General features: G+C 37.9%; 1 protein-coding gene and 1 pseudogene across 1 annotated transcript; one reads left to right on the forward strand and one right to left on the reverse strand.

The window, feature by feature from the left end:
- The first annotated feature begins 9,127 nt into the window (after positions 1–9,127).
- Positions 9,128–9,693, forward strand: LOC133863238 (uncharacterized). The gene is made up of 2 exons (XM_062299199.1): positions 9,128–9,164; positions 9,353–9,693. The coding sequence occupies exons 1-2, from the start codon at positions 9,128–9,130 to the stop codon at positions 9,691–9,693; spliced, it is 378 nt and encodes a 125-aa protein (XP_062155183.1).
- Positions 9,694–11,961: 2,268 nt separating this feature from the next.
- LOC133862415 (cycloartenol synthase-like) lies at positions 11,962–50,974 on the reverse strand (annotated as a pseudogene).
- Positions 50,975–72,089: the final 21,115 nt, after the last annotated feature.

A 72,089-nucleotide genomic window follows, 5' to 3' on the forward strand; every position in this document is an offset into this window, starting at 1 on the left:
TCAAGAAATTCAGTTTCTCGACAGAGAGTGCCACAACTTAAGTTTTAGGTCAGGAATTATACCTCAGAAGGGGTTTCTTGACGTGTAATGCCTACTTTCTGGCTTAAAATAATTGCCAAGAATTGCTTCTCTTTTGTTTTTTTTGGTAGTGGCTAGAGTACTTAAAAGGAATTTCCCACTTTGTCTGTTTTTGTTTGTAATTAAGGCTCTGGCATTTGGCCATTTTCTTGTTTGTAGAGCAGCCTCTTCGGTTAGCAATATTAATTGGTTCTATGAAATATGTGTGTGTGAGTGTGTGTGTGTGTGTGTGTATTTTGTAATTAATGTCCTACATGGCATGGCACATATGAAAATTTATTAAACTCCTAATGTTATATTGTAAATTAATCCTCCTTAATAAACTGTTGGTTAATTAATTAAGAAAAATTGTTTCTTATTTAATTCTTACTTTGAGGTGAAGTAGAATTAATGATGACAAATAAGGAAACCAGTCCACTCACTACCCTATTAATATGCACAATATCCATCAGCTTTGTATATCTTAAGATGGTCAAGTGAGAGAAACTATTTCCTAGTGTTTGAGCTTTGAAAAGAGTTTCATTGCTAAGGATTCGAGTATGTTTCTTTTATCCATTTTTTTTATTTTTTGTGAAAATCATGATAGTTAAGATCTTGAAAGTTAAAAAATATTATGTAGATTACAGTTAACATGTGGTATCAGAGCTTGTGTTGTAATTTTCATGATTTTCCATTAAGAATTTTATGTTATTCACAAATAATCATATTAATACCTCTAACACATTTTGCATACAATGTTGTATGTGTTTAATTTATGACAAGATTTTGTCTTTTAATGACTATTTACGATCAAGTACTTTTTCATATATCAAATTCTTGTGTAGCACAGTTTATAAAGATCTTTTATAGCAAGTAACAAACAATCACAGGTGCTAAAACTTTTATATAGACATAGTTATTATTTGAAAATTTATTGCTGCTTTAAATGATCGAGATAATGTTTTGGCAGTAAATATTTCGTCTTTAAAACCTCGATCAATTTATTTTATTTTAATTTCTTTTATGTGTTATTTTCTTATTGATTAGATACATTAATATTTATGTAATCAATGTTAAATGCATATTATAACCATTTTCTTTGCGTTATCATTGTTTCGAATTGAGATCTATATTATGAAATAGTTTGGTCATAACCAAAGTAACCCAACTAGAAAGATTCATAGATTTCAAGTCGTGTGTTTGAAACTTAATACCAAAATCCCAGGTATTTAAGATAATGACATTGCAAATTTTTTACAATTTTTCAAATCACAAGAATTATTTGTGTTAATTTTATTGGCTATATTCTGTTGACAAAATCACTATCATGTAATGTTGCTGCTTTAACAGGGATACTGTATTATTTCAAAGTCTTCAAATATTCAGAGATTATTTCTCTAATATGGAAATAGCCTTATTATGACAAGTTTTAGTGTCACAAGCTTCAAGAAGTCAATTTCAGAGTTCCAGGAAGATTTTGTACAATTTCCAACTCAACAAAAGTCAGATCCCTTGTTCCTAGCCGAATGGTATAGTGAAACATCCGAATGCCCTTCTGTGTCGAGAAGATTCTGCCAACTTAGCATGCATCCGTCCTGACGACAGGGCAACATCGTCCGGACACTCTTTAGTATTCAAGAACACGGATTGGAAGGACAGCTTACAGATACAGATTGGAAAGACAGCTTGCAACCGTCTGAACACGGCCTTAATAAGGAAACGCGTGAAGCACATTATGGAAAGGCGGTTGCATAGTTCACCATCCAGACGCGGCCTAGAGAAATCCGAACCATATTCGATTTAGGTCTTCTAAAGGATATATATATATATATAGAGGTCTCTAAGCGTGTATTATTTACAGAATTCAGTATTGAATTCCTTTGTAATTAGAGAGGGTGTTTAGGCAGATATTGTAAAATTAGCTAGCTCTCTGAGGGTCGTCGTGTAATTTAATCATTTTTGAAGTCTACCTTAGGGAGGAGCCTTAAGCTAAATGATTCCATTGAAGACCCCTTCAGGTAGGAGACCTGGTTGGGAGGCGTTCACTTTGGGTTACGTGTCAGAGTTTAAGGTACAACCACTGCATCAGGTAATGTGCTACTGCTTTGTAACTAGCTTTGTCTTCTGAATGGTCGATATATTGGGTTTGACTGCTCCGGAGTGGTTTTTCTCTTAATTGAGTTTCTCTTAATTCCGCATTTTAGATATTTTGTTACAAATTGATCACACACACGGTAAATTAGGAGTCTATTTATTTTTCAATTGGTATTAGAGCCGGCACACTCGTGTTTAGATTAAATTCCTGAGTGCGATCCTAGACTCCTTATTTTGATGGATATAATTATGGCTATTGGAAATCGCACATAAGATTTTTTCCAAAAGCAATAGACGTTTGGCCTATTGTTGAATTTGAATACAACAATAGCTGAATGGACAGCTCTCCAAAAACAAACTCTTGCTGCGAATGACAAAGCTATGAATGTCATATGCTCAACACTTTCACCCTCAAAATTCTCAATAATCTCTAATTGTGAAACAGCTAAAAAAGCATGGGATATCCTTGAAACTATATATGAAGGAACTGATGTGACCCCGTCAAGAATAATGAGACCCAACAACGAAAGGGAACCCAAGATCGTTCTATGGACAGATTCTAATGGAAGACCTCAACCCGTTGTTTATGACAAACAAGAACCTCGGTATAAGGAAGACGCCACAAACGGTGGTGGAAACTCCGTTTGATAAGTCGAGATGAACGCTACGGGAAATCCCGATAAGTTAGCGTAGAGAATCAAAGAACCAAAGAGAATAAACCTCACAAGTTTTATGAATAATCAATGTCTGCGTTTTCCATTGCTTATGCACCTATTTAAAGGGCTGAACATTACAAGAGAAAAAAAAAACCCTAACATAGAAAACCTAATTAAAGCCGAAAATGGGTAAGGAAAGAAATCCTTACCTTCCTAAAACACACAAGACATATAAGGCAATAAAGGCTGGACGCCCACCCTCCTAATCAAAGCTAAAATAAATCCCTACTTGCCTAAAAAAAAAAGAGCTGGAATAGGAAAGAAGAGCTGGACGCCTAGAGTCATATAGAAGGAAACAAAAGACAACATAAAAGGAAAGAAAGTGGTGCCTAGAATAGCCATACAATCCGATCCTTCTAGAATAGACCCAAAATATTTCTTGCCAATTCTTAGTCTTGACCGGATCCTTCTAGAACTTGAATCAAGGTGACGATTCTTTGTTGCCCACGTGGATCATGCTCAATGGGCCTCCACAAATTTGCTTGAGCCCATAACTCTTGGATGAGTCCGTTGAGTACATCCTTGAACTTCTTTGCCCGTGCTCTCGTAACCAGCCCAATTGGTACTTGAACGAGATCCTTTGAAGCGGTGCCTTGATCTCCATCATTTCCCTCCTCTTGAAAAGGATTTGCCCTCAAATCATCACCTACATCAAAAGGACTCAAATCAGTAACATTAAAAGTGGCACTTACATTGTACTCACCAGGTAAATCTAGCTTGTAAGCGTTGTCATTGATACGCTCGAGGACTTGGAAAGGACCATCTCCTCTTGGGAGCAATTTGGAAAGTCTTTTCGCAGGGAATCTTTCTTTTCTCATATGCAGCCAAACCCAATCTCCGGGTTCAAAAACCAGGTTGCGACGTCCCTTGTTGGCTTGTGTGGCATATTGTTCCGTTCTTCGCTCAATGTTGAGTCTTGCTTTCTCATGAATCTGCTTCACAAAGTCAGCTTTCTTTTTGCCATCTAAATTAACGTGCTCTGTCAAAGGTAAAGGAGATAAATCCAATGGAGTTAAAGGATTAAACCCATACACAATTTCAAATGGCGAAAATTTGGTAGCAGAATGAACAGCTCTATTATATGCAAACTCAACATGTGGTAAACATTCTTCCCATGTTTTGATGTTCTTTCTAATGATTGCCCTCAATAGAGTAGACAAAGTCCTATTTACTACTTCAGTTTGACCATCAGTTTGTGGATGACAAGTAGTGGAAAACAATAGCTTAGTACCTAGCTTACACCACAAAGTCTTCCAAAAATAGCTCAAGAACTTAGCATATCTATCCGAAACAATTGTCCTAGGCATACCATGTAATCTCACAATCTCTCTAAAGAACAAATCAGCAACATGCGAAGCGTCATCCGTTTTGTGACATGGAATAAAATGTGCCATTTTAGAAAATCTATCCACGACCACAAAAATTGAATCTCTTCCACGTTTAGTCCTAGGCAATCCTAACACAAAATCCATTGAAATATCAATCCAAGGCTCACTAGGAATTGGTAAAGGAGTATACAAACCGTTGGGCTGCACTTTGGATTTAGCTTGCCTACGTGTGACACATCTACCACAAATCCGTTCGACATCTCGTTTCATGTGAGGCCAATAGAAGTGTTCCTACAAAATAGCTAAAGTCTTTGCAATTCCAAAATGTCCCATTAATCCCCCACCATGTGATTCCTGCACTAATAACTACCTCATAGAACAGTTAGGCATGCATAGCTTATTTTCTCGAAATAGGAATCCATCAAGCCTAAAGAACTTACCAGAGGCAATTTTCTCACAAGCTTTATATTCCTCACAAAATTCGTGGTCTTCAGCATATAATTCTTTAATGTGTTCAAAACCAAGCAATTTTGCATCAAGTGTGGAGAGTAAGGCATTCCTGCGAGAAAGTGCATCGGCGACCACATTCTCCTTACCTTGCTTGTACCGAATGACGTATGGAAACGTCTCTATGAACTCCACCCATCACGCATGCCTTTTGTTTAGCTTGTGTTGACCCTTCAAGTGTTTCAAGGACTCAAGATCGGTGTGAATCACGAACTCCTTAGGCCATAGATAGTGCTACCACGTCTCTAAAGCCCGAACCAATGCATACAACTCCTTGTGATAAGTTGGGTAGTTTAAGGCTGCCCCGCTGAGTTTCTCGCTGAAGTAAGCAATTGGTCATCCTTCTTGCATAATAACGGGGCCTATACCAATACCTGAAGCATCACATTCAATTTCAAACGTTTTAGAAAAGTTAGGTAAAGACAACAAAGGTGCGTTAGTCAGCTTCTCTTTGATTAATTGAAATGCTTCCTCTTGTTCTTCTCCCCACTGAAATCCAACGTTCTTCTTGAGCACTTCGGTAAGCGGTGCGGCTAAGCTACTGAAGTCCTTCACGAACCGCCGGTAGAAACTAGCAAGTCCATGAAAACTACGAACATTACCTACACTTGTAGGGCTCGGCAAATCTTGGATTGCACGTGCCTTCTCTTCATCAACCTGTATACCGTGTGCACTAACAACAAATCCCAAAAATACAAGCTTATCGGTGTAAAAAGTGCACTTCTTTAAATTAGCAAACAACCTTTCTTTCCTTAGCACATCTAAAACGGATTTCAAATATACTACATGATCGTCTATGTTTTTGCTATAAATGAGTATATTATCAAAATAAACAACAACAAATTTGCCTATAAATGCATGCAAAACATGGTTCATAAGTCTCATAAAGGTGCTTGGAGCATTAGTCAAACCAAAAGGCATAACTAACCATTCATACAAACCATATTTTGTTTTAAAGGTGGTTTTCCATTCATCTTCTTCTTTTATCATAATTTGATGATAACCACTTTTTAAATCAATCTTAGAAAATATGCAAGAACCATGCAGCTCATCTAACATATCATCTAAGCGAGGGATAGGATGACGATACTTTACCGTTATGTTGTTGATGGCTCGGCAATCAACGCACATTCTCCACGTCCCATCCTTCTTAGGTACAAGTAAGACTAGAACCGCACATGGGCTCATGCTCTCCCTCACGTGCCCTTTCTCCAACAATTCACTTACCTGTCGTTGAAGCTCCTTTGTCTACTCGGGATTGCTCCTATAAGCTGGTCGGTTTGGGATGGTTGCACCGGGAACAAAATCAATTTGATGTTCAATCCCTCGGATTGGAGGTAACTCATGTGGTGTTTCCTCGGGGAAGACATCCTCGTACTCCTGCAAAAGAGAAACAATAGAACTAGGCAAAGCAAGGTCAAGTTCGTTAGTGTTTAAAAGTCCCTCTTTGTACAAAAAGTACAATCATCGGTTGTTTTGAAAACATTGCTCGCTTGATCTCACTCACTTTTCCATAGAAATTCTTTTGTTTTCTCTTGAGGGCCGAACTTTGATTTTCTTTTTCTCTCTCATTTTTCTCGGCCTCTCTCTAATTTTCACTCTTTTTCTTTTGCTGACTCTCTTTCTTTTGATCACTCTCCTTTTGTAATCTCACTTGATCCTCGTATACTTGCTGCGGTGTCAATGGTACAAGAGTGATTGATCGTTGATTAAGTACAAAAGAGTACTTGTTCGTAAAGCCATCATGCTTCACTTGCCTATCGAACTGCCATGGACGCCCTAGCAATAGGTGTACGGCCTGCATCGGTACTACATCACACAACACTTCATCTTCGTATTTACCGATTCAATCACGGCTAATTTTACCTTCTTTGTCTCGGAGTAGTTGTGGCAATCAAACACGAACTCCATCTTCTTCTCCCACTCAAGATATGCCTCAGGATCAGATCTACCTTGAAAGGAAGAAATCTTCATCTTAATACCACCCAAGCTGTTATCTTCGCGATTCCTAGCTTCTCTAAATCTTCCTCCAGGTCTCCTATTGTTAACAATGGAATCCTGATCTTCTTCTTCATCAAAACCAGACCCATAACGCTCTTCATCCTCCTCCCTCGGTGGAACTCTTTCCCTTCTTCGCAAATTACGACCGTTTTGTGGTTGCTCCTCACGTCTATTCTCCATCTGATCTATCCGTTCATGAACCTGCTCCATCTTCATCTTCATCACACGCCTCATCTCACTCATCATGACCTCTATAAACACTTTCGGATCAGCCAATTTTGTATCATCTTCGGCAATGCTCTTACCACTATCGTGAGACATGATTGCTGCAAAACAATGGTTAGAAAAAAAAAAAAAAAGAACCTCACGAATCACTCCCTTATGTGTTTACACTCAAGAATGTGGATCACCCTCCACTCGTGTTTCACTCAAAAGAATATGGCTTTTACCCTTTGATGTTCTCACCACTCTTGCCTTTTTCCACTTGATAATTCTCTTTCAGTTCTTTTGAAACTAAACAAACAACTCAAAATTTCCAGCAACAATTTACCCAGAACTAATCAAGGAATCTCAGATCTGAACATAAGGAATATGGAAATTTTCAGATTAGAATTAGAAGGAATATGGCAGTTTGGAATTTTGGAAGCACAAAATAGTGAATTTTTTTTTTTTTTTTGGGTAATTACCTTTTTCCCCTATCAACTACCAGCCATTGTCAACATGCCCCCATGAACTGACACATCGACCAAAAGAGAGCATCCAACTATCAACTTTACACACTTTGCCCCATTCCGTCAGTTTAATTCGTAAAAAGACATAAATGCCTTCAACTTTTTTAAACATATTAATTTTAATATTTTTTTTATTAATTACTGTTGGAGAGCATTTTGGTCTTTAAACCAAAATTAACGCCCAAAAATGGAATATTCCGTCCAAGTTAACGGAATTCCTTGACGGAAGGGGGCAAAGTGTGTAAAGTTGGTAGTTGGATGCTCTCTTTTGGTCGAGGTGTCAGTTCATGGGGGCATGTTGACAATGGCTGGTAGTTGATGGGGGGAAAAGGTAATTACCCCTCTTTTTTTTCATACTCCTTTCTGTCTTCTTCTTCGAGTCTCTCTCTCTCTTTTTTTTTTTTTTTTTTTTTTTTTTTTTTTTTCTTTTTTTTATGATCAGCCACTAGCTTTTGAGAATAATGAAATAAGATTTCGAAATAACTAAGAGATGTGAGACCAGACCAATAGTTTAGACATCAACAAGACAAACAAAGATTGAACAGATAGGGTAAAGGAAATTCGGCTAAGAAGAGTTAAATGATGTGGACTGCAAAGAAGAAACAAAGGAATGAAAGATGTTAAAGGATAGGCAAACCTGAACTAGAAACCGTGCTCTGATACCAAATGATGTGAACCCTGTCAAGAATAACGAGACCCAACAACGAAAGGGAACCCAAGATCGTTCTATGGACAGATTCGAATGGAAGACCTCGACCTGTTGTTTATGACAAACAAGAACCTCGGTATAAGGAAGACGCCACAAACGGTGGTGGAAACTCCGTTTGATAAGTCGAGATGAACGCCACAAGTTCGCGTAGTTCTTCAAAGAACCAAAGAGAATAAACCTCACAAGTTTTATGGAAAATCAATGTCTGCATTTTCCATTGCTTATGCACCTATTTAAAGGGCTGAACATTACAAGAGAAAAAAAAAAAACCTAACATAGAAAACCTAATTAAAGCCGAAAATGGGTAAGGAAAAAAATCCTTACCTTCCTAAAACACACACGACATATATTCATATAAGGCAATAAAGGCTGGACGCCCACCCTCCTAATCAAAGCTAAAATAAATCCCTACTTGCCTAAAAAAAAAAGAGCTGGAATAAGAAAGAAGAACTAGATGCCTAGAGTCATATAGAAGGAAACAAAAGACAACATAAAAGGAAAGAAAGTGGCGCCTAGAATAGCCATGCAATCCGATCCTTCTAGAATAGACCCAAAATATTTTTTGCCAATTCTTAGCCTTGACCGGATCCTTCTAGAACTTGAATCAAGGTGATGATTCTTTGTTGCCCACGTGGATCATGCTCAATGGGCCTCCATGAATTTGCTTGAGCCCATAACTCTTGGATGAGTCCGTTGAGTACATCCTTGAACTTGTTTGCTCGTTCTCTCGTAACCGGCCCAATTGGTACTTGAACGAGATCCTTTGAAGCGGTGCCTTGATCTCCATCAGTTACAATAGCACTTGACCCCTTCAACTATTACTTTGATGCAAATTACAACCTTTGTTAGTATATACAGTTAAATTGACGAAAAATGCAACTAGCAATGTGCATCTGATTGTTTTTTTAAACTTGAACCGCTGAAATTACCCTTAAAAATTATTAAAACATAAAAATAAAAAAGGCTAAACCATCCATATAGCCGATGGGGATGGTTCAACCAACCCTCACATTGGTAACAGGTGGCTGAACCACCTCCTCAAGGTAAAGGGGTGGTTTGACCAACCCTCGACCTTCAATTTTTTTTTTATTATTACTTTTATGGGTCATTTAAGTAGTTCAATTGCTTCTGACGACGCTACCGGGGTGCATACCGTTTCTAGGTAGATGAAGCCCCTGGAGGCCATAATGAAGCTGAATTGAGATGCAGCTTGGGATGGAACGAAGAAGCTGATCGGGCTAGGGGTTGTCATTCACGATAATGGTGGAGTTTTGGTGGCGGCTTTGGTTCAGACTGTTCCCCATATAACCGACCCTACACATGCAGAAGCTATGGCCGCATGGAAGGCAGTATCATTTTGCAGTGACTTGGGACTTCGACGTGCAACATTTGAAGGGGATTCCTTACAAGTTGTATCAGCAATGCGCAAGGATGAACCTTGTTGGACCAGTTTCAGTCAGCTTATTGAAGACTCCATGGTTTTACTTTCCAGTTTAGATTATTTTGATGTAAGGCACACTCGTAGGACTAGTAATCAAGCAGCCCACTGACTAGCCAAAACAGCTTTGACTCACATGTTAGATCAAGTTTGGATGGAGGAGCGTCCGCTTCCTATCCAAAGCATTGTTCTTGAGGGGCAAGACCTCTCTACTTGATTTATAAAACATAATCTTTTCTAAAAAAAAAAAAAAGGTAGTTCAAATAAAAAATTAGCATGTGCTCATCACTAGTAGTATTTTGCATCCGTTTATACTAATGGAGGGTGTAACATGTAACAAAGTGATAGGTGGAGAAGGGTAAGCATCAGTTTTTAATTTTGATAGCCTACGTGTCAATCAAGTCTAAGTTTAGGAGGCCTAAGCGTATTTTCTCCTAATTGTTTTTAGTACGAATGAACAGCTGAGTATTTGGTTGGGTGTTCTTTTTACAGCAATGACAAACAAGGAAGTTCAATATTGCTGCTAGAAAAGAGCACAAGTATATTAAGAGTTTGATGGTGGTGGCTTCCAAGTTGGATTTGCTGGTTGGCATTTAGAAATGGTTTTTCGTGTTTGGTTTATATAATATAGTGATCAGTGGTGGATCAGCAGAGCTAGTGGATTTTGCCCACTCAAAAAATTAGAAGCATACTTTTTTATTTATTAGAAGGATTAGGGAGCATAGACAACATAAAAACTCAAATGTTTGCGCCTTTGAGAAAACATGAAGAATGTAACATTCTATTCATTAGAGTTCAAACAGGTAAGAGTTGAGTTACACAGCCTTGACATTAATTGTAGTCACTTGGCTTGTTTGCCACGTGTATTTAGACCACAGCATAATAATCTTTTAGAAACAGTGTTTCACTGGAATATGGTCAAGAAAGTTAACTACCTATACCTTGTATATATATATATATAATTTGTCCATTTTTGTCATACAGGAGATTATGGGAGTTTTCAACAAGAATTGTATGATCAGCAATTCTGCGTACCGAAACATTTTTCCTATATGGGCGCTTGGAGAATATCGTTGTCGGGTGTTGAAGGCCCGCTGAATGATGTCATTCTTACTATTGCTTTCAAAGAGTATTTTTCTAAATCTTCTGTGATCATATATTGTTAAGTAGGGCTGACAATTTTGACACGACCCGACAACCCGACACGACATGACATTAGCGGGTTTGGGTTTACGTTAAACGGGTTTGGATCATAAACAGGTCGACCCGTTTATGACCCGTTAAGTTTGGCCTAACGGGTCGTGTCGCGGGTGACCCGCCAGACACGATTATGTTTTTTTTTAAAAAAAATAATAATAATAAATTAAAGGAAATGGGATTATTAGAATATTAGCCGATTATTAGGTAGAGACCACAGAGTCAGTCAATTTATTATCATCTCGGCCACCGTAGAGCAATGATAATCATCTCGGCCAAAATCTGATATAAATGCTAAATGAATAAGGTTTCACAAAGACAAGGCTATTCAATTACAAGAAAATGAGGTCCAGGATTAGCACCAGTTACTGGGAAGAAAAGCAAATATATATATATATATATATATATATATATATATATATATATATATATATATATATATATATATATAGACATCTCAAAAACGCTAGATAACGCGAAAATTGCTTGTTAGCGACAACATCACATGAAGCTTTACAGTTTACATTCATTGTCAAGAATATGTTGATACCCACACGGTTATGTTGTTTTTTTATTTATTTTTTTATTTGATTAGATAATTAAGCATATTAAGTGATTTGGTGCTAGCCTACTAGGAGTTTAATTTCTAGAAATGAATTGCTAAAACTATTATTATTTCATTTAAATACAAAATAATAATAATAATAATAATAATAATAATAATTAATAATAAATATTCAAAAAAAAAAAAATTACTTTTAAGCTAAACGGGTCAAACGGGTCGTGTCGACCCATTGTGCTAAACGGGTTTCACAGGTCGTGTCGGGTGACCCGTGAAATTGCCGTGTCGTGTCGTGTTTGGAGCTCCGACCCGTTAACATAAACGGGTCATGTTTGGGCCTAGCTTAAACAGGTCGTAAACGGGTCGACCCGCAGACCCGTTTTGCCAGCCATTGCAGTCTACAAATACCCCCAGATATCTAAAACAATTAATTGTCCGGAGAACCCCCAACTCCTTTTTCTTATATGTTTCCATGTCATCCAACCATCCTCAGTAACAATATGCTAACAATATTTTCTATTTAGAGCCATAGAAATGGACTGTTGGCCTGTTACTGTCTTTTCTCAGACAATGAACATTAAAAATTATATGCAACTCTTTGATGGTATTAAAAAAAATTTTAAAAAAAAAATTTAATTAAATTGAATAAAAACTGAAAAACACAAAAAAAAAAAAAAAAATGTATAGGTTTGCCTCTTGAGGAAAATCTCCGTTCTTCATTTGAGAATTTATTAGTATTCTTGCCGCATGGTGCAACGGGGTTGGATTTCTCTCAGCCTTCCAAAAAGAGGGGAAAAGATCAATTATAATTACTTAGGCTAGAAACAAGATACAGAAGCAGATAGAATTTTACAGAAAAGCACCAAATGCTGAGCTTAATTGATAAGCACACTGGATTAGCAAGTTATTTCACGCCACCATATAAGGCTCCCCTTCTACATGCAACAGATCACTGTTGGGAAACAAAGAAAGAACAAAAGAAAATAAAACTGGCTTGATTTGTTGTTTCGCCAATTTTTATTGTTTTAGAAGGAAACTGGAAATACAGTCAACCAGAATCTATGGTTGCTTTAGATTTTAAACTGTGAGAAGTATGGTGACGGGTGATGGACGAGTTTTTTTATGCAAGACAAATTTGAAAAAATAACTCAAATGTTTACATCAAAATCAAAGAATTCACTATGGAGTGAATGAATTTCTGAAACATTTCCAAATTTCCCATCGCATTAGTTTAATTGAGAGCCAAGCATTCTCCGATAAAAAATGAAGAAAATAAAAGAATATTATAATAAGAGATTCACAATACAAGTTTTAACAGAGTAGCAACCAAATGCTAAATCAATAGTAATTATTTGATTTGCACCACATTGAAAAACAGGGGGGATGGGGGAGGGAGAAGATGATTGATCTCCAAATGTACCTGCCCAGCATCAATGAGGGCCAACATAGCCCATCCAGTATTGACTATATGTGGCCTATTCTCTTTGAGATTGGTATACACCTGGTGAAGAAGAGATTTAAGTTAAGAGGGTCTGCATATAGGAGTTACAGCAGAGTATAAGTACTAAATATAGTGCCAATCTTTCACTGTTTTGTTAGCTGAGTAATAGTTTGGAAGGCACCATTGCTAAGACTCTCAAAATTGATGAATTGATTCTAGAAAACAATAATTCTATCAATTTGGTCAACCATCTCTGTTCATTGTTAATGAACATTATGAAACTAGACTTTTGGAATTTGATGATGAAATTTTAAGAATTCACTTTTTTTGCCTTGTGATGGGGAACAATCTAGAAGCATACAAGAAAGCCAGAAAGTTTTAAATAGGCTTTCTATACTTCAAAGATATTGAACAACAGAAATGCATCATTGTTTTATTTGTTTCCACTGCTTCTTAGAGAAGTTAAGAGGGCGATCTGATAAGAGCGCAGTCATTTCATGCTCAGTATCATTTCATTGAAAACGAGTTCCATTTATTCGATTAATAAACTATAATTGAAACAACCACTTTCTCTAGAGTCTTTGCATATTGGTGACGTTGCATCAATAACTTCAAGTTGAGAACTCCAACTTTATCACTCAAACTCCATTATGCCATTAAAAAAAAAAAGATAGTGACTGCATACTGTTAAAAATGTGAGACTAACAGAGTTCAATACAATCAATCCCTTAGATTTCGTATAAAATTGCCGTGTCGGCATATACAAAGGGGGCTGTGTTTGCACATACAAAGTGGGGTTGGAACACAGCGTCTGATTGACTCTCTTTAGGGGAATAAGCAAATAAACATCAAATAAGCTTTCAAAGGACAGCAGAAAAATTGTAAGAACGGATCAACTTTTTTAAATTCAGTCTCAAATTAACCCGGCTGTCCCAGACAAAGTTAACCAGGTTATCTAATTGATATATCAGTTCTGAACCACCACTCCAATCAATACTTTTTTGAAACATTCTCAAAGAATTGTTCTTTTTTTTTTTTATATTAATATTGTTCTCACAAACCCATACAAGATTGAACCTGTGACCTAACCCTCCAATCCTTATTTATGGGGGAGGAGATGCCATTTGATCCAAAGAAAATTAGCAACATTTTTAAAAAAGTATGCCTCCAATTTCAAAATTCTTTTCTTTTGAGGCCTGATCGCCCCTATTGAGGCCAGCTACTAGATCTAAGAACCATCGTACATCAGGTAAAGATCCTTTTCCTGCACATCAACATATTACATTTTATTGTTACTTTACTGCACAGGCTGATGGCGTGTTTCAGGCCCCAGGAAGGCCTACCCTATGACAACAAAAACACTGACACTGATATAAATCTGCTAGATTTGAACGGTTATTTAGGGTTTGATAAATTATCACTTATCCCAAAAGCTTAAACTGATAGGAAGAGGTAAATTTAATCATTTATATTTTAACACTCTCCCTCACGTGTGGGCTCAAACTTCCCCTTAAAATGTGAGGCCCAACACGTGGGATATTTTAATTGAAATAGGAAGTGAATGACAAATACAAGGTTCGAACTCATGACCTCTAGATCTGATATCATGTTAAATTACCACTTATCCAAAAAGCTTAAACTAATAGGAAGAGATAATTTTAATCATTTATATTCTAACAGGGTTCAATAAAAAGAAGAGAGAGAAGAGTGGGGTAGAGGAAAATCTAACTCTATCTCTCCCATATAGGGTTGAGCACCCAAGAACTCATAAATGTGTTCCTCTTCAATCATCTTCTTAATTTTAAGAGCATCGGCTGCACAATCAGTTTGCAAGTTCTGACAGTGGTCCAACTCCTGCCACAAACTACGGAGTTTAAGAAAATAAGTGGCTACTAACCAGTCACCTTGGGTTAGTCCATGTATCCAGTACTTCAAGTCATATTTTAGTGTAGTGTTCCCCATTTCGGAATACGTTTGAGCAGCTGCATCCCAAACCTCTTTTGTTGTATGAAGAAACAAGTATCCCTGACTAATCTCCGGTTGCATTGAATGCAACAACCATTACATAATGGTAAAATTTTCTACTTCCCATTTGTCTTGTGTCGGGTCATCTCGCTTTGGTTCTTGAATTTTGCCATTCAAGTATCCTATTTGTCCTTTGCTCTTAACATACAACAGAGCGGACTGTGACCAAGAAAGATAGTTGAACCCATCCAATTTGGCAGTGGTGATTTGGAGGGTTTGATTTTCACCATGGGAGGTCACTTGACTCTCTACCCCTTTCTTTTGATTTGTCTCCGACACTTTCAAATCAGACATCCAATCCAGTAAATTGCTCCAAGACACCACGTGGACCCAAGGAAAATTACAAATAAAAGAGAATACTAAAATTCAACCTTAAAAAAAAAAACTAATTATTCTGCAATCAACATCTACTCTTTCTTTTTCTTTTTTTCTTTTTTTTTTCTAAACTGCAAGTTGTTTAGGGCTTATCTATCGTTTGGCACACTGCTGAACGACAGGTCGTTTTCTCTAGGTTTGAATTGCAAGCCGTTTTCTTTAGGGCTAAATGGCATAGTAGCGACACCCTTCTGAACGACATGTCGTTCTCCACCAATCACGAAATGATGTGTCATTTAGTTGTGCAAAACAAAACCGCCTCTGTCATCTCCGGAGGTGCACTACTCCGATAGGCCTCAAAACCTCCACATCAGACCAGAAACCGCCAAACAAACCAGGGAAGACCACCTTGTTCATAATCGATACATCAAACACACTGATTAGCGTTCATAATGGATTGAGTGCTCACCAAATCGCCATCGGTCATCAGAGGAACTGCCCAAAGAACACTGGTGGTCTGTAGATCGTGTGACCTAGATGATGGTGAGCAACATCTAGTTGATCAATCACAAATAATACCAGTCGCATGACCACGGGCTAAGATAAACGAAGAAACCCAAAAAAACGAAGGAATCTTAATTCTGCTCTGATACCAAGTAGAAAAGAAAGACCGAGAGAGGGAAGAATAAATTCTTATTCAGTTGTCTTTGTTTCATACGATTACATAGGTCTAAATAGAAGAAACCTATAGACTAATATGGAAAGAAATAAAGGCAATATTACAATAAGAATAACTTAAAGAGAATAAAATCTAGTTTCCATCTTTCAACAATATGATTACCATTATTGTTGTTGTTCTTATCACTACTACTACTATTTTGGATAAGTAACTGAGATCGAGATCATTGAGTGGTAATAGTGGCAAGGCCCACAAGTTTAACTACTTGTTGAATATAACTGCATCCAACTTTGTTTTTGTCTAAACATATCGAGAAAACAAAAAAAAAAAGGATGAAGAAAAAAAAGTTTGCATCATCTGAATTGAACTAAATCTGATTTTAGGAGCTGAGTCCTATGGTATAAGGTAAATTTGCTGTGGAGAAGGCATGTGATCATTCTTGCAGTTCAATTATATTCTTTGGTGATATGGATAAGGAGAAACAGTGTGCGAATGAAGATATTGACTACATCTTGCATTAAAATGTGGGTTGCGAATTAGGTTTCTCCCTAGTTCTATAGGTCTTTATATCTTAACCAATGTCATGGGTGGTCATTATCTGCTTAGAGTCGATTACAGCCGGATAAAATTAGATTATATATTTCAGAATATCTGTTTTCTTCTCACTCTTGAATTATTTCCTATTACTTGGCATAATATTACAGCGTAATTATTTCTAGACCTCAAGTTTTCAATCAAGGTTCTTCATTCCAACAGATAATCATTGGCGACTATCTCACAGACAACTGCATAATTCCTATTTCTCCAGAAACGTTTTAGTTCTACCTGTTTTAAGAAATCTTTTGGATTTGATGAATCGTACCTACAATTTACTTATCAAGAGCGAATTGTAGTTGCAAGTTCCTTATTGACGTTCTTCCTCCTGCTGCCTCCATCAACACGGTGTTCCTAGTCATAATTTTGACTTCCTGTTTAGAACAGTAGTCTATCTGAAATCTTTGTAGTGTTTTTTAGCTCTTTACAGATACATCTGATAATGCTCTTCATAGCAATTGATCAGACTTAGTTCCATGCACTTTCCTTATAGTTGATTACTTGATTATCTTGGTTTCATGTCCTTGTGCAAGCATGAACAACGAGTAGCTTGTGGATCAAAGTCATAAGACAGTGCAAGCATGAACAACGAGTAGCTTGTGGATCAAAGTCATAAGACAAAGGTAAATATAATTCAGATAGATGAGGTCTAACTACACGAGTTAATTCATCTATGGCATGGTTTCATGATTTGGAACCCATTATACATAAATAAACTGATCAAAGTTCTCATATAAGCAGAACCAGCAAACTTTAAAGGTAAACTATATCAAAAGGAAAACTACAAGCTCTATGCCTGGACAAGAAAATGAAAGATATTTCAAATATCATAGAATCACAAACCTTGTCCTGACAGGATAGGTAACTTTCTCCCCAACCACCTGAAGCAAGCTCTTTGGACAACAGATAATCGCATGCCTTGTGGATGCTAGAACAATTATTGTAAGTCCTTCCGGCAGCAACCAACCCCTTTATCCCAAACCACCCAGCATAGGTGAAACAGACACCCCAGGATCCATACCTATTTAAATTATTTATATTAATTGGTGGAAGTAATTTCGTAATGACTGTCCACAACAATTCCATGAAATATGAGTGAGGAATTGGGGCTAATCTGAGGCTAGGACAGGAAGAATTATATTCAAGCAAAAATGCAAAATATAAATCGAGAAACAATGTGAAGCAAACCAAGAGCCATCTGGTGCTTGTATTTTTTCAATAAACTCTGCAGCTTTAGCAATACAATTTTCTATTTCTTCCCTCCTATGCCCAGGATATAATTTCTTGAATAATGTCAGTGCTTGAATTGCTGCTGATGTACATTCAACATATCTACATCCATTCAACATCATATTCGAGTTTTTCTAATGAAAGTAATAGAATTATAAACATAGAAAATGAAGTGTGACAATATCTTACGGGTAATCAATGACAATATCACCAAAAGTTTCAGCAGGATTGATTAGCTGAAAATAAAAAAGAAACGAGTATCATCCCGACAGGATGTGCCTACACGTGCTGTCGAGAGAGAGATAGAGAGAGACATTCCAGAGAGAAAAGAAAGAAACACAATTGCTGCTAGCTACTTGTTCTAAGACTAAACTAAAAAATAAAAGGGAAATTAAAGTTGAAGAATTCTATTATTTGTTGATATGGCATGAGCCACACAGATTAAAGAAAGAAGTTCCAAAATGATGCATTCCATCAATTTCAATTAATATCTGCAGATAAGGATGATATTGGCGCACAAAAAACAGAAACAAAAAATGGACTCTATTGAAAAACTGAACTTTAGGAACTTAACCTAATTTTTTTTTTTTGATAGGTAAGAAATGATTTATTAAAAAAGCGTAAAGGCGCCCCTTGGTACACAGTAAATATACACAAGAAACACCAAAAGCTAACCCACAACAACTGACTAAAAACGGAAAAAGAACCCCAGAACCCAAGAAAGAAAGCCCAAAACAACCCACAAAAGAGCTCAACCGCACACGAGAAAAAACCCACAGATCCACCAAAGCACACGACCCTACAACATGCGGGCCTTCCCTTTACTACGCCTAGAGGAGACTGAGGCATCGCCATAATTTATAGAGCTTTGCAAATTCAGAAGCTCCCTCTTTCCTTTTGACTTTTGACGTGCTATCATCTTCTCTTACAAAAAATCTTCTTCCATGGCGTCCTGAATAACCAAGGCCTCCTCCTCAAAAGAACCATTCAAAGCCCAATCCAAGGGTAAACCATCCCAATAATCATCGTCCTCCTCCCAAACCACAATTTCCCCATTATGATCAAAACCGACAGGCCAATTTCGAGATTGGGAAAATCCATTTCCTTCAGCAGAAAAAGGAGATAGGCAACCTCTTGGGGGGGAGGAAGGTCCAACCATCCCGACCTCGACGACCTTCTGCGGCGATGTGAAAATAACTGGCACCTTCGGGCGAGGATTAAGAAATCCCCTTCTAAGACCCTGCTTCACTGGAGGCTCTGTAACCTTCTTCTCTGGCGGCTCTGCAACCACAACCTTTTTAACAGCACAGCCAACAGACATCTTCATGGCTTCCAGGGAATCCGAAAATGCTTGTGGGGGAGGAAGGTCCAACCATCCCGACCTCGACAACCTTCTGCAGCGATGTGAAAATAACTGACACCTTCGGGCGAGGATTGAGAAATCCCCTTCTAAGACCCTGCTTCACTGGAGGCTCTGTAACCTTCTTCTCTGGCAGCTCTGCAACCACAACCTTTTTAACAGCACAGCCAGCAGACATCTTCATGGCTTCCAGGGAATCCGAAAATGCTTGTGGGGGAGGAAGGTCCAACCATCCCGACCTCGACAACCTTCTGCGGCGATGTGAAAATAACTGGCACCTTCGGGCGAGGATTGAGAAATCCCCTTCTAAGACCCTGCTTCACTGGAGGCTCTGTAACCTTCTTCTCTGGCGGCTCTGCAACCACAACCTTTTTAACAGCACAGCCAGCAGACATCTTCATGGCTTCCAGGGAATCCGAAAATAGCTCATCGTTCCAAATCATAGAATGCCCTTCCCTTAGTTCCTTCGCCCTCCGGTAGTAACATTGAAAAGGCTTAGAAACCACCACATAGAGGGATGATCGCAACTTCTCACCCAATCCAGCCGCTCCATCAAGTGACGAAGGGGCAAAACCGGGTTGAAGAATCTGAAGTGGCCTCAACGGAATGAACTTAAAGACAGCAGCCAGAGAAAGGGTCAGAACTGCTGGAAAATTAGGATCCAGAGCCGGCGATGGAGGAAACCCGAAGACCGTAGTGGCTGGACTTGAAGGAACCGGAGTCACCTGCAATCCACTAGACCCACCCCCGGAAGAAGACAACAGGAGCCATCCCACTAGTTGTCGACGACGAGGGTATCTGCCGAAGAGAACACCCCAAAGGGACCAGCGACACCGGACCCACTCCCATTGGGCTAGTCCTCGAACGCCTTGTCGACCCACTCCCAGTAAAATGTAACCCCAACAACTCCCCAGAAGCTGATTCCAGCAACATCTCCAGAATGATTTCGCCGGACAGATGGTTTTGGAGTTCGGTAGAAACCGGCCCAAACGATAACCTGAGCATTTCCGATCCAAGCCTGGGCCAGTCCTCAAACGCCTTGTCGACCCACCCCCAATAAAATGCAAACCCAACATCTTCCCAGAGGCTGACTTCGAATGGGAGGCTCTAGGTCTTGGCAGAAACTGGCCCAAGCCAATACCTATGTGTTTCCAACCCAGGCCAGACCCGAAAAACCGGCCCATAAACTTCCCAGCAGCTCGGCCCATGGCCAATTTGAAACTGATTACCAACTGTTTCCACGTAAGCAAGTTCAAGAATTTGAAATTCAAATTCGAACTTGGGAGAGACTTCTTGCCCAGCGGTCGGTGATTCAGGACTTTGTCCAGAGGATCCAGCGGGGGAGATTCCAAGGAATAGCAGTCTACCGCCGTTCTCTGGTCTTCTTTTGCAAACCTCACCACCGGAAGAAAATCACACGACTCCACCGGCGAATCCCTCAATCTGGAAGGAAGAACCCCCACACTGGACACCTTCTTCCCGGCAGTGATCGGGTTCGACTTCAACACCTCCGCAAAAGAGAGCCCAGTCCACTTCGTAGCCAAACCCAAACTTGTCCCTTCTACCTTCCCAGCCTTCTGTTCCAACGCAAACGATGACCCGAGCCCGCATCCCACCATGGCTGAGAGGTAATCTGCCGCCTTTCTCAGTTCGCAGGAGAACTTGTGCCATCCCCATCCTCCACTACCCTCAGGGATCAGAATGAAACCTTTCTGGCCACCCATCCTGAAAACTATCGCCTCTAAAAAATAGCTAGCTTTGTTGCCACATATCCGAGCAATCAAGACTTTCGGCCCTTCCTTGAATGACTTGACAAAATCTTGCTCTACCGGGGAACCCAAAAGCCCTTCCATCGTCAACACAAGCCACTCGGAACACTGAAAGCTCAAGATGACCTCACCGGAGAAGTTTTTTCTTTTCTCCTCCACCCTCAACACCGACGCCCCATCCAAAACCGAAAAGGCAAAAGTCTTGGCTTCTACTATAAATCACTTATCCATCTCGCGACACACCCAAACACAAAACGGCCACGTCAAGGCATCACATCGTCACCAGAAGAAAAACCCACCCAACCAGAATGGTAACCGGCTTATGCCTCTACGGAAAAGCGCGACCCAAAAAATGGGACAAAACAAAGTTCTAGCCCCGAAGAACAAACGAGAGGCTAATTGACGGAAAGGAAAGAGCGAACTCCCGGTTGACGCGCTCTCACGCGCCGAGAGAGGGAGAGAGCGGGAGAGGCCTTGTAATATTTCTATGGACCCAAATCAGAAACTTGACCTAATTCAAATTACAAAAGGATTAACAATGTATTTTAGCCATCTCACCAAAAAATTTCTGTCTTCCAACTATTGGTTTATCATCTCACCATCCGGTAAAAAAGGGACAAGCAATTCAAGGGTATTCCATACAATGAGAGTTAAGGTCAAATTAGCTTATAAAATGCCATTCCAAACGCACTCTGATGGTTTTCTTCTAATGACCTAGCAAGCATTACAAGTTGGTCTGATCAAAGTCACAAAAGGTTCTACGGCCTAGTAATATAAGATATGTGTATGAACATAAACAAGGAAAAAATAATGAAGAACTAATATTTTCTAAATTTCCCCGTGCGAATCTCTGTAGTAAGTTTTTCAGATTTTGCATATTGATCATTTTGGCTTAAAATGAAACTTTTTGATGGTAGGAAGGCATACGTGAAAATGTTCATGTTAATTACTGCAAACATCATTAGGACAACCAAGCCAGCTCACAATATGAAACTCTCCATATGGACATAATTGGAATTAATTTAAACTTTCATAAAAGCAGAAAAACTTTTTTTTTTACTGCTGCCAAGTTACACATGCACCCGGTGGGACTAGAACCCACAACCTCACCCTCCACCTTGCTAGAAAGGGAGGAAGTCAAAATTGAGCTAAAGCTCATTGGAACCTCCAACCAATGGTAATTAAAACTAACAATAAAATTAAAATTAAAGGTCTTGAGCACTTATAGTAGTTACCTCCAACCAGTGGTAGGATCTGGTCAATTCATAAGTTGCAAAGCCACCATCAGTATTCTGCAGTGGTTCCAGATAAAAGTCAACCATTAGAGAATCATTATTATTATTATTATTATTATTTTGTTGTAAGTAATGGAAATTCATTCAAAGCGATGAGGGGTGCAACCCTAGTACAAAGGAAATATACAAGATAACCCCTAAAGTACAACAAAAAAAAAAAGGGAACAAAATTCCAAAAACTGAGAAAAATTAGAAACATGCAAGTTATTCCATACCATTCTTCATGTATAAAGGGATTGTAATATCATCTTCGTAATCTCTAACAATCCATTCTCACGATCTTCGAAGCTCCTTGCGCTCCGCTCTCTCCAAAGACACCACTTTAAACACAAAGGAGCCAACCTCCATATTTTCAAAGCATTACGATTTCCCAATTGTCTCCTCCAACTTACCAACAACTCGCTCACCCTTTGAGGCATAACCCAAGCAACACTAAACAATTGAAAAAGTGCATTACAGAATTCTGTTGCAACCTCACAATGAAGAAAAAGATGATCAATAAACTCCCCACATTTCTTACACATACAGCACTACTCCGCCACTAACATTCATCTTTCGTAAATTATCCAAAGTTATAATTTTTCCTAAAGCCGCTGTCCACACAAAGAACGCCACTCTCGAGTGATCCTTAACATTCATAATACTCTTCCAAGAAAAAGGGAACCTTACTGGAGTAGATAACTCCTAATAGTAAGGCTTAATTTCAAATGATTTCCTTTTAAAAGGAATCCAGCAAATTTAATCCTTGCCTCCATGCCTTACTCTTTGAGAATACAACTCAAAGAAACCAAAGACCACTTCCACCTCCCAATTATACACAGGTCTTGTAAAGATAATATTCCAATAAATGCTTTCATTCCGAATTTGCATATGATCTGCCACCCACACATTCTTACCACAATGAATAGTGAATAATTTCGGAGAACTTCAAAGGCTACTCCCCACATCAAACATCATGCCAAAACCACACTTTAAATCCATCTCCTATCTTATACCTCACATGTTTAGAAAAACCTTCCCACTCCCTCTTTATACATTTCCACACTCCCACACCATATGGCCCCCCAACTTCCTTAGAACATCAACATCCCCTCATATTATCATATTTAATGTCCACCACCGTTCTCCACATAGCCTCTTTCTCCATAGCATACCTCAACAACCACTTACTCAAAAGGACTCGGTTAAACTGAATGAGATTTTTCACCCCTGGACCCCCTGAAATTAATGGAGTCAATATTTTCGACCACTTCACTAGCTGAAACTTAAACTCATCACCAATACCCCCCAAAAGAAAGTCCCTCCTAAGTTTTTCCAGTCGATTTGCAACTCCTACCGGAATAGGGAAAAAGGACAAATAATACGTCGATAAATTAGAAGAGTACTTTTTATCAAAGTTAACCTGCCTCCCTTTGATAAATTATGCCTTTTCAAGGAAGACCCAAATACTTCATCGGCAACAAAGCCACTCTACACCAAGAATGCTAGCCAAACCCTCCACATCCCCCATATAGCCTAGGGAAACAATCTCTGACTTAGACAAGTTTATCTTCAACCCCAACACCACTTCAAAACATAAGAGAAGGCATCTCAAATTACGAAGTTGTTCACCACTAGGCTCAAAAATGATTAACATATCATTTGCAAACAATAAATGCGACACTAGCATCTGCTCATGATTCCTCAATCCCACAAAAAAGACAGATAAAAGCCCACTATACATCGTAGCAAACATCATCATGCTGAATGCCTCTATAATAACCACAAACAATAATGGACACAGTGGATCCCCCTGTCTTAATCTACGCAAATTACTAAAAAAGCCTGAAAGCAACTCATTAATAAGAATGGAAAATTGCACCGTAGATATGCAGCGATCTCTTCAACAAATAGAATAGAAACTCCCAATTGACGTGGTCATAGTGTTGGGGATGGTGCCCTAAACTCCAATTTTTTTTATAAGACATTTTAATTTATATTGAATAAAGTTGTTATTCACTTATTTATTTACTTGAGCATATGGCATATAACCTATTTACATGTTTATCTTTATTGCTTATTTATCATGTGCATGTAACTGTTCAATGTATTGTATTGAATATGGTTTATAGTGTAAGTAATGAAATTATCGCACAGAAGATCTTAAACCATAAACCTTGCAAATTCATAATCTTATGTATGCAGTCGGTAATGGAATTGGGCATTCCATTTGCAAAAGCTATTACACATTAATCATGATGATCTACTTTAATCATGTGAGGTAGAGACTTCAGATTGATATGTTAGTTCGGAAGCATAAAGATGCAATACACTGAACGGATCATGGGAGTTGTCATTCCTTTAAAACACTATCGAAATGAATGATTGTAACTCCAAAGACTTCTTATGATATTGATTTATAATTTTGAGAGAATTGTGAACTCAGATATGAAATGTAAATCACTTTGATGCATTTAGCAGTAAGACCTTTACGCGGTTAAAATTCTCAGTGCGTTAGATGATCACATGTAGCATTGTGGGAACACCTTTCTAAAGAAGGAATTCAAGTTCTTTATTTTAAGGATAAGAAAAATTTCCCTTGAGATAGATTTAATACAGCAATTTTCCCAGTCCCAGGCCAAAGCATTTTTGTAAGAGTTACTAAAATATTTATGTACATAGTGAAATGAGTTTTCACAAGTACGAGAATAATTCTGAGATTAAATTAAGTACTCAAGGATAAAGAGGTAGTTAAGTAAAGTAACAATCTCACTTACTTTATTTCAATTACGGAACATTACATGGAGGAATCAAAAGTCAATATTAAGAATTGTCGAACGGATTAATTGGTTTAATAAAAAATATAAACTAGAATACAATTACAATTGTTTAGTGGAATCAACTGTAATTAAATAGTAACTTGTGACAAGTCATGAAATGACAAGGTCACAGGCCTATTTGAAGCTAGTTTTTTTTTTTTTCCTTTGAGTCCCACTCTGAGCTAATGTAAATTAATCCTTGCCAGGCTCTTATTTATTGGGCTACTTGTTTTAAGTTGTTAAAACATGGGCTAGAGAGACAGTGCATAGAGATGCATGAATAGGAGACTGCGCTTGGGATGAAACTCAAGCCCATAACACCAGCTATAGGCACCTATGTGGAGCATGGAGGCTAGCGTTTTTCCTAACCCTGGCTGTCCACCCTTGCAGTCTCCTTTTGGAATTAGTTTTCCACCTCTCCAAGTATTCCTAGCCCATAAATAGAGGTACCTGCAGGCTTCACAATTGAGTCTTTACACTCTAGTAGTTTATGCTGTTTGTTGAAGTTTGCATGAACGGTTTAGACAGAAAAGATGGAGGCACGTTGCTATCTTATTCTTCTTGTTACATAGCCTACCAACACATCTTATTATATAGGTTTAGATAAATATAACAATGACCAAAATACCCACAAAACCTAATAACTCTTCTAACACCACCCCTCAAGCAAGAACATTTTTTTTTGATAGGTAATGAACAAAATATTATTAAAAAAGCGTAAAAGGCACCCCTAAGCATACAGGAAGTATACAAAAAGGACACAAAAAAAAAAAAAAAACCCGAAAAACCCAATAGAAGAAAATTACATCAAACCCCCATCTTCTTGCCCCTATCCCGACTAGAACCCATTCCCCTAACATCGAAATTAATAGAACATTCTAGATTCTTGACCTCTCTTTTCCCCTTTTTCCTTTTTATCTCCTTATCCTTCTTAGAAGGGGATTCAAAGTCAAAGCGCTCATCCTCAATCAAAGCCAAAAAATCTAGAAATCCCTTCTGATCAGATCCCACGAACGAAACCCCCATCGTGCGAAAACACGACTTACTATCTTCCACTACCCTGGGGTAAACAACAACACTATCCTTTGGATCAACCCCCTTAGAAGATTCCCCCACCTCAACAATCCCAGACGGCAAACCAGGAACCGGGGGGCACCCAACAACACTTCCCTTTGGCTCAACCCCCTTTGAAGATTCCCCCACCTCAACGACCCTAGACGACAAACCAGTTAATTGGGGGTACCCAAACACAAAGGAGACCGGCCTTGGCCAATGAGGAAACAAGACCCACTGACAAGAGGGAATGGAAATCGAAACCCCGGGAAGACCCAAGAGATTAACCCCACCAAAACTCCTTCCCAAGGCAGGGACATCCGAAAGCATCCCTGCCTGCCGACTGAGAAACGAGGTTCGATACATAGTATTTCCAGAAGGCGCACTAAAAGCAACGCCGACGTGGTCAAGCCCAGCACCGACAGGCGAGTCACCAATCTCCCCAAACTGAAAAACCTCAACGCCCGACCCCACCCCAGCTGACGGAAGAACCCCTGCCTGCCGAGGATGAGCCCTGATTCGGAAAAACTTGAAACTAAAGAAGACCGCACCCCAGAAGGAAAATCACTCAGAAACACCGGCGGACGCAACACCAGCGCCGGAAGAGAGGAAGGGACGGCAACCTCATTGACGGACTCGACCACTGGAACGAGCACCCGAAAACTCGCTAAATTAAAATAACAAGAAAATTCGCTAAAAACTTCAACGTCGTTCGAAAACTCGTCGTAAATCTACATCGGGCGGTCGGATCTCATCCCAAAACACCAAGGCCGGTAGGATCTCGCCAAGGACTAGTCTGAACCCACCGCAAAACACCAAGGCTGGTCGGATCTCACTGGAAAACACCAAGTTCGGTTGAATATTGCCAAAAAAACACCAATAACCAGTCGAAAAACACCGCAAAACACCAAGGCCGGTCAGATCTCGATAACCAACGACGATCACGTTTCCCGTGATAAACCAACAACAACGAGAACTATTCCCCACGAGCAACAAACCCAATGGTAGCTCCATGTAGGCCAAACCAACACAAAACGAGCTAAAACACCACTGAATCAGCAAGAAAATGCATGTAATTGGACAGAACACCACTGAACCGGTCAAAAAACACACTGACCCTGTGCAAAAACTGCTTAACCGGTCAAAAAAACACTGAACCAGCAAACCAGCCAAACACTATTTCAGCTATCCTTGTCTAGGATAGGGAACAGCCAAGCAACCAGAATCAAACAGGGGTCGTCTTCTTCACCAAATGTGCCGGAAACTTGCCAGCGACAACCAGTCTAAGCTGGAAACGCCCACAACTCGCCATAGGCACCTCATAACACTTCAAAAGCTGCTGGAGAACACAAAAAACACCATTAAAACCACAAATCCCCTTGAAACTTGCCGGAAAACACCACAACAGCCGTAAAAAACCACCGTATGGCTAGACATCACTGGTAAACACCACAGAGAATGCCGGAGACCAAGAAAACTACTAAGAAACCCCACAAAAACCCCCGAACTTCACAGAAAACCAAACTTTACTGCCAATAGAACACCAAATCGATTTCCTTTTTTTTTTCTTTTTCACACCAGAGATTTTCCCGATCACGAAGTAGAGCCCTTTTAGAGCTTTATCAAGCCACTGCCCCCACACGGGCGGTGCTTCCAACAAAGAAGACTCACCAAGACATGAAGGGATTAGATAGAAAATCAAAAATAGAGAGGAAAACTAATATTACAAACAAAGGGACCAATTATATAAACCCTAAAGCTCTTATACCATGTTATAGACTTATAGTTTACATGAACGGTTTAAACAAAAAAGGTGGAGGCACGTTACTCTCTTATTCTTCATGTTACATACCCACAAACCCTAATGACTCTAAACCCTAATAACTCTTCTAACACTATTATTATTATTCTTGAACATTCTCAAGAATACTATTGTGAGAGTAATTCGAGAGTCCATTCTCTTTGGTTATATTCAGTCATTGGGGAGAAGACTTGAAGGTCACAATAAATCCCAAGCTAGATGTTCTTCATTGGAGAAGCAATAAAAGAAATTTTTGCTCATAGCAAAGGAGTGGCCATACAAGCAAGTAGGTGTTCTTACATGGTTGTTTGTTTAATTTTATAAAGGCATGTACTTTTCCATGTCTTCATAAAGTTCGATCCCATAGGGATCCTATTCTGCTGTGCAATATTTTTCCCACATAGGCCTTCTCCAAATCCAATTTGTATAATATTCCCGGCTCCCTAGAGCGAATCCAACTATCCAAACATTCATTCGCCACCAAGACAGAATTCAAAATTTGTCTACCCCTGGTAAACGCATTCTGAGAACTTAAGACAATCTTTTCCAACACCGACTTCAACCTATTTGCCAATATTTTAGAAATAATTTTGTACACCCGCCCACTAAGCTGATAGGACGAAAAATACTTAATTTCCACATCCCCGGCTTTCTTCGGAATAAGAGGTACAAAAGTAGCATTGAAACGCTTCTCAAACTTCCCTTGGCTATAGAACTCCTTGAGGACTGCAATAATGTCCTATTTTAATAACTCATCCCAAAGACATCTTGTTTCCACATCACCATTTGGCCCATAAATACCAATAAATGCCCATTCAAAATTCTCCATTACACATCTAAAAGAACACGCTACCACAAACCTACCCACACATTCCTCAATTTTCTACACCACTCGCCTATCCCGCATTAACAGAATGCCTCCTAAGGCCCCTCTTGACCCCAAATACAAACAATCCACATGATTGCAACCCCATAAACTATGAACCACCTCCCTACCAATAACCTCCATTTTTGTCTCTTACAGACACACAATATCAACTTTCCAATCCCTTAGAAGCCCTCTAATCCCCATCATTTTCTCATTATCATTCAAGCCTCTCACATTCCATGATATGGTCTTAGGTTTCATAAAGAACATTTGCTACCCCTCCCCTTGCCTGTCACTCTATGAGATTGACCTCCCTTAACATCATAATTCTTTCACCGAACATACCAATCTCTTTAATTCATGATTTCCTTTATTCCCATATTTTCCACTCAAGTTTGAGACACTACCCACTCTACTTTGAGGTCGACTAGCTTCAATCAAAACGAACAAAGCCATAAGTTGATCCTCAAAACCTTCGCAAGATAATCCAACTTCATGACAAAAAAAATTTACCCTCTACACCAACCAATCTGGAGAACCAAATAAGACCCTCCTTTTTCCCCAAATACAGCTAGTGGATGAATATCAAACATCTCACTTCCCTTACTTTCCTCTTCTGTACATGTCACCACAGCACGTGCAGGATCAACCACAACCCCACAGCATAAACTATATGTACTACCCACAAAGCCCCTACTCCCTCCTCATTCTCCACAAGTGCTAGTGAAGTCCTATAAAACTAACACCATTCTACACCCTGATACAATATCTGGTTACCCAACTCAAACACCACCCTCTGCTCAAGAGTCCATACGCATCCCAATTTCCAACTACCAATTGACACCCACCCCATTCTCTGCAATGCACTGCCACAACCCCCCACCAGAACTACACCCCTTTAATACCCAACCACCCTTAACCTCCTCCGCATCAACTCCCTCACCCACTTGAAATCAAGAAATCAAAGCCAAAGATGACTCCCCAACTATACTACTCTCACCTCCATCTGTTTTGTGCTTTTCAACGTTATCTACCATAGATAACGTCTCAAGTTCGACTTTTTTTCATTTAATCGTTGGGCTTTGAAATGCTCCTTCCCAATTGCCCCCTTCGAGCCCATTTCCTTATTCTTTAGAAACCCAAACTCCTTTTGGCCCATCACTGAGTCTTCTTTCTTTCCCGACAAAACCACTGTCTTGCCTTTCGAATCCTTTAAATTGTTTTTTATTGGGCCTTCTATCTCCCCGGCACTATTTAGCACAGAGACCATCCCTAACAAGTTGAAAGCTTTAAAGGTGGATTTGAAGAAATGGAATGCGGAAGTTTTCGGGGATGTGGGGAGGAAGAAGAAGGAATTATTGGAAGGTATAAATGAGCTGGAGTGTTTTGAAGAAGCTCGGGGGCTAGTGGAGGAGGAGCGGGTTCAGAAATCAGACATGATCAAGGCGCTGGAAAAAACTCTCCTATGTGAGGAGGTTAATTGGAGGCAAAAATCTCGGGTTCTGTGGCTAAAGGAAGGAGATAATAATACTAAATTCTTTCACAAGGTGGCTAATTCGCATCGGAGGTTCAACCATGTGGGAGTCTTAAGGATCAATGGGGCTTTGTCTTCGGATCCGGTGGAAATTAAGGATCATATTGTGAATTATTATGACTCACTGTACACTGAGCAGAGTTCATGGCGGCCAAGGGTGGATGGGATTTCTTTCTCCTCCATTGATGCGGACGAGTGTCTCTGGTTAGAACGAGGTTTTGAGGAACTTGAGGTGTGGGAGGTGGTGCGGGAGATGAACGGGGATAAGGCTCCGGGTCCAGATGGTTTTTCTATGGCGTTCTTTCAGCAATGTTGGGGGGTTCTCAAAAAAGATATTATGGCGATATTTTCATAATCTCATAATAGTTGCCAGTTTGAGAGGAGCTTGAATGCAACTTTTGTTTCCCTTATTCCTAAGAAGGCAGATGCGTTGGAGGTTAAGGATTTTAGGCCTATTAGTTTGGTGGGAGGGGTCTACAAAATTATTTCTAAGGTCCTTGCTAACAGGCTCAAATCAGTGTTGGGAAAAATTATTTCGAGCTCTCAGAATGCTTTTATTGGTGGAAGGCAAATCTTGGATTCGGTTCTTATAGCCAATGAATGTTTGGATAGCCAATTGCGGTCAGGGGAGGTCGGGTTATTGTGCAAATTGGATTTGGAGAAAGTTTATGATCACGTGAATTGGGATTTCCTTCTTTACATGCTTCAGAGGTGTGGGTTTGGGGAGAGGTGGAGGAAATGGATTAAATTTTGCATATCGTCAGTAAAATTTTCCATTTTGGTTAATGGTACCTCTTATGGTTTCTTTCAGAGCTCGTGGGGGATTAGGCAAGGTGATCCTCTTTCTCCTTTGCTGTTTGTGGTGGTTATGCAAGCGCTCAGCAGGATGTTGTATGCATCTATGCGCCAAGGCTTGCTGTCAGGTTTCTCAGTGGGTCTTGGGGGTAATGAAGCTTTAGTGGTGAATCACTTACTGTTTGCGGATGATACCTTAATTTTTTGTGGAGCACAGGCCAAGCACGTTCGAAATTGGAGGTGTACTTTCTTATGTTTCGAAGCGGTGTCAAAGTTGAGGAATTGGTCCCTATTGGCGAGGTGGAAGATGAGGAGTCTTTGGCACATATTCTGGGCTGTAAAATTGGGTCTCTGCCGATGACTTATTTGGGTATGCCGCTGGGGGCGTCTTTCAAGTCTATTTCTATTTGGAATGGGGTTATTGAGAAGGTGGAACGAAGGCTGGCTAGTTGGAAGAAACTTTATTTATCCAAGGGTGGTAGGGTGACGTTGATTCACACTACTCTCTCTAGCATTCCTTCTTATTATTTATCTTTGTTCCCTATTCCTGTGAGTGTAGCTAAGAAACTGGAGCGGCTTCAAAGGGAATTTTTGTGGAGTGGTATGGGTGATGAGACTAAATTTCATCTAGTCAATTGGCATCGTATTTGTACTCCAATCAAGGCTGGTGGACTGGGAGTTCGTAATGTTATCAATTTTAATCATGACTTATTGGGGAAGTGGATCTGGAGGTTTTCTCAGGAGCGCGATGCTTTATGGAGATCGGTGATTGAGGTGAAGTATGGGAGTGTGAGGGGAGGTTGGTGTTCTTTGCCGGTGACGGGGCCTTTTGGAGTCGGTGTTTGGAAGTTTATTCGAAAGGGGTGGGATAATGTTGCCAAATTTTTGCGTTTTGAGGTGGGTGATGGGTCTCATATTCGCTTCTGGCATGATTTATGGTGTGGGGATAGGCCTCTCAAGCTTGGTTTTCCAGATTTATTTTCTATTGCGTGTTTTCCTGATGCTTGGGTGGTGGATAATTTGTCTGTGGTAGGAGGCATGGCTCATTGGAATGTTCTCTTTACGCGCAATGTTCAAGATTGGGAGGTGGAGATGGTGATGTCCTTCTTCGAACAGTTATACTCTACTAGGGTTCGGCATGGGGAGGTTGATAGGGCGGTGTGGACTCTTTCCAAGAGGAGGAATTTTGAAGTGAAGTCTTTTTATAAAGCTTTAGTTTGTCACGAGACGACTTCCTTTCCTTGGAAGAGTATATGGCGTGTCAAAGCTCCGAAGCGGGTTGCGTTCTTTGTCTGGACAGCGGCTTTAGGGAAGATTTTAACTCATGACAATTTACGTAGGCGTGGTATTGTGGTGGTAGAGTGGTGTGTTATATGTAAGAAGCATGGGGAATCCGTTGATCATCTTCTTCTTCATTGTGACGTGGCTCGGATTGTTTGGAGTTCTTTTTATAGATTGTTTGGGGTGGAGTGGGTTATGCCTAGTAGTGTTGTGGATTTATTGAGTGCTTGGGGCACTTTGCTGGGTCATGGTCCTGTTCACCGTATTTGGAAGCAGGTTCCTCTATGTGTCTTGTGGGGCTTGTGGCGTGAGAGAAATTCTAGGCTTTTTAAGGATGTGGAGGTACAGGTTGGGGCTCTTTGTAGAAATGTGCTTAATATGTTATATCTTTGGGTGTCGGCGCATAGCTTGAGTAGTATGCCGTACGCTGATTTTTTACTTTCTTGTTCGTTTCAGTCCTCTTTTTAGGGGCTCCTTTGTATACTTCCTGTGTACTAGGGTTGCGCCCCTCTGCACTTTTTAATGAATTCTTACTTATCAAAAAAAAAAAACGTTATCTACCATAGACCCATTATTTTCCTCCGCCATATCGAGCCTTGAACTCCAGGCCAAAGGAGGGACACTCAATGCCATACCGTCAACAAAACCAGGGGTGCACCCAGAGACTACATCGGAACCCTCTGAGTCAGATACGAACTTCGTCGTTGTCATCTCCATACTCCGGTAAGTCCCCGTTGTCGAGCTAAGCACCCCACACATTCGCACCCCATTGATCTTTCTACTTAGGTTGTACTAGACAACTATATACCCAGAAGTTACTCGTCTCAAGTTCGACTTTTTTTCATTTAATCGTTGGGCTTTGAAATGCTCCTTCCCAATTGCCCCCTTCGAGCCCATTTTTTTATTCTTTAGAAACCCAAACTCCTTTTGGCCCATCACTGAGCCTTCTTTCTTTCCCGACAAAACCACTGTCTTGCCTTTCAAATCCTTTAAATTGTTTTTTATTGGGCCTTCTATCTCCCCGGCACTATTTAGCACAGAGACCATCCCTAACAAACCCAACCATCTATCAACTTCCTTTTAATCGACATCAACATATTCTTCAACAGCTGCAACTTTAAAGCTCCTTCCAAAACAGGCTTCATCAATACAACCTCTCCATCTTTACCCAGTGATCTCCGGCCGATGAATGCGTCACCTTCCTTCCAAGGTTTTCCATATTCAGCATTGATTGTTTTCCGAAAAAGCATGTATTGCCCCTGCTCGACAAGGCTCTTTTCTGGGACTGCCCCTTCCCTTCCAGCACCTCCACGAATGACTACCCTCCCTGATCCACAGTCCGTGGCAACACCGTGTTTCTCCCCATTTTTGTTCCCCCCAACATCTTTCTTCTCACTATACTTCTCCAGCCACCTCATCTGAGATATGCAGCTAGCCCATCCACTTCCTTCTCTCCCCTCTAGTACTATAACAAAACTACGTCGCCTTCCACCACCATATTCTAATAACTCTAAGAATCTTCCGTGATGATTTCGTCACCACTACAAAATATGCACTGTATTTCCCACTCAATCGGTTTGACAAAACTCGCTCAAATCTCCTGCTTTTATCAAAGCCTCCATCAAAGTCCTCAGCCAACCTATGCTCGCTCAACCTTCCCAAGACCACCACTTGGAAATTTCCCCTACTTCTCCCTCCTAAACCAATCTCAGAACGAATCTCAAATGATTTTGCTTCAACATAGAAAAATCTCAAGTATCCCATCTCTCAACTCAAATGAAACTAAAACAAATAGAATTGCAATAATACACCTCCGATACCAATCTCACACGCCGACACTTACCCTCACACGCCAAGATTAAAAAATTGCAGCCTGTGTGCAACCTCTTTTGAGAATCATAAGCAGTCATTATTAGATCTTATGATAAAGACAAATCTGTCCAGATTTAAAAGGATTTGTTTTATCCTATTATCTAGGCTAGAAGTTGTATAGCATTAGGTTTATAATTCTCTATTATTGATAAGCTTAAGTGATAAAGCTTAAATTCAAATATTGTACAATCCTACTAAAGGACTAACACTATTGATATTATATAAAGAACTCACTGCCCTACGGTTGAGGTAGGCAGTCAATCAAAACTACTCTGAATTTCTATATAGTATCAGAGCCAACCAAGACTAACGTCTATGGCTATTCCAACAACTGAAACCGACTCGTCCACCCTAACCTAACCCCCTCTTTCTATCCTTACCTCTTCCGCCCCAACACCCCTTCAGAATGTACATTATCATATTTCCGAGAAGCTTACCCAAGAAAACTACATCTTGTGGCGATTCCTCATGATCCCTTTCCTAGAAGGCCAAAATCTATTCGGGCATGTCGATGGTTCAACACCACGACCCCCTCAGCTCGTCCCAGACACAACCTCTAGTCTCCTTATTGCCAATCCCGGTTATCAAACCTGGTACCATCAAGATCGAATGATCTTCAACGCCATCATATCAACGCTATCCGTAGAAGCTTTACCTCATGTCATTTTCCTCTCTACTTCCCGAGAAGTCTGGCTCACTTTGGAGACACTATTCTCCACTCAATCCCAATCACGCATCCTGCAGCTCAAGCAGCAGTTAGCCACCTTGAAGAAAGGTGCTCAATCAATCTCCGCTTACTTCCAAAAAGCGCAGGGATTTTCTCATCTATTAGCTGCCATTGGCAAGCCTGTCGACGCCTCGGAACTCGTCTCCAACATCCTTGCTGGCCTTGGACCAGATCCTCTTGTCACATCTGTGACTACAAGGCAAGACTCCATCTCTCTTAATGATCTTTATGGCTATATGTTATCTTATGAGTTACGGCTGGAACAACACAAATCTGCTATTGATTTGAACATCTCTACTGCCAACACTGCCCAACGTCAAAGTCCCTCCCATCCACGCTACAACCGTGGCTCCAATCCAGGCTATCGCAACAATTTTTCCCGAGGTAGGGGCCATGGCCGTGGTAGAGGGCCACCTAAGCAGTTCCCTTCATCTGGTCCTAGTTCCTTCCAACGCCCCACTTGTCAAGTATGTCACAAACAAGGCCACACAGCAGCCACCTGCTGGTTCCGGTTTGAGCAGGATTATCAGCTTGCCTCTCCTTCACTGCATGCCAACATGGCTTCCACCTCTCCTGCCACCAACTCTTCTTGGTACCTGGACACCGGTGCCAACGTTCATTTGACAAATGATCTCTCCAACCTCAACTTGCATGCTGAGGACTACACTGGTATGGACAAAATCCGTGTCGGAAATGGCCAAGGTTTGGAAATTTTACACTCTGGTCGTGGTCTCTTACCTACACCCTCACATAACTTTCAATTATTCTCCCTCTTACATGTTCCTGAAATACAAAAAAAATCTCATTTCTGTAAATCAATTCACCCGTGACAATCATGTGTTTATTGAATTTCACCCAAATTTTTTCTGTGTTAAGGACCTCAAAACCCGCTAGCTGCTCCTCTAAGGCCCGAGTAAACTCGGTCTCTATCCTTGGCCCTCCTCTCATGCTCCTTCTTCCAAGTCCCTTGCTGCCTTCATAGGTGAAAAGGTCTCCCTGGATCAATGGCATCTCCGGTTAGGTCATCCAGCTTCCCCTATTATCAACCGTGTTATTCAATCCAATAAGTTGCCCGTGGTTTCCTCAAAGCTCTCCACAATCTGTTCTTCATGTCAGCAGGGCAAGAGTCATCGTCTTCATTTCAGCATCAGTCCTTCTATTTCCAGTGCTCCCTTACAATTGTTATTTCTTAATGTCTGGGGCCCAACCCCCCTCACTTCTGTAAACAACAATCGTTATTACTTAAGTATTATGGATGATTTCAGTCCCTCTTGAATTAAAGTCTGATGTGTGTGCAATTTTTCTTCGTTTCAAACATCTTGTTGAAACTTATTTTGGTTCCAAAATCCTTTCAGTCCAAAGTGACAATGGTGGCGAATTTCGTCCCCTTCAAACATCTCTAAATGCATTGGGAGTGTCTTATCGTTTAAGCTGTCCACATACCCATCATCAAATGGGATCCGTAGAAAGGAAACACCGACATATTGTTGAAACAGGGCTCACTCTTCTTGCCATTGCCAGTGTTGCCTTCACCCTTTGGGACTCGGCCTTTGAAACTGCAACTTATCTAATCAATAGACTCCCTTCCAAAGTCACTAAGCACAAGTCTCCTTATGAGTGCTTATTCCAAATTTCACCCGATTATAAGTTTCTAAAGACATTTGGCTGTGAATGTTGGCCATTCTTGCGTCCCTATAATTCCACCAAACTTGCCTTCCGATCCACTTCTTGTGTTTTTATAGGGTACAGCAAAAACCATCTTGGATACAAGTGTCTTCACCTTCCAACAGGCAAAGTCTACATTGCCCGACATGTCATTTCTAATGAAACCAAGTTTCCATTCCTCACATCCACTCCCAGCAGCCCCTCTTCTCCTTCCTCCATTCCAAACTCAGTATCTGTCCCCATTCTGCCACCATCACATCCAGCAACCAATGATGCACCCAGCATTCCTCTCATACAACCATCTCCATCTCCACCCCCATCACCTCCCACAGACACAGCCACTAATTCCCATACTCAAATAATCTTAGCCTCTTCTCCTGCATCCGAGCCACCTCCTCCCTCACGGGTACATGGTATGATAACACGATCACAGAATAAAATTTTCAAAACTACAACATTCACGGATGGCAGAGTTAGGTATCCACCTCCTCAAGCACTCACAGCTCTCCTACACGGTCAAGATGCTGAACCAACCTGCTACACTCAAGCAAGTCAGCATACTCAATGGCGAAAGGCCATGAATGAAGAGTTCGATGCTCTCCTTCAAAATGGAACCTAGTCCCTGGTCTCTCCCTCTCCAGCCATGAACGTAGTTGGGTGCAAATGGGTCTTTCGGATCAAAAGAAAGGCTGATAGGCAAATAGAACGGTATAAGGCTCGGTTAGTAGCCAAAGGGTTCCACCAACAACCCGGGATCGATTTTTCAGAAACTTATAGCCCTGTAGTTAAGCCTATAACTATTCGAACGGTGCTCTCCATTGCTGTTTCTGCAGGCTGGGCTATCCATCAAGTCGATGTCAGCAATGCCTTTCTCCATGGCAATCAACAAGAAACCGTGTATATGGCACAACCTCCTGGGTTTCAGCATCCTTCCCATCCTACGGCTGTTTGTAAGTTGCACAAAGCCTTATATGGCTTGAAGCAGGCGCCAAGAGCATGGTTTTCCAGACTAAGCACTCGTCTTCTAGAACTACAATTCAAAAGCTCCAAGGCTGATTCATCCCTTTTTATCTACACTGCTCATGGGATTCAAATGTTTGTGTTAATATATGTTGATGATATAATCATCACAAGTTCACACACTGGCGCTATTTCTAGGCTTATTCAGGATCTGAAATTATCATTTGCTCTCAAAGACCTTGGACCTTTACATTTCTTTTTAGGTGTTGAAGCTACTTGGTCCTCAAATGGTCTCCACCTCTCTCAACAACGGTATATCCTTGATATCCTAAAGAAGACCAATATGGAGCTTGCCAAACCGGTTGCCACTCCAATGTCTTCCTCTTCTATTCTCATCAAGTTTGAAGGCTCTACAATTACGGATCCTACACTATACCACAGCACCATTGGATCACTTCAATATTTGTCTCTCACTCGTCCGAACATTGCCTTTGCTGTCAACAAGGTATCTCAGTTTATGCAAGATCCACGAGACCCTCACTGGACTGCTGTCAAGCGCATTCTGCGCTACATAAAGGCAACAGTTGACTACACTCTTTGCATTCACAAACGCTCATCACATTAGCTTCTTGCTTTCTTGGATTCTGACTGGGCTGGCTGTCCCGATGACTGGAAATCGACGTCTGGCTATTGTGTTTTTCTGGGTAAAAACTTGATCTCATGGAGCTCCAAGAAGCAGCCCACTGTGTCACGTTCAAGCATGGAATCCAAGTACAAAGCTCTTGCAAATGCCTCTGCTGAATTGATATGGATTCAGACTCTCTTACGTGATCTTCGAGTCTCCCTACCACGTGCACCAATCTTATACTGTGATAACATTGGTGCGACTTATCTCACTTCCAATCCAATCTATCATGCGCGTACAAAGCACATTGAGATAGACTACCATTCTGTTCGAGATCAAGTTGCAGATAAGTATCTAGAAGTTCGGTTTATTTCTGGAAAAGATCAGCTTGCGGATGTCCTAACAAAACCACTTCCTTCAAGCCGATTTCTCCAGCTCAGTTTCAACCTCAACGTCAGGGTGCCTACGTCGAGTTTGAGGGGGCGTATTAGATCTTCTGATAAAGACAAATCTGTCCAGATTTAAAAGGATTTGTTTTATCCTATTATCTAGGCTAGAAGTTGTATAGCATTAGGTTTATAATTCTCTGTTATTGATAAGCTTAAGTGATAAAGCTTAAATTCAAATATTGTACAGTCCTACTAAAGGACTAACACTATTGATATTATAAAAAGAACTCACTGCCCTACGGTTGAGGTAGGCAGTCAATCAAAACTACTCTGAATTTCTATAGTCATCTACTCCAATTGGATGCATGATCTGCCAGCTGCACAAAGAATCAAAAAATTGCAGAACTGAAAGGGAAATGGGCAGGCACATCTCATTCAGAAATGTTCCTATAGAGAACTCTTTTCTTTTATGAGTTATATTAAACTTTACAGTGCATCATGCCACTATTGTGTTTGCTTCACAATTTCAGATGTATGTTTCTGGCAATAGCAATGAAACAACATAAAGCCTTGAGTTGACTAGCTGACGTCAATTATGAGAATCCTACTATTATACATCAATGCCATTATACAGTCTAGCCACCATGTCTTTTCTCAAGCCATCAACCAGAATTGTTTTTGCTTGATATGCTCAAAAATCATAGTTTATGTTCCTATGTAGATTCTAACTTCCCACTAATAATGCAACATATATGATGGTTACCTGTAAGGAAAGGATAACATATACAGCATCATATAACCGCTTCACATCTACCGATTTCCCGACTGTTTCTGATGGAAATTTTGATAGTAATATAACAGCCTGCACAAGGAAATAGATATCAGAAATTTAGGTTTGTAGATGAAGTCTGTGTACTGTCTGTTCACACTTGACCTTCAATCCTTCCGCTGTACTGTCCGAAATAGGCCATCAATGATCCGCAGTTGAGAATGGCCAAGCACCCTTTGAAATGTGACGATACCAGAAATTTAGATCTCCTGGACAATCTTCTATGACCTTCAAAGAAAAGCACAATTGGTCAAGCAAGGATGATGTCAAACTAGGGTTTGCACAAAAGAGAGGGGCTCAAAACATAATGTGGCCCTCTCACTATTTTATTTTTTATATCGCGGAAGATGCAATAAATTGCAGAAATACCATTTTTCCTTTATTACAATAATACCATTTCTAACACTCTCCTCCAGAGCATATATATATATAAGCGCAGCTTAAAAGAAATAAAATCTAACCGATTACAATACAACAACTTTATACACAAATCAGCAAGTTGGTCTTTAAACTTTACAAATAATGTAGATATATCTCCACTCAATATCTTATCTCAAATGAAATGACAATCAGCCTCAATATATTTTAGTTCTTTCATGAAATACCACATTAGAAACAATATGTAGTGCAGTCTGATTGTCACAAGATAATGAGATGGGAGTAGGACCTATAAAACCAATTCTTGAAGAAAAAATGTCGTAACCGTGTTAGCTAACTAGCAATATGAGCCATTGCTCTAGTTTCTGCCCTAGATCGCGCTACTACCATTTGCTTCTTACACTTCTACGTGACCAAATTATTGCCCTTCTTTTATAAGCAATCAAAATTCATTGAAACGAAAAAGAGCGCATCCAAGTACACACATGATGTATACAAAAGAAACACCTAACCAAAAAAAGAAAAAGAAAGTCACGAAAACTAGAAATATGAAAAACAATCATAAGCAGTCATCTAGTGGTAAAGAGTTTTGAAGAAAAAAGCTTTTAATTCCACCACCGTCCTCTCTTTTTTGATAAGTAATCGAGATATCATAAAAGTGTAAGGCCCAGTTACACGATGAGTATACAAGATAAACGGACTATAACAATGATAACCTTTTTGGGTTCAAGAATAATCAAAAAGGACACATTTAGTACTATGAAGATCAAGTTTATGAAAATCAGACCGAGGTTGTGATCATAATAGGCAAACCCAAAAAAAATCAATGGTAAAGAAAATGAAAGAGAAAAATAAAACAATGTATACTGTCAATGTACTAAGGGGCGCCTTATGCTTTTTCTATAAAATTGATCTCTTACCTATCAAAAAAAATAAAACAATGTGGAATGAGGGGATGCTCTTTTGAGACAAACGAAGGCATGCTATCGATTAGAAAGCAAGCAGTAAGAATTGCATCAGTCCAAAACGTTTGGAGACATCCATGTGAAACAAGAGAGCTCAAGTAGCCTCCAACAAATAATGATTCTAACATTCACTCACATCATTTTGCTCTAGAGTGTGAATGCAAGATGTTTGATGAACAATGACAATTTGCTCTAGAGTGTGAATGCAAGATGTTTGATGAACAATGACAAATAAAAATAATAAAATAAAAAAATAAAAAAAGAGCTGGATTCAAATTCAACAAATAGGCATCATTAGAATGCAAAATACGAATTTTTAATCCAAATTGAGTTCAATTTTGCTACCAAAAATTTGAAAGATAGAGAATACCTCGTATCAATTTTTCATCAAAAATAACCATGTCATGCAAGAGCGATATTCCCCAAATATCACATAATAGTAGAATTTCTTTGAATCAATATTTGTTGGTCCCTACACATTAGAATTAACTAACTAAAAAGGACTAGTAACTCGAGACTGAGACAAAAATGACACGATAATGCTTGCTAAGTTGACAAGCCTCGCAATTCAAAGACAACACAACAAAGATTCACAACTTGGTGGTTCAAGACAGGAAGAAACAAGATGACTGAAATGACAATGCCACTAGAACCAGGACAATGAGAACTTGAGTGCTTCTGGTGGAGAGATAAGTGTGAAGTCCAGATAATAAAGGCCACCGACTCCATGGCCCATAATAAATTAAAACCAAAACCGAGAACATATAACACAAATAATAATTCAAGATCAGGACTAAGAAGTGTATTTTCCAAGCTTCTATCAACTTTAGATGGGAAACTATTAATAAGTTTTAACACTCTGAGGTGAGTCTACAAGAATATGATAATCAGATAACGTGTTAGACAAACCAGTCATATAGTCAAATGTGCAAGAATCAATAACTATTGGAACATGAATGGAGGAGAAAAGACAATGAGGTGCAATGCCTGAGTAACCAAATATGAGTGACCTGATTATTGGCTAAAAATTGAGCATATTCATCTCTCGATAGAGAAATCAAATTGGAATCAAGAGTCTGGCCAGAGCTAGAAGGTGATCCAAATGGTGAAGGAATATCCTCAAGATATGAGACTAGATTGGGAGACTCAGATGGCATCCATGAAAATCTCAAAAATAATCGACTATGTGATTAGTACATTGCACCTGACCGAGCAAGGGTAACCGAATATGAGTGACCTGATTATTGGCTAAAAATTGAGCATATTCGTCTCCCTGTAGAGAAATCAAATTGGAATCAAGAGTCTGGCCAGAGCTAGCAGGTGATCCAAATGGTGAAGGAATATCCTCAAGATATGAGACTAGATTGGGAGACTCAGATGGCATCCATGAAAATCTCAAAAATAATCGACTATGTGATTAGTACGGCCACAATAAGTACATTTACAAGAATCATGACCTCTGGTACGACTACCTCCCCATGAGTCACAACCGCCACATGGACAACGGCCGCCTCTACCTCCATGTTCCCTACATAAACTACCAGAACTACCACGAGAGACAACAAAGGCTAAGCAGTCCTCACAGCAATCAGAACTCAACTGTGAGAACCACTATCTGATAGTGTAGAATGCTAAAACCTAGAAAATACCTCAAGAAGAGATGGAAGCTCAGAACTGTCCAAAATTTGCGCATGAACAGGCTCTTACTCTGGCTTCAAGCCAATAACAAAGCGAATAACATTTGCCTCCTAACGTTAATTTTCCATATGGGAAATCAGATGAGAGTGGTTGATACATAATTCTTTCCACACAAACACCCATAATCTGATAATAATACTCCAAACTTTGAGTTCCCTACTCGAGCCTAAAACACTGTTTACACCCCATGAATCCGAGTAACATTCCTAGAACCAAAATACATATGCTCAAGATGCTCCCAAAATAACCTTTTTTTTTTTATAACCTTAGCAGTAGAAAGATACAATAGAGTAATCCGATATTGCGTTCAACACTAGTTAGCACGAGGGACATGATTTGGTTATTTTCTTGATCCCAAAGAATAGATGAACCAATGTTTCTAGGGCTCTCTGATACTGGTTGATGATACAGGTCTTTGCCCTTCAAAAGCACATCCACGGATCTAGCCCAATAAACATAACTATTTCTGTTAACAGAAGTCATCAAAGCATTAAACACCAAAGCCGAAAGTGCAGGTTTAGCAGCCATGATACTCGTCCAGACAATACCCAAACAAGAGCAAGTAACCCAAGAAAATCAACAAACAAGCACAAACTACTGAAATAAAGAGAATAATACTGTCCTGGAACACAATCAATGTAAAATCCAACCTGGATAGTCATAACCTGCTGGCATAAGGCCGAAAATGCAAGAGGCGAGCTCAAAACCCACAAAATTGGCTGAAAATGATCAGAACCAGCCGAAAAACCACTGAATCAACTAAAACTGGACCTGAACCGGCCAAAAAACCACTGAACTGGCTAAAAACTGATCAGAACAAACCAAAATCAACTAAACCAGCCGAAACACCACTGAGCCGTCCCTGAACTCATTGAAACTTGCTGAAAACGTACTGTACCAGCCAAATAGTAACTGAAAATGTCCGAAATCCACTAAATCTGGCCAAAACAATTTGACAAGACACTGGAAAAACACAAAAATTGGCTGAAACAAGAGTACATTAACTGAAAAGTCATCAAAACCGATCGGAATCAAATGAAATTCAACTACCCCAACCAAAAAGTGCAAACTAGGTTGACTGGCCAATTGGATTTGGGTCAGTTGGGTTTGACCCTATTTGACAGATTGGAACTAGGTTTGATGGGTCCATTTGACCCGGTATGATTTGATCCAAATGCATGGATTGGACCGATCACCCAACTTAGAATTTAACTTGGACTAAACGTATCCGAAGTCAAATCCAAACCAAGCACGGATATCCCTATCCCTAACCCTAAGAGCACTAGTAGCAGTTACCCTATATTGGTTCCCTTCCCTATATTTAGGGAAAATTTCATGAAAAACATCAAAAAACCTCCCACAGCAGATACCCTATATTTAGATGAGGAGGTTGGGAATGAATAATAATTCCATATGTATACATGTCTACTATTCATTCCCTATGTATTATTTTAATATAAAAGAAGGATAATTAATTGATATAGGGAAAAGAGAAAAAGTAGGAAAGAGAGAAAAATAATAAAATAAGAGTAAAAAAATAATATTTAATTGATATAGGGAAATGTAAGGGAATCTATTGTGGTGTATTTTTTTATAGGGAAGCAAAAAGTAGTTTTGTTCCTTAAATATAGGGAAAATGGTTGGGAATCCGCTGCTAGTGTTCTAACCCAGATAAGAATAGGTTTATGCCTCTAATCAAACTCCACTCTTCATTTCCAAATGAACCACATATTCGCTGGTGGCGACAACACTCACCATTGGCAACCACCACAGATAGATTCGCCACTCACGAACCATTGTCAACCACCTCTAACTGATGCAACAAACCACCGACAACAAAGAAACCAACCAATGCTAACACATGCACAACCACCAAAGAAACTACTGGCCACTCGTACAAACATGGCCAACCACCACGAACAGCACCAAACAACCCTGCATAACTAGGTTTCTCAAGGTTCACTCACTACCATAGCAGCGTTGTGTGGTTCTACTCTTCAGTACACACGACATGATGGTAAGGGCTTCACTAAGGAGGATCACGTCAATGACATTCCAACTGTTATGGTGGTGATGGTGCCATCCCCCTCCAACCATGAGCATCTAGGATAGTTGAAGCCTGCGCTGGCAGCACTGTTAACATACCAAGGCAGACAAAAAAAATCTGGAAAAGAAGGCTTGAAAAACGAGAAAGAATAAATGAATTGGAAAGCACTAAACCTAAGACATGTTTTGATACCATGTCAAACTAGAGTTTGCACAAAAGAGAGGTTCAAAACATAATGTGGCCCTCTAACTATTTTATTATATATATATATAGGGGAAAAGAGAATACAATAAATGGCTAAAATACTCTTTTCCCTTTATTAATAATACCCTTTCTAATTGATGATAAGAACAGTTTTTAAGATATAGTAAAAAAAAAACATTTCTGCCAATGAGAACCTGAGAATCCTTTATGTACTCGTGTGCTTTTCTTAAAGTTTGTCCATATTCTTCAGCAAGATTAGTTGATATAATCGCTTGAACAGCAAAAGCAGTATCCCATAATTGACTTCCATTATATCCCTACATCACAATTATTATCAACACACATGGTATGTATTAGATTCAAATATCTGAGGTAGTGAAACATGAATTGAACCTGTACAATAGGTCATTAAACAACTAAAAAATCCAAAAGTGTACCAAATTCGAACTAACATAAGATCACAAGGGTGGGGAGAGAGATAGAGAGAGAGAGGCTCATTAAGTCAGTCAAAGACTGTCTAAAACTCTTTCTGGACCTGCATTTTCATGCCATCCTCGGCAATCCACAAATAATCAAAGATTCTTGGAAGATGCAATTTGAATTCCTCTGAGTTGGGATCCTCTGCCCAACAACAAAGCATATTTAACACCTGCATAATCCACAAATTACACAATCAAGAGCTCCATCAAACTAACAATAACTGCAGTGAGTGCCTCTGAGAGAAGCGTAGAGCTAAGAAGCTAGATGATTTGACTCTTTAACTCATATTATGCTTTAAATACTATCAACAATTTTTGCTTATAGCTTTAAATTTAACTTTTGTAGTGTCAAATGTTGCTCACTAGTTCTCACTTTCAAAAGTAAAACAAAAAGGAAGTGCAAAATCAACAATTCATAATGTGTACCTTATTGACAGGCCCTATGCATATATACCGTGTATTTTCATCTTCATAGTGGATATGTTGCATCACAGTGTGCAGAGCTTTCTCTCTCAATCTTTTTGCAGGCCAACACATAAAAATAGGTTCATATGCATAGTAAAGAGATGCCCAGAGGATATCCTGAACCAGCGGATGTGGGTAGTATAGATCTTCCTAACAATATTACAACAAAAGATAGCATGAAACACGATAGAAGTAGCATATGAACTCTTATTTATGAATTACAACTGCTCTTGCACACAACTGTAGCTAATTATGAACTCAAATTATGTCCATGAAAAGAACAACACTTGAAGTTAGCTTACAATCAATAGACAACAAATGTAAGATGTAATTTAAATTAACAAAAGTAATGAAAAAATAAAAATGAAACCTAGAAAGTGTTGGCAAGTGATGAAAAGAAAAAAAAAAAAAAAGAAGAAAGCAAAATTGCAGATAAGCAATAATGAGACTCTGAGCTGATAAGCACTATGGGATTTTGACATATAACTATGAAAGAAGATGATAATATTTGTTGCTAGACTCTACAGCTAGTGAAAAATAATTAATTTGGTCTCCTCCTAAAAGTCATGACCTTCAAGTTAAAATATATTATAAGGCTCTGGTTTTCAAGTAACCCTCAGGAAGGGACATTATATTTTGATTGTATTTTGAAAGGTAAGTCTATTGTGTTTTAAATGTGGTGTATGTGTAGAGAAAAAGGATTTGGGGAATGGAATTACCAACTGTGAGGCTAAAGCTATTCTTATTGAGTTCTCTCTATGATTGGATCAAAGCTACGACGTCACTATCCTTTTTGAATTTCTTGAAATACATCATATGAAGTAGGATTGCACCCCTTATTGTGCTCTTTTAACAAATTTTAGTTATCAAAAAAAAAAAAAATAAATAAAAAAAAAAAAAAAAAAAAAAACACTAGTGACAATTAAGAGTAGAACCATGTAAAAAAATACTAGGGATGGCAATAGGGCAGGTTATGCGCCCAATACATATCCCGAAGTATTTGAATCAAATAAGTATGAAATAGCATACAACAGCTATTTTGAAGAATCTACGCTTCCTAAAATAAAATACATGAGTTTACAAAAGAATGTTAGCTGAAACTTATTTCTAAGTGCGGAAGGAAGAAGAGAACAAGAAAAGAAGAAAAAAGAACTATAATATGGAAGGTAAAAGTGAAATCTATAATACTTAAAGGTGAATGGTTTCTTCCCCTGCGAGTGGTTGCTTGAATGGTTTCTCCCAAACTCGGAATTGGCCAGTTGGCTTTGATCATAACGGGGAGATTGTGGTGTGGGAGGAGGATGAAGATGATTATTGGGATGGTTTGCCATTAGATTGGGCGATGGATGGGGATTTTGGGGAGGAGGCTTTGGCTATTCGGGATGCCATGGAGGAGGAGTTCCAGTTTTTTGCGCGTCAAAACTCTAAAGGGAAAAGGGAGCTTCTAAATTTGCATAGTTCCATTAACTATAGGGACGCGAATTACCCCTCTAGGCGTAGGAAAGGCAAGGCACATATGTTGTAGGTCTGTTGTGCTTTGACGGGTAGTGGGTTTTATTGTTCTTAGTTGGGTTCTTTTGTATTTTGTTTGGTTCTTTTGTGTTCTGGGGCATTGGTGTTATGGGTTTTTTTTGGGTTAGCTTTGGTTGTTCCTGTGTATACTTCCTGTGTACCTAGGGGCGCCTTACGCTTTTTTTATAAAAGTTCTTCTTACTTATCAAAAAAAAAAAAGCTAGATTTCTCACCAACCTTTGCACAATCACTACGAGCCTTATTCCAATCGATTTCATGATAAGGGACTGTATAAAGCTCCTTTCTCAAAGATTGGATTGTGGATGTGATAGGACCAACAAACCTTTTACCATATAAATATGACATGGGCAAATACACCATCCGGCAATGACACCACATCCTTCCTATAAGAAAATATGGAAATTCAACAGCAAGAAGTTTAGGACAAACCCATACCACTGTAATTGACAACCCCTACATTCCACTAATGGACTAAAGTTCTTCCTCAACTGTAACAGTGAAAATATGCAGATTTAACAAATTGCAATGGTGGTATATATCTTTTTTCCCAAAATATTTAATTAGTTTTAAAATGTAAGCAATATAAAATACTTTTCGTACATGCAGAGCATATATTGTGTTCGTGGTATAAGAATGACTAAAAAGTTAGAGACCTGGATGACATGGGAGAAGGTAAGGGCAAAGCCATACTTCTGGCAGCAGTGGATTATTCCCAGACCATTCGTACACACCAAGTACCTGAAACCGGTGAAAATCAACCACAACTTAGCTAATATTTTGAAGGCATTGGCTTTTTCAGCACAATATAACAAAATTTAGACAGAGTTCATACTGAAAGCCACATTTTCCCCCATGAAGTGATTGCAGTTGCACCACCATGATCCAAGATCCACTTCCGTGCTTTCTCCACTGCCCCCAGTCCATCCTCAGGTTCACCAAGCAATCTCAAAGTAACATAATTTAGTGCAGTACCAAACATGGTGCTTGGGCCTTCAATATGTAGACCCCAACCCCCATCTTCATTCTGCAATTAGATGGATCACCGTTTCAAAGTTTTGTGTTCATCAGCAATATTAATACTACGAGACCCAAAGAAAATAGAATAAGGCTCTAATTCGTAACGCTTTCAACAGTGATATGAGCAACTAACCAGGTAAAAGGAATCAATCATTAAAAACAGTTCCCACCAGATTGAAGCCGAAGAGAATAAATTATTAGTTGTGCAGTTATCTTTTTCCTTTTTCCTTTAACACAAAGAGACAAACATTGAAATTCAAAGTAAAAAAGGAGTCTCATGCATAAAACAATTAATGTTGCAAGAAAATTCTTGCCTGATGATTGTAGAGATATCTGCAGATCTCACATTGATGTTCTTTTGATAAGACGCCATTCAGAGTTCCAGTAATTGAAAGGGTAATCACCTGTTCCAATTGATAAGAAGGATTACACTTCATGTCAGTTCATGATAATTTTACTGGAACAAATGATAAAGTGAGTGAAAGCACCTCACTCTTCTTCTTCTTCTTCTTCTTTTTTATTTTTATTTTTTCTTTCTTCAGTTTTTTTTTTTTTTTAATCAAAGCCTCAAAAGATGTCATCCAGTTCATTTTAATGAATGCCGCAAAATTCCAAATAAACTATGCAAATTTTATAGCATGGAATGCTATGCTATCAAATTGATAGATTAGTCAGTTTTCGTTGCACAAAACAAAACATATCGAAATGACTTCTTTTTCTCAGTCTTACCAAACCAGGAATTAGAAACATGGGACCCCCATAATCCCCCGGCCAATGACCATCATCTGCCTGGATTGTTGAGTAGAAATTGATGGCCCTTCGTAAGGTCATTCTTACTGCCTCCTCTCTGACCTCTTCTGTATCGTTAATTTTGACTTGCGGTATATTTACAAAAGATGGGTTCTCCTTTGCAAACTATATCAGAGAGAAAATTAAAGTAACATATTGAGAATCAATTATTACAGAGAGCGAGTTTAAAAAAAACAAAACAAAAAACAAAATTCAAGCATTTAATTATTTGAACTTAAAGCACAGAAATTTCCCTTGCTCATGTTGTTATCGGTACATGTTTAATTAAAGACAAAGTCTTTATGCGAGAGAATGATAACAAATGTTGCTTAATGTGGCCATTCTTCAAGAAACTATTATAGATAAACCTTAATGGTCCCTTGAAGCCAAGACAACTCATGAAAAAAGAGAAAGGGGAAAAGGAATTCGGAATCTTATAACAATCAATACTGATTAATAATAAGCCTACTGAAATCAGCAAAATGTGAAAAGTCAGCAGCTATGAACATATATATATATATATATATAAATACACAAGTTTAGCATCACTTTCATGGGGTTTTAAATAACGGAATATTTACTATACAAATCTAGTAATGAAACCAAAAGACAGGATGGAGATCTCAATGCAGATCCTAGCTCAGAAAGCACTCTAAATTTTAAATCTAAATAGGTTTCAGCAATAGTAGAGATCTTCTTCTTTTTTTATAAGTAGCCAAAATATCATTAAAAACGTAAGATGCACCTAGGTACATAGAAAGTATACAAGAGAAAACACTTAGCTAGCTAGAATGAGAAAAAAGAACAATAATCAGTAATGGAAATATCATTGAAAAGTACAAAGGCATAGCCCAAGTACACAGGGAGTAGACAAGATATACACCTACCTAGAAAGAGAAAACAAGTCAAGAAAATCATGAAAACTTAGCAAATTATGACCTAAGGCAGTGGTCAAGTGTTTTGGAAAAGAAAAGCTTTAGTTCCACCACCATCCTCTCGCTCTCTGAAGACATCACAAAAGGCAGGACGGAACCATTTCCCACACAACGGCCCTCTGAAGACTACCTCCTGACCTTCTCCAACAAGCAAAAAGATCTACTACTCTTCTAGGCATAACCCAAGATGACTAAAGATAGCACTCCACAAAGCATTGGCGATCTCACAATGGAGAAGAAGATAATCCACAGCCTCCCCACTCCTCATACACATGATCTTCCTCAGGCGGTTGTCCAAGCAAAAAACGCTGCTCTCAAAGGGGACATTATGCCGCCAATAAAGATTGTAATTGTTAACAATAATACAACAGTAGAGCACTCAATAATACCAAGATCAATTCTTTCCCTTCTTAACCTTCGCAGACTCATTCAAGAGTTGATGTTTCAGAATGTTAATACATAATAAAGATTGGAATTGTTATCAAATAGAAAATGTCCAAGCGCCTAAGAAGAAGAAAATGATCTTAATTCAATTCTCAATACATACCCATGTAAATAAATTCTTAGAAAAAAAAATATTAAAACCATATATCCTTTCTTAAGCATTATCTTCAACAAAATTGAGAAATGTCACTAACTGACTAACAAAGAATTAAACGAGAAAATGAAGAAAACCCAATTTAAACCTCGTCTATTGCTTTCTTTTCTTGATGATCACAGACCACAAATCATAGAACCAAACAAGAACCAACAAAGAATTCCAATGTTTGGGATTCTGGGGCGACCTGAATCCGCATGAGGAGGTCGGAGCTGTGCCGCTTCCCGAAGCGGCGCTCCCAGAAACCCCGGCGAGCATTGTCGATCTGGTGAAGCTCTTCTTGGGTGCCGAGCTCTGGATGGAACTCCCACACTTGGCGTCCCATGTGATTGTTCAAACTCCTCAGCCATCTTTCACTGCCGCCGCCACCACCACCATCTCCTCTGACTGTCTCTGCGCCGATCTTCAACTTCCACATTGCACAGTTGTTTAATTCTTTTCGCGGATACGATGAGCTTAAATGGTTAAGAAATAGTAGCACGTTGGAGACACAGAGGAAGAGGAGCTTGACAGCTTTGTTTTCTCTCCTTGTCGCTTTCACAAAACAGAAGAGGCTGTCAACTAAGCACAATACTGCATGGATTAGGGTATTATTATTAAAAAAAAAAAAATTTAAAAAAAAACCAACAACAACAACATTTACAATACTGCATCGTTGGATGCTATGTCTGATGGGCTAGCACTGGAATTTTTATTTTATTTTATTTGATCTAAAAAAAAATTTTCTTTGTTTGGTTTTCATTAAAAAAAAAAAAAATTGGTCGGTTGGTCTCAACGAGAAAGGGAATAGTATCTCCTAGGGTGTGTCGTAAAGGAGTTATGTTTATAAAAATGTATGGGATAATTGAATTACTGGTTTTTGTAATTGGCCTAAATTACGAATTATTTTTTGTGATACAAAAAGTTTATAAATGATCATTGTTGTAAACTATAATTACGAATCAATCTCTGAACCCATTTTTCGTCTACTAAGTTAACAGAATCCGTTAATTTATCACGTCATATAAATAATGAGATAACATTTAAATATTATTTGTATCGTAATCCATTAACGGACTCTATTAATTTAACGGATGAAAAACGGGTTCAGGGAGTTATTTGTAATTATAGTTTACCACAAAGACTCTCCATAAACTTTTTATACTAATGTGAGTGATTCGTAATTTAGAATATTATTCCAAAATATATTTAAAAGAAAAAAAAAATAAAAAAACACTACAACCTATAACGGCAAGATTGAAGGGTTTGCCATTGTAACGTCCCGCTTTTACAAAAAGCGTAAGTGAAAATTTTTGAATTTTCATGTGATATTACTAACTTATCAGAGTTAAATATTGACAACGGAATATATATAAATATAATACAGACTTAGGAATTAAGTAACACTTCAGAGCTTCTACTGAAATACCTCAAGATTGATATAATAAGTTAGTCAGAATAATTATACAAAGTAGTAGTAGTCATGCCTCACAGGGCATAAATAGTCATACAAGCCAAAATATCTAAGGTTTAATGACTACATAACAGCAGAATTATAAATATTGTCTTTAAACTAAGTTATTGAACTACAACATGGTAGTTCCCAAAAAGGAAGGCAATCTCGCCTCAAAAACTAGTATCAGGAACCATTTAAGAGTCTGGATAGTCTTGATATTCTTCTTCTTCATATCCTGTATTATCACACAATACGGAGAGGAAAACAACAACACAAAATACTAAAATGAGTCCGTTGTTTTCAATATTAATATGATTACTGATTTATTTAAGTAAATGCAACACAATGCAATAATATAAAGTAATGACAGTTTTATATGCACAGTATTGTTATAAAATGAATCATGAGCTTCTTGTATTCAATCTTATAGAGACGTAACTCTAACACATAGATTTAAGGAAACGTAATTCCATTTAATAAAGTCTAAGAGACGTAACTCCTGTCTAACGTGTTATAGGAGACGTAACTCCTGTCTAACGTGTTATAGGAGACGTAACTCCCGCTTATCGAGTTATAGGAGACGTAACTCCTGTTTAGCGAGTTCTAAGAAGACGTCACTCCTCTAACAATTTATTATCTTTTTGGCACAGGCAGACGTTACTCCCTGTTCCGTAGGCAGACGTAACTCCTTACTTTGTTGTTTATTAATATTTTTGGCTCATGCAGACGTCACTCCCTGATCCGTTGGCAGACGTCACTCCCAACTTTGTTATAATTAAATTCATTAATTAAAATAACAAAATATGCAAAATCCACATGCGCAAACAATTAAATAAAACAGAAACCACAACATTATGGAAATTCAGCTTCACCCTCAGTAAGTAATAAATACTTACAGTTCTTTCTTTGCTTCAGAAAAGTGTTCACATAAATATTAGCTGTAGTATAATTTAATACCAATAATAGTGAATTAGTACAATTCACTTATAAACTCATATTAACACTATTTTTATTTTTAACCTTTTAAACCTTAACATAATTGCTAAAATCATTTAAACATAATAACAACATATAAAAAATGGTTTAATTATAATGCCACATATTCCATATGGGCATTATAACCACATTTATAAATAATGACCAAAATACCCTTTTGCATTTTTTAAAATACTTATGAACATAAGAATCGTTTTACCAACACTTTTAATCATAAAAGCTATATATTTATATAACATAACCAATTCCAATTGAGCTGAGTAACAACATTAGTATTAGTAATGTCTAAAAATATTTTTAGAATATTGGGCGGCATAACGGCATAATTATGAATAATTCCCTTTATAAAATTTGGCAGAACAACGACGCTTTTATAACTAATGCTTAAAAAAAACCTTTTAAAACTTTTGACAGCATAATGGCACATTTAAGGAATTGAATTTGGGCATCATAATGGCATATTTGGTAAATAAGTGATCAACTTTGAACATAAACACATAATGAACATAATCAAGCTTAAACTAATGAAATCAAAACTTAAAGCATAAAATCAATGAAATTGATAATTGGAAGCTTACCAAAAGACTTCCTAGAACACACTCCAAGCCTTGAACTACACAAAAGCACACAAAAGCACACTTTTCTCTCTCTTTGCCATGAGTGTGTGTGTGTGAAGCTTGATGGGTTTTTGAATCCTTCTTTAGTTCTATTTATAAGGGAATGAATGGTTAGGATCAAGTAGACACCTTTCGATCTAATGGATGGGAGTTAGCCTTATCCTCCAAGGCACATGGGTGTCATCATTACTTAGATAAATATCTACATGCATTTGCATTTCATATGAATTTGCATTTCATGTGAATTTTGGCACATGGGTTTCATCAATACTTAAATCAAATAAAATCAAATAATATCTAATCTAATAAATTCTATTCTAACTAAATTTGACACCCCACAAAATATCTTAAAATCTCAATCATCACAAATCAAATAAAATCAAATCCAATTATAGCAAATATTTCTATCCTAACTAGATTTGGCACATGGGTTTACTAAGAAATGAAACTAAGTTATAAATAGGACTAATTGGTTACAAAATATCACAAAATCAATAGGGTGACGCGGCGATGACGTGGCAGAATCTACACATGCATGCTACCCAGTCTAGGGGCAGTAGAGTCACGGTCACTTTTGGCAAATCTAGAAAACTCTGATTTTTATGAAATTTTATATGTAGATAGAGGACTCCGAGACGAGCGTTCTGGCTTTTGAATCGACCAAAACGGAGTTCGTTTGACCCTGTTTCCGTTATTCCAAAGTTTAAGGTTCGTTTGAACTTTTATTAAACTAAAACTATAAACACTTTTTAATAAATGAATATTTAACTTCATAGATATTCATATTTATTCTTTTACCTTATTAATAGGTCATAAATTATATTTTAAAATATTTTATTTAATATCTTAAAATATGGGGTGTTATAGCCTTGGTGTGCGACAAACATGGGCAATCCTTCATGTGTTGTACGACACAACTCATGACAATTTCAAAGTACACATACATAACACACACGTACCCATAACTGTATATGTATATGTGTATGTGTGATAACTTCTAAGTATACCAAAATTGTCTTTGATATATTATATATGTCTTACAAAATCCCAAATTAACCTTCTTTTTTTTTTTTTTTTCTATGCATACCAAAAATAACTTTACGTGTTTCTAATGGGTATACACAGTTTTCTAAACTAAATAAATCCAAGACAGAACTTAACACCATAAAAGTTTATAATTCATTTTATTAAGGATAAATTCATCATAAATTTTTTAATAAGCGATTTGAATTCACTCCCCCTCATTTTTTTTAATTTTGAAAATTAGATTCCTGAGCTTTCCATTATTCGCAATAGATCCTTATCTGAGTTTGCAGTCCAAGTAAAACTATAGACCCTTAGGATTCGTTTCGGTTTATGATTTCAAAATATGCGATTTGAAAAAATGGTTTTTAAAAACGCACTATTTTTTTTGGACATGTCTACAGAAGAGGGGGAAGGGGAGATTTGAACTAATAACCTTCACTTCATGATCCGTGGTCCCCAGCTGATTGAACTATCACTTGGGGACTTAAAAGCGCACTTAAGTGTTTGGCAAAATCGTAATTTAGCCTTTAAAATTATGCGTTTTCAAAAAAACACCATCTTACCTGCGATTTGAAAAAACATATTTTCTGCGTTTTCAAATTATAATTTTTAAAAACGCAGTTTCTAAACGATTTATGTTCTGCGATTTGGTTTAAAATCGAATTTATTGTCTATGAATCGCAATCTCGAACGCACCCTTAGAGCCACTTGTCGAATCATCTTAAAATATTTTTTTTATTTTATTTTATTAAAATCTGAAAAATAAAAACTAAAAATAAATCTTAAAAGGAAAAATGTTAAAAAATGACAAATATTTCTTTCAAACTGGGCTGTCGGAACTTCTTCCGACCCAATCTATGTCTACTTTGCATGAAATAAGCAAATGTTTTTTAAATAAAAATGATAAAGTTGGAAGATACACATGCTTTTTTTAATAAAAAAAAAAAAAAAATGGTAACTATGTCCTTGCTATTTAAAAAGCTTGTATTTCCCACATATAAAAGACATAAAAGAGACACACGAATTTTTTAGAGACTAGTTTGGAGGAAGTTCTCTAACCAGGTCGGAAGAAAATTCTGTCCTAAAAAATAATATCAGGTCAGATCCCAATTTCTACTCCTTCATCTTCTTCTTCAACGTCTTCAAGCCTCTATTCAATGGTGGGCCGTGGTTCAAGCATCTCTCCAGTGGCAGTAATCCACGACCCAAAAAGTTCGGTATGTTTATTCATTTTTGTTTCTTTTTTAGTTGGATTGTGAATTTTCCTGCTTTAAAAGATTTATCAATTCCTGTCACGAAGCTTCTTCCCATCCCTTCTTTCCCCTTTGTTGGTTCGGGTCTTCATGAGAGAGGGATGAGAACCCGTAACAGAGAGAGATGCCATGGGCGGTGCTCTGTTCCGTGACCCATCAGAAAACCCCTGTGCGTGGCTGATCGTGGTGATTTGAGGCTTATATTCTACCGAGTTAAGGTTCATTTTCAATGGCTTTGGCTTCCTACAGTATGGATTTAAAGTTTTCAGGTTCAACGGGTTAGTGTTTGTGGATTTCTTATGTTAAAATCTGTGTGTATGGCAATTGAAATTGGTGTTTGTGTGTAGATGTTGGCCTGAGTGTGATTTTGGTTTGCTCATTTGGGTTGCTATTGTTGATTGAGTTTATGGGTTTGATTTTTGGTCAAATCACTTTGGCCTTTGTCAAGGCTGCAACCTCCTTAGCCGTGGATCAGTTTTAGCCAAAGTAATCTCAACCCTTCAAACCATTATATAAGGAAGTGCAACCCTTTTCACGTTTCATCCCGTTTTCTTTGTAAATAGAAACTCTCTCCCTTTCCATGTTTTTTCCTCTCGACCAGCACTTAAACAGAGCAAAAATCTTCCTCTATGTGTCTCTCGATCAGAGGCGTAAGTTCTGGGTATGTTATTGATGCAGAATGAGATACAATAAATTGGTCTATAGTTTTATTTAGTTTATTAGTTTTATTTGTAATTTAATGGGCTTGGCCCTTGGCCCAAAGTTAGTCACATTAGGGTTAGGGTTAGAGTTAGAAGCTATTTAAACATAATATTCTATTGTAACAGATAGTTGATTTTTGATGAAAACATATGATTGTTTCTTTCAGGTGTGATTCCTCTGTTCATTTGGTGGTGAGAGGCTACCCAAGGCCAGTGAGATTCTGATTCATCCTATCATCTGCGTTATTTTGGTGAGATTCTAACTTAACGTAAGATTTATGTTTATTTTATGTTATTTTCCTATCGCTACTGCGTGGATTTGCATAAATTATTCTAGCAGGTTCCTTCCTTTAAACATAAAACATAAAACATAAAAGTTCTCTTCCTTCTCTTTCTCTTAGCCAGCAGCAGTGGTTTCTTCTTAAATAGTAGCAACCTCTCTCTCTCTCTCTCTCTCTCTCTCTCTCTCTCAGTCCTTTACAGCAAAAAACTAGAAGAAAAACTCTCCATGTATGTCTCGATCAGAAATGTTGTGAGTTTTAAATTACTCATAAGCGCACGTATTGTTTGCAATATAGTATGTGCAAGTGTGAAGTCGAATCCATAAGAATTACGTTGCAAAAATTAATTTCTAATTAAATTAATCATATTTTAACCTAGTGTTGAACTTTTGGGATTTTTATCAAGCAAAATAATAAACTAAATTAAAACTGAATAAGAACAATTAAAAAAAAAAGGCACTAAGGTTTTAGAATCCACCTCGCCAAGTCAAACAACACATTCTTGTATTTTATTCATACACCTGATAAACAATTAAGTCTTATTCATTGTTCAAAGTTCCGTAAAAAATATATTAAATTATTCAATGAATTCAACTCAATAACAAATCACAACGAATACTCAACTAAAATCAAATCATCTAATGTATCCGTTTTAACAAACAAATCACAATGGATATTCTTTTTCAACCAAATCATTTGATGTGTCCATCGGTTAAAACACATTAAATATCCAACTTTTAATAAACAATCATTCAATCAAAAGACATAAATCAATTAATTGAATATTGGACTTGAACAATACTTTGATAAATATCGGAATTGCATAAACTAAAATAACAAGAATGAAAGTGATATCAAATGCGAGGTTTCATCTTCAACCTTAGTCAAAGATTTAGCCTTTCAAGGCTAAAGACAACATACTCACTTAAATTACAAATATAAAAATTGGATCACTTACTAAAGAAAAACTTACCAAAACGTGCATGAAGAAACCCCCACAATCACGTCCAGTTCGTCCCGGTTGCAAAAATAAAGAGAATATATATATATATATATATATATATATATATATATATATATATGAATAGTACCATGTCATGTGGCCGACCGAGTACTGTTCACTTTTGTCTTTTAGTGTCGGCGACACTATTTACTTCTGACTTATTATACCGATGGTGAAAAATGCAGATTTTACAGTTTAATCATCATCGACGTACTCATCATCATAGGGATCATAATGGGTAGGAGAACCCCATACATCATCTTCAACAATGAATTTTTCTTTCCAAAACGGTTGGTTGCTATTATCTCTTAGCATGACTCTAGAAAGGAATACATTCTTATACCATCTAAAGTCGCTCAGGGTTGGACATCTAAGGTTACTCAACTAATCATGAACCCAAGACGCAAGGTGACTTGGCGTGCCAATAAAATGTTCTACAATTGTATAGAACAAAGTGTTGACAGCATCAGAATCTCCTAATCCAATTTGCTCATTGAATATAGGGATTCCTTCTTCATTGGTTTTGACAGCACTTCTTATGCTGGCTCTAGACTCATCGGTGAGATGCTTTTCCCACCACGATTGAAGGGTTCCTGTGAAACCCGCAACTAAGAGGTCAACAACCTCTGGTTGGCTCAAATCATGGTTCATAACATAACTGCTAGAGACCATGGTCATATGGGTTAACTTATCAAGGATTTGCTGCTCTGCTAAACCATCGATGTTCCACTTGTATAGTTTATCAGCAGAAACTGCAAATTGACTTTGGAAGTTTCTTTCCTCAAATTGGATATCTGGAGGGGTAGGTTTGGGATACCAATTCTTAGTGAAACTTGTTGGTGAAAACTTAGGCTTATGGATCCTATTCAACTCTAGAGCTGAAAGGGCTTTTTCAACTTTTCTGATATTTTCATCAGATTCAGACTCCGAAGAGGATTCTGTTTCAGATGAATTTTCAGAAGACTCAGGGATCCTAGTAGCAGACAGAGTCTTGGAACTACTAGGCTGTTCTTGTTTTGTTTTAACCAAATCCTTAAGCATATCCTCTATTTTATCAATAAAGGGCTTTTCCTTATTAACCTTTAAACTAGTTCCTGATTTTAGGTCAGGAAACTTGATTATTGGTTTCTCTTGCTTAAAAGGCTTATCTTTCTCTTTTGAAAAAGGCTTATTATCGAGTTTTTCCTCAATCTTATCCAACTGGTTTCCTATGGAGTTTAGGTACTGGTTGGTGTAATTGGCTTGCTCAATGACTTTCTTTACATCTGTGTTCTCAGATGCAACCTTAAAAGGTGAGGCTTTAACTGTAGTGGTTCTATGTTGGAACACTATGGTTTCTTGTGGAGGGTGGCTAGAAGAGACAACTGTGTTGTCTTCTTTTACCCATTTTTCTTTAGAGATGGTTTGAACCTGGTTTTCTACAGGGTAAAACTCATCAACAAAATCGAAATAAGAGATATGCATCTCTATTTCACTTATGTGTTTCTTAAAGTGACTTAAGATTCCTTTCTTTTGCTCAAGATTGAATCTTTCCTTATAGGCTTTTCTTCTTTCGAGATTTGCTTCTAACTCAAAATCCTTGTTGAGCAAATCAAAATCTATCTCAAAAGGTTTCCTTAGGGTACATAGTTGGGGGTCTACAACTGTTTCAACTATAAAATCAGATTCCGTGGGAGAGGCATTTCCTTCCTGGGATTCTTCATCTTCTAGTTGTGTGTCAGCTGTATAACATGGATGACTCACTTGGGAAGTCGTCTGAACTCCCTTTAACTTAAGCTTTCTTAGTTCTTTTTCCAACTCTAGATCTCGTCGCTTTAGTTCTTCCGTCGAGGTAGAACCAGCAAACGAATGCCTAGTTGGAGTCTTATCCTTAGGTTGTCTAGAAGATCTAGACCTTGGCACTTCAGATCTAGATGTACTAGATCTTGCAACTTCTTCTATGAGAAGATTTGTCTTAGGGTTCGACTGAGAGCCTCGATCGAAACTGATCTTAACAGTACCATCCAAGTACTGCTGGATATAATCTAGATCTCCTAGATTATGCCTTATGAGATCGGGCTTAAAACTTTCATTGGTCAAACTCCATTCTTTGGGTAACTCAATGTCAGACCAATTAATAGTTCGAGGAACGTGAATACTCGCGTTACTCTGGCTACTTTGAATCAACATGGTTTGACCAGTTGGCAATCTATTGCATCCTCAAGTTCTAAGCGGATTCGATCTCCCACTGAAATCTACCCGATCCAAAGGGTCAGTCCTAAGGAAATGGGAAAAATCCGACAAAGGGTTCCTTCTCTTCTATGTCGCTTAATGGCTTCTGGGCTAAAAAGCTGTCATAACTCATGCTCCTTATTGAGAGCATAGACTTGCTCTACAGTCTTGACATGTTGTTCAGTCTTGAACGATGTCATGGACCACTTCTTTCTGTAGATTTCTCTACTGGGAACCTTAGGTATATTCCAATCATTGACATCAATGAAGGAATCCTCATCGTGGTATTCAACATGTTCTTCGTTGACTACCTCTGGAATCTCAGGGATCCGAGTGGATCTAGAGCTTACAGATGAGTTAGATCTGAACAATCTATTCATCTTTGCAAGTTTAGGGTTACTTGGCTTAGACTTCTACTGTTTCGGTCTCTCTACCGCAAGACATCTCTCCATTACACTTCATCTCTGTTCTCCAACTAGGTTTCCTAGGTCATACGTCTGTGTCCTATCCGTGTGTCCTCCCGACTTACCTGGCCTTCCCTCGGCTCTCAACTAGTGTCCTATTCCTATTCACCCTAGAATCTTAACAGAGAGTGGTGTAACAAACAGACTGAAACAATAGCAGAACAAGCTTAATAACCAGCCACTTGGGCGGATGATCAGATCAAGCAGGAATCAACTCAACAACACTTATGGCTCTGATACCAAAAAGGGGGGCGGAAGTAGAGAGTGGGGGCTTAATAGTAGTATGTGGTGAGGCTAGTGTGGATAGAGTGATGGTGAGCATAAGAGAAGAGAGTAATATGCATAATGATTTCAATATCAAAATCTGAATACAAAATAAGAAAGTATTCAACAATGATCATGAAATGAACTTAAAAGTAATGCTTAGATTCAAAATAATTTGAATGTAAAACTTACAAATGAACTTAGGCCAGAATGCAACTGGCGATTACAATCTTAGACTTAGCAACAGTGGAATGAAACATTACAAGTGTTTGGCTTATGAGAGGTTCAGGTGAGATTACAAAATGAGTAAACTCCGAAAATGAGCTCTGCCTTGAACTTCAGACTTCTGCTCCTTAAATAGGCTTCAGAAGGGCTTAGGGCTGGAATCACGGGATGCCAGCGAGCTTAGGCTTGTTAGGCGTGCAGAAGTTACTGAATTCTACCGAAGAGAAATAGAAGACCTATTACATAAAGGCATAATTCGTAAGAGTAAGTCCCCTTGGTCATGTTCAGCCTTTTATGTCCAGAAAAATGCTGAACTTGAGAGAGGAGCCCCCAGGTTAGTCATTAACTATAAGCCCCTCAACAAAGTCCTGGAATGGATAAGATATCCGATTCCAAATAAGAGAGACCTAATCAATAGGTTAAGCGAATCCATGATCTTCTCTAAGTTTGACATGAAAAGTGAATTTTGGCAAATCCAAATTTGTAAGCATAAAATTGCTTTTGTCATACACTTTGATCTAAGTAATAACTTTTCCAGTAAACACTCCATTTATTGGATATGCTTTGATCATTTGAAAGATATATCTAAGTATATTTCAAAAATGGTTTTTAAACATAATGTCATTTCTGAATTCTGGATTGTTTCTAACATCTTCATTTTTCAGGATAAAATGACCCCTCCTAAGTTTCTTTCTTCCACAAAAGAAAGAAAAGCTAAACCAGCTAAGATTCTTAAGAAATGGAATTTCCCACCGGAAATTCAAAATCCTGAGCACCTAACCCTAACAGGGAAAGGGAAAGCTAAGGTAGACTATGCAGAAAGACCAGCGGAAAGTCTGCAGAAAGTCTCCCAACAGATTGAATTTTTCAATCTGGAAAATCCTAAGCACCTGACTCCAGCGGAGGAAGGAACAGCTAAGGTGATTGAGTATGCAGAAAGACCAGCGGAACGTCTGCAGAAAAAACCTCAACAGATTGATCCCTTCAATCTGGTAAATCCTAAGCGCCTGACTCCAGCGGAGAAGGGGAAAGCTAAGGTGAATGAGTACGAAGAATCTCCAGCAGAGATTAAACAGAAAGTTCCACAACAGATTGAGTTCTTCAATCTGGAAAAGACTAATAGTATTATCCTGGAAGAAGTCCTTCAGACTTCAACCAAATATTCAAAGGGTGATCTCAACAATTACCCTCTTCATATTCAAATACTATTAGATAATTTAACTCAAGCTTTCTTAAAAAATCATAAGAGTCTTCATGATAAGTCTATGAAAGCCACTGAGTATCATTTAAGCTGCAATAAGATTTTGCTACAATCTGTTGCATCCTCAAGTTCTAAGCGGATTCGATCTCCCACTGAGATCTACCCGATCCAAAGGGTCAGTCCTAAGGAAATGGGAAAAATCCGACAAAGGGTTCTTGACCTTCCTGGCGAGATCCAAAACCTAATTTTCCTTAAGTCCAGCATACACTGAATACTTTGACAGGTAGATTTAGAGAATGATGCTGATTACTAATGGAAAGGATTTTGAGTACAAGAAAGTCTTTGGGATAAAGACTCTTCGAGTTTTTGAGCCACATTGTGAGTTTCCAGGATTAATTTATGTCCCTGACAAAGAATATGGCCTCTCAAGGCAACTTTGGAATGGTGACTAGGATCACTTCGAGATTGGATGTCCTAAATTAGGAACAACTCAGCTCTTTGAAGAAGGATTTCTGTCTTACTACCAAGTTAAGCACCTGGAAGAATTACGTGACTTTCCTGATATAGTCCGTAATACTGTCAAAAGCATCTAGGATGAGCATCTGAGAAGAAGACTGAACACCAACAGTCATATTATTCTAAGAATCTGGAGTACAGTTCCAGAATTTGATCTAAGTAATTTCATGGAAGTTAAGCCTGCTAAACATTGCATTCTCATTAATCCTTCAGTTAATGATTATGCTGCAGAACTAAGGATGAGAAGAATCCCTCTCAAGTTTGAAGGTCCCCTGAGCATTATATATATATATATATATATATATATATATATATATATATATATATATATATATATATATATATATATATATATATATATATACAAAATAGGCTACAGGTGCGAGAACAGGACTTAAACAATTCCGCCCACTCACGTTTTCTCCTCAGTTCCGTTCAGCCTGACTTACACGAGAAAAGCACTAAAATATATAGTGCTAATACCCTAGTTTCGGCCCCTCTCCCTTAAAGGAAATATATAAAAAATCTAATTGCCCTCTGCACTTTCACGTTTTAGTGCACTGCTAGGTCTTTTATTTGGAAAGAATCATGCGTGTCTATCGCTAGCTGCTGCTCCTTCTTTGCATTGGATTCGGTGCGCCAGTTATGGAGATAAATCGGTTGTCTCCTTTTTGCTGCTTTGGAAAGAAATCATTTGCTGCCTTGTCCTTTTTGGGAAGAAATCAAGACTTGTGTTGGTTTATCGTGGAGCTTGGTTTCCTGGATGAAGACGCGTGCTGCTCCTTCTTGAGGAAAGAAAATACTTCAAAAATTTACACGCAGCTCTAGGTCTCGGTGCTGGCAAAACTCAAATGAACGTGTCTTCATTTTTGTGCTAAGCTCGGCTGTTGCCAAAACAGGAAAAGAACGTGTGAGAAGAAACGTGTAAAATAGCTGCATGTCCTGCCCTTCATCAATTGGCGGCTCCACCTCACACGTTGCTGCCAGGATTTGGAAAGATGTGGTCTATTTTTTAGGTCCTCCTTGCGCCGCATGATCACACGTCCAGACTTGGAAAGAATTTGGTGCTGCCAGCTGCTCCTTCTTTGTAAAGAATCGGGCGTGTTTCAGGTATGGAAAGGAGTCAGGCGTGATTCTCTGCTATGATCCTGGAAGAAAAATCGTGCCTCTTCTTCGGTGCTGTCTCTTTTTGCTGCCAGCTCAAAGGTCCAACGTGTGTCTCCTTCCTTTTGTCTTTCCCATATATATATATATATATATATATATATATATATATATTCCACATTTGAGAGTAAGAGTTTCTGAGAGAAGATCAAACTCTTGAGGTACATTTATGTGACCGGTTTTCCACTTCTTTGCAATTTCACATAAATATCGTTATTTTCTCTCATTGACCTACAAAACACTAAAACTATTCAAAAATGTCAAAAAATAACATAATTAAAGGTTTAATAAATGCAAATTAAGGTATCCAAATATACAATATTTGGCGTTCATCAATTACCAAAGAAAAACATAACCTCCTCTCCTTCTCTCTCGGTCAGCCCACCTGCTTTTAAAGAAAAATGGAAGACTCTCTCTCAAAGCTCTCTCTCTCTCTCTCTTTCACTCGCTATCTCTCTCGGCCAGAAGGATATTTTTAAGCTTGGATCTTTTCAAAAATATCCCAATAACATTTTGAAGATATTTTGGGTAAGTCCCTGAAGCTTTGATTTTAGTTTAAAGATTAATTTTATGTTTAAAGGGTATTTTAAAAATCTATGTTCAAAAAGTGTTATATTTATAATGCCCAAATTATTTTAATATTCTGTAAATGCGTTGTTACGCTGCTCAAATTTTTTAAAATGTTTTTAAGCATTAGTTACACTAATGTTGTTATTCTGCCCAAATTTCACAAAATGATAAAAATAATTATTTATATTTATGTCATTATATCGTCCATATATTTTTAAAATATAATACCCATTATTTATATTAATGGGTTATTATGTCCCTTTTTTATACAGAAAGTATTACACTTTTAGCATAATAATGCTCTTATAATGTCTGTATTACTTTATAAGTATTTTGGGCATTAGCTAGACAAATGCCGTGGTAATGACCATATGAAAATATGTGGTCATGTAACTTATCTATTTTTATATCCTGTCATAATATCAAGCGACATTAGGAACCTATATTAAGTTCTTTAGAAGTCAGAAGTGACGAAAGTGTTAAAATAGGTTTTTAGCGATTTGTACTAATTCACTATCACATGTACAAAACTGTATTGCAGTGATCACTTGTGTGGATATTCTCTGAAAGTGGAAAATGGAGTAAGTATAAATTACTTACTGAGCATGATATTGAATTCCATAATATAATGATTGTAGATTTGTTTAAATTGTATGTGTGTGAATGGAGCATTGCATATTATACTGTTGTGACTAATGAATTTGTTAATAACAAAGCTGGTAAGTAGCAAGAGGCAACAGCTACCAACGGAACCTTAGGCTCCCGTGAAAGATTTAATAATAATAAGACTGAGACCGTAGGTTTCTAGCAGCAAACAAATAAACTTTGTGTGGAAGGAGTAATAGCTCTAAGGATAACCGTTAACTGAGTAATGGCTCTAAACAAGTAGAGTGAAAGAAAGAAAATAAATAAGACTTTGCATAAAACTATCATTATATCATTGCTTTATATATATGTGTGTGTGTGTGTGTGTGTGAGACATAATGTTACATCATTGTATTATGTGCTTCTAAATAAATAAATAATTATTATCTTATTAAAATAGTTGACTCACTTAATTACAGTATAGGATTGATGAACATGCAGGTCTAAAGGAAGGAGATCAGGTTGGCTAGGACTCATATGTTGATCCTGATATCTATAGATTACTTTTGATGACTTTAATATTTTAAGCTAACATTTGTATAGCCAATTATATTTATTTGTAATTAATTGTGTTACAACCATTGTTGTATATAACATGTTTAGAAAGACGTTTGTATTTCGGTAAGTTTTTATGTATGTGTATGTGCCGTTTGTGGCACTTGTTTTGATGTACTTAGAGTACTTAATACGTGTAAGAGAAAACTACGTGTCTAATTAATATATTGAGGTAATTTAGTCAGTTCTTATGTGTTGTGTTATCAATTCTTAAATCTTTAGAGAAAAAAAATATATTCCGCTGCGATAATTCATTTATAATGTAGTAGTAATGTCATGTGGAAACCAAAGGTTTCTGCTTACAAATTTGCTGGTTCAAATTTGGAGCGTTGCAGTTGCAGAGTTCGGTAATGAATATCTAGGGTTAGGGTTTGGAATAGGGAAAACCAAGAGAATCGAAAAGGGTATTGTATCTCAAATCTATCGTTGTTTACTGATAATTTCGTTGTGTGAGAAGATGATGGAAATAGAGATCATCACCCGCGCTCAAATCTAAACCAAACATTATATTTTTAGCTTTTATTTTTAAATTTTATTTTTTAAATTTTAATTTTGAATAAAAAAATATTATTTTAATTTGATTTGCCAAGTGACACTAATAGTCTACAATAAACTTGGACATCAAACACAGAGAGATCTATTGCGAATAATTGAAAACTCATGCATTTAATTTCCAAAATTAAAAAGCGAAGGAGTTAATTCAAATCGCGCATTTATTTAGGAATTTATAATGCACTTACTCTTTTATTAATTGGGCCTTGGAGATAATGAGATGTTTGCTGCAACTTTAATAATGCTCCAAAGTACAAGATTGTCGCAAAGTAATACCTCAATCAATTCGAGATCGAATCCAGGAATCTAGAACACATAATTAAATTAAAACAATAAAATTGAATTAAAGATAAATTGCAACAATTAATTATTTGGTTGGCAAAATATAGCTTAAATTAAGGAAAAACAAGATATTAAAACACTAAGGCTTAAGGATCTACAAACAACACAATTATTGGTTGTTTTAATGATCATATTTTATAAAGGCTAGTATAGAACAAACTAGGGTTGAAAATGCTGATGTAGATGTGGTTATTAGTAATGTCTGTATCTGCATAATGCGGTTATCACTTTTACATATCCGAATCTGCATCCATATCATGTGAATATTATCCGCATCTGTACAGTTATTATCCGCTATCTGCATATGAGGTAATGAGCGTTTTAGGCATTGAAATTGCAATTCCCGCTTCTAGTAAATACAAAAAGACATTATCTATAGTTGGACATTATTATTCAAATCACACTTGCTAATCATTTTGCTATAAAATTTTAACTTCATAGATTATTCAGCTTCCTGCATAATCTATTTATAGTTGGTAATGATAAAAAAAATTGGAAAACCGCTATTCGAATATGAGATAATACCTAAACGACTTTGTTTAATTAATTTAATATATTATTAAGGGTATGCATATGCGGTTAATAATGATATTTGCATATCTTAAAACTGCTATCCGCATATGCGGATAGTGTTTTTTGCTAACCACATCCGAATAGCGGACAGCTAGTGGTTATTATCCGCCTGCATTTTCACCCTTAGAACAAACCACAAAATACAAGACTAGAGTCAATTATTCTTATCTCAAAGAAGAAACTTTAGACAATTTTTGGTTTCCAAGCCAAGCAAGCTCTTTATCTTTCTCTATCTACTTCTCTCTCTCTCTCTCTCACTCTAGGGTTGATGGGTGGCTAGCTGGGAGGTTTTGCTAGGGTTTCCTAGCCCTTAAATAGAGTGTTCCCACATTTCTAAGCTTTTTGATGTATTATTATTGCATGCAACACTATGACCATTCGAACAGCTATCTCAAACCGTTCAGACGATGTTCCTAAAATTTTGTTACCTCCTTCGTGGCATCGTCCGAACGTTCTTTAGTGTTGATGTTGCATCGTTCAAATAGTTCACAGATAGTCCAAACTTTTTCCTGATTCCCAAATTCTATGTACTCTCTAAGGCCAAGCATTTATAATTTTGGGTGTTCTTTTGCATTTCAACCATCTATTTTGGGTGATTTAGAAAATCAACAATATTAATCTATCTCAGTTTTATTGCTTTGTTTATTAACAAATTATTTCCATAGACGATTTTTGCCACATGTTTTGGCTGGGCATTACAGCCACACTTCCAATTTTCTCCTTATGGTGTTAGGAGGGATTGGGGATACGACGGAAAATATATTCAATTTATCACCAAATCCCAAGCTAAATTTTGACCCAATTTTATAATTCTTTCTTAATGGTCTAAAAATATCATACTACAGATTAGTTAGATTAGTTTTAATCTGTTACGAATTAGTTCAATTTGTTATCTTAGTTAAACATGTGTAATTATGTTATTGGTTTCTAGCTTGTATAAATACAGATTCAACTCTAATAATTCATTCTTAACTCTAATGAGATAAGGTTTCACTCTCTGGATTCTCTCTCTCTCAAAGTTCATCTTATTTTCTCTCTTCATCTGTTGAATTTCTACATAATCAAAATCTGATATGGTATCAGAGCATTCATCCATGAATGATTCTTCCGCTCCACCTCCTCCATTCTCAAATGAGAATTTCTCAAGTCTGTCTTTTCTCCACCATGGCGACAGTCTCGGAGTAGTGCTCATTTCTCATATGCTGAATGGAGATAATTTTAGCACATGGCCTCGTACCAAGGAAATGGCCTTGATTGCCAAGAATAAGGTAGGTTTCATCGATGGCACTATTCCTAAACCATCTCCTACTAATTCTTCTTTTCACGCTTGGATGCGTTGTAACACGAAGGTTTTATCGTGGATTCTCAATTCGGTTTCCACTGAGATAGCAAGCGCGTGATTTTCATTGATTCTGCTACTGCTATGTGGTCCGGCTTGCAAGAACGCTTTTCACAAAGCAATAGCCCTAGAATTTTCCAGTTACAGAAGAAGATTTATGTTCTTGCACAAGGAAACAATTTTGTTAGTGTGTATTATACTCAATTGAAGGGCCTTTGGGATGAATTGCTGAACTTTCGTCCAGTTTCAAAATGCACTTTTGGAGGATCAAAGGTTCTCGTTGATCATCATCACCAAGAGTATGTGTTTCACTTTCTTATGGGCTTAAATGAATTTTTTGTTAATGTTAGAGGGCAGATTCTTCTGGTAGATCCTTACCACCTATAAATAAGGTGTTTTCCCTGGTAATCCAAGAAGAGAGGCAACGTGAGCTATGTGCCTATTCTTCCTTTGTTCACGATACAGCAGCTCTACTATCCAAGACTGATTCGTCTTCTTCAACTTCATATCCCAAACAGCCACATTTCCGCAAGCAACGTCCCACCTGCACTCATTGTGGTCTTCTTGGCCACAATATTGACAAGTGTTACAAATTACACGGCTTTCCTCCAGGTTATAAACCTAAGCCGCGACCTGCTTCTGCTCATCAGGTTTAGAATGCGGCTCAATCATCCGATTCTGTTCAACTTTCTGTGACTCAAGAGCAGTGTCAACAATTGCTTGCTCTGCTCAAGCCTCATGAAGTCCCTGTTGTAACACTTCGCTTTTACAAAAAGCGTAAGTGAAATTTTTTCGATTTCCACGTGACATTACTAACTCATCAGAGTTGTAAATATTGGCAGCGGAATATATTTTTCTTTCTTTATAATGACACATTAGAGCTGATTGAATAACCTTAATATAAAAATAATAACCTTTTGTTTTGATATAATAATTACATCCAAAATAATAACATATGTGCCTCATGCGGCACTTAATAAATACATAATTACTGCTTTCTCCAAATAATGATTATATGCTAAAAGCCTCCTCCTTAACCTGCTTCCTTTATACCTGCAAAACTCGCATGTGATTGTGGTTAACACCACAATCTCATGCTGTGGTCGAGTGAGTCAACAGTCCTCAACCACAGTGATACACTAATTTATTTAACCATATGCAATGCAATCAAATGATGACAGTTATATTCACATACATTTAATCACATTTATTTATCTGCTTTAATTCTTTATTTACTTAAGTTATATACTTGCTTATTGGTTCTTAGGGCCTTGTGTCTCGACTGTGAGCCTCATGCCCGCCAGTCTACTACGGAGCCTTGAGCTCCCACTGTGAGCCTTGTGCCCACCAGCTTATTATCTTCATTCCTTCAACCTTTGGTTTATCCGTCGGTCTTATCAGTGAATTGATGCCTTGGTACCTAAACTTCGATTTACCCGTTGGTCTAGTCAATTGCTTGACGCCTTGGTTTGTAAACCTCAGTTCATCCGTTGGTCTCCTCAATCACTGACGCCTTGGTACCTAAACCTCCGGTCTTTTTATTAACCTATTCATAACTCATAACTTTACCACAATATAATCATGTAAACCACATCATATGCATAATTCCAACAAAACATGATAACCATATCAAATGCCAGACCATATGCATACAATTAAATAAAAACAGCAATCACTAGTCATTAAAGACTAAACCACACGTATCATCCTCAGTAAGTAAGAAATACTCACAATAATTCTTCTGGTTTCAGGAAAAGCGTTTACAAATAAATATTTTCTGCAATATAATTTAATACAAACAATAATAGATTAATATAATTCACTAAAAATACCTTTAACTCTATTCTCATTTCTAACCTTTAAACCTTACCATAATTTCCTATTTTCGCTTGAGCATAACCCCGACATATAAAATTGGTCCAATTACATTTTATTTCTAATATTTTATGCGGGATTTATTACGGCATTTATTAAGATCCTTAAGCATAATATTCTTGCCTCTGTTTTTTATCTTTAATAAATATAATGTCATTTGGACATTATAACGGCATATAAAATTGATTAATTATAATGCCACATATTTCATGCGGGCATTATAATAGCATTTATAAATAATAACCAAAATACCCATTTTAGTTAAAATAGCATTATAAAAGCTTTAACATTAAAAATCATATATATTTATTTTTATATCAAATAAACGTAACAACTTACCAAATATAAATAATGAGCTTTATGTTTCAGAATAATAACCTTATTTTATTCCTATAAAATCTGGGCAGCATAACGGCATTAGTGTTAATAACGCTTAAAATACTTTAAAAGTATTTGGGCAGCATAACGACGCTTTTGTAAAATATTATATTTTCACTCGGGCATCATAACGGCGTATTTTTATATTTCAATACTCCGCTTGAAATACCCTGTTTAAAACACATCTTAAAAACATTAGGTACTTAAAATAATAAAAACTATAAAATCACCAAAATATTAAAATAACACTTTATTTAAAGGGGTAATTACCTTTTTTCCCCCATCAGTTACCAGCCATTGTCAATATGCCCCCATGAACTGACACATCGACCAAAAGAGAGCATCCAACTACCAACTTTACACACTTTGCCCCCTTCCGTCAGTTTAATTCGTAAAAAGACATAAATGCCCTCAACTTTTTTAAACATATTAATTTTAATATTTTTTTTATTAATTACTGTTGGAGGGCATTTTGGTCTTTAAACCAAAATTAACGCCCAAAAATGGAATATTCCGTCCAAGTTAACGGAATTCCTTGACGGAAGGGGGCAAAGTGTGTAAAGTTGGTAGTTGGATACTCTCTTTTGGTCGAGGTGTCAGTTCATGGGGGCATGTTGACAATGACTGGTAGTTAATGGGGGGAAAAGGTAATTACCCCTTATTTAAAACTAAATATCATTTTCCTTCTTTTATTCTTTTTCTTTTTCTTTTCTTTCTTTTTGTTTCTTCTTCTTCTTCACTGCAAGTAACCGAGAGAGGGAGAGAAAGAGAGAAAGAGAACTAGAGAGATTACCCACGAGAAAGAGATCTTCCTTGCTGCTTCTTCTAATCTTCTTCTACCTTTCTTGTGCTGGACAGACTGAGAGAGAGAACTAAAACAAGCACCAAGGGCATGGTTTTCAAGACTTAGTGCTTGGCTTACAGAACTCAACTTCAAGGGCTCCAAGGCTGATTCATCACTCTTCATCTACAAGGCTAATGGCATTCAAATTTTTGTGTTAATCTACGTTGATGATATCATCATCACTAGTTCGCATCGAGGAGCTATATCTAAACTTAGACAAGATTTACACTCCTCTTTTGCTCTAAAAGATCTGGGTCCTTTAAACTTCTTTTTAGGTGTTGAAGCTTCTTGGAAATCGGATGGACTTCACCTATCTCAGCAAAGGTATATTCTGGGTATCCTCAAAAAGACTAATATGGAGCTTGTTAAGCCTGTCTCTACTCCAATGTCCTCATCTACTAAACTTAGCAAGTTTGAAGGATCAACCATTACAGACCCTACACTCTATCGCAGCACGGTTGGGTCTCTTCAATACCTATCTCTCACACGTCCAGATATAGCGTTTGCTGTCAACAAGGTCTCTCAGTTTATGCAAGATCCCCAAGAACCTCACTGGACTGCTATTAAATGCATCTTGCGTTACTTGAAGGCCACAATTGAGTACACTTTTTGCATCCACAAGCTCTCATCTCATCAACTAATAGCCTTCTCGAATTCAGATTGGGCTGGCTGCCTGGATGACCGCAAATCTACATCTGGGTATTGC

This window comes from Alnus glutinosa, chromosome 3 (assembly GCF_958979055.1).
Source record: "Alnus glutinosa chromosome 3, dhAlnGlut1.1, whole genome shotgun sequence".
Lineage (NCBI taxonomy): Eukaryota > Viridiplantae > Streptophyta > Magnoliopsida > Fagales > Betulaceae > Alnus > Alnus glutinosa.

Coding starts and splice junctions, on each gene's coding strand:
- LOC133863238 (XM_062299199.1), top strand. CDS start 9,128: ATGGGGATGGTTCAACCAACCCTCACATTGGTAACAG. Junction 9,165..9,352: donor AACCCTCACATTGGTAACAG/GTGGCTGAACCA, acceptor ATTGAGATGCAG/CTTGGGATGGAACGAAGAAG.